The sequence below is a fragment of the Xyrauchen texanus genome, chromosome 24 (assembly GCF_025860055.1).
Source record: "Xyrauchen texanus isolate HMW12.3.18 chromosome 24, RBS_HiC_50CHRs, whole genome shotgun sequence".
In the NCBI taxonomy this organism is placed as follows: domain Eukaryota; kingdom Metazoa; phylum Chordata; class Actinopteri; order Cypriniformes; family Catostomidae; genus Xyrauchen; species Xyrauchen texanus.
In genome coordinates, this window is record NC_068299.1 from 11942321 (window position 1) to 12014409 (window position 72089).

Sequence of the window (72089 nt, forward strand, 5' to 3'; positions counted from 1 at the left end):
TACATGCCTTTTCAGCTACCAAACCATTGGCCTGTCAAAGCTAAAACAAACATATACTTTATTCACTGTAAGACCTTACCAGGCTTTTTTTTTTACAGTAACATACTGAGTTACTGTAAAAGTCTGGTTCAGTAAGCAATTGCAAAGGCTGCTCACAGTTATTTACTGATTACTTTCATTGGTGGCTGAAGTATATTACTGTAAAACTTATTAAATTGTACAGTAACTATCTGTAATTATCACATACAGTAATAATGGGTTACTGTAATATATAAACATATTTGAATTGCTCATTTTTAAAAAATATTTTATTGGTACATTGCAAATGTTTCATATAAATAGTAAAATAGTAATAGCTATAAAAATGAACCAATTGAAAATATATGAATTCATGTAATCACTCATTAAACACATTAAATACACATTTAACTTTACAGTTAACCATATGTAACACTAAATATAACAGTACATTAAAATAATTCATGCAGCATTACAAACTGTAACTCCAAAAATACAAATGAATTGTTTTATTAATAATAAACATTTATTAATTAAAAACACGGTGTATGAACTCATTTAATAATTAGACATTTATAAAACACATTTTAGGTAATTTAGCAAATATATTCAGCATAAAAACAAAATATAAATCTATTTAAGAAACATTTTAGGTAACATGACCATTCTACTAAATATAATACACAATATAAACGTTTCAGCAGCATGTAAATAGAATTAACATGGCTTGGGGAGTAACAGATTACTTGTAATGATGTTAGGTAATCAGGATACAAAAATAGGTAACTGTAATCTATCTAACTGTAATAAATCAGCGTAATCAGATTATAGTTACAATAAAAATGGGATTACTTTCAGGATTACAAGTTTCAGTTTCTAACAAAAGAAATAGTGAATTATCCTGACATAAAGTGATACAGACAGCTGTTTGTTTAGGGCAGGGGTGCCCACACTTTTTTGTGTGATGATCTACTTATAAATGACCAACTCAATAAGATCTACCAACTAAAAAAAACACAGTTTCATTTAAAATAAGAAAATGCTTGATGGGACTACTGCATCTTCTAATTAATATAAAAAATCTGTAACAATGTTCAATGTTGATATAGTTCAGTTTTAACACTAAACCCAAAAAACCTACAGCACAATCGATTACAATAGCCAGGGCATTTACCGTATTCTGATGACGAGTAAATATTGAGGTTTTGTTTATTCAGTTGCCATTACAACTAGGCTTAGCATAGTTGTAGGCGGTCCTTCAAGGACTTCTGAAACAGAGCCGAAATTGCGATGCTACTGCCAGATTAGGCAAAACTGAATGGAATCAGACAGATTTGCCTAATCCGGGCAGTAGCATCGCAATTCTCAGCTCTGTTCTCAGAAGTCCTTGGAAGGAGCCTATGCGCAAACCTAGTTGTCATGACAACTGAATAAACAAAACCTCGCCTGGTCAATATTTACTCGTCAGGTGCAAGTCAGACAGAAACTAAAAGAAGGAAAGACATTATATTTATTTTTATTCAAATTTAACGAAAGTACATTTAAATTTTGTGCGATCTACCAGCATTGTCTTTGCGATCGACTGGTAGATCGCGATCGACTTATTGGGCACCCCTGGTTTAGAGTGAGAGATGGTTTAAATGCAGGTACTTGGGAAAGGAACGGCTCCTATTTTCGCATGCGCAAATAACATCTGTCTCACATCAGCGCTCTGCTCTTGAGGCAAACATCTGCTTCATTATTTTCTTGTAAATTTCGACAGTATTCGCCCTTTAAACGAGAAAAGCGAAACAAAATTAAAGTTCAGTGGAATTTATGCTGTAAAGATGCTCTCAGCAAAACACATTAGCAAGGTTAGGTAAAATTAGTTAATATTAAAATGTGTTAAAATGAGTTAGCCTTAGTGCTCAAAGAAATTTGTGGCCCTCATCATTTGGCGGGAGCAGGAATAGCTGCCAATACTGACACGATTTGCTCATCATTGCTGGAATGGCACAGAAATCCCCTGGTTTACATGGTTGCAAATGTGAAATGTGCTATATCAGAACGTCCTGTATGTTGTTCTGTTCCGTATTGAAGCTGAAAAAATGACTTAATGAATGGTACTTAAACTTTCATCATTAAAGAAAATAAAGTTTTGAATACAACATTACAAAAATCAGACTTTCCTTTTTCACCTCTCATAATTTTGCATCCATTATTAACAAATATAAAGTGTACACATAAATACCAAATTAATTGAAAATGTGTTTTAAGTTCTTAAAGAAAGATCAATGAAAAATGTATCTGATTTTGATAAATGAATGTTGAGAATAGTTCAAATGTCTGGCTAAGGGAGACATTCTGGCAAATGTAGCATGTTCAACATTTATAGTAATAGTAATTAGGAATAAATAATTGAAAAGACACACTAAAAGTTTTTGTTTTGTATTTGTATGGTTAAATTCTTCAAAACTAGATTTTGTTTTCTTTTCGCATTTTGCAATCAAAAATCCTCCTTAAACTGAAACAGAAACATAGAAATCAGCCATAAACTGTTAGCTGTTGATGTTTGACTTTGGATCATGAACGATGATGATAATGATGAAAAGATATGATCTACAAGTTCATATCTATAAGTTAATGAATAGTGCAAATCACAATTCCCTATACACACTAACTGCAATACATGGCAGAATTACACTTTGCAGTGTTTTTGAATCTGAGGTATATCCTGTCAGATTTAGTTTAATGCTAACCAAGACATAAATCAGTGCATCTGTTCTGGTTATATCTGCTTTATGAGAAATGTTCTTTTTCTGTAGCAGACAGATTTTTGATTTCTATAAAAATACTAAGCTCATTTTCTGTTTTCTTGGTAAGGTGCAGTGTACATGTTTCTTTTCATTAAATACAATAACAGCTCATAATATTACTCAAAATATAAACAGTAATATTACTGTTTGCATTCAAGGCATAATTTTAAGTTTTAGAGATCATATTGATTTTATCTTGACTTTATTTACAAATGTGCCAATATGTGTAATCAAAAAATAACGAAAATTAAACTGATTACATTACTTTCATATTGCTGTAAATAGATTAATTTACTGATTACATTTCTTGTTAAGTAATCAGTAATCTGTAACACATTACATTAAAAAAGGAACCCTCCTAACATTGGAATTAACATAACATTATTCTAGTACTAACTACTACTACTTCAATAGTTGGAAACAATCAGAAACAAAGTATACTGTATAAACAACAATGAACCAGAAAGATAAAAAAGGTGAAGTGCCAAGGTAAAAAACATGGATAATTTGATCTCTGACCTTTTTTACCTTGCTATTTTGGTACTTCACCATGCCATTCACTTCAGAAGTGTATAGGGCTAGGAAAACACTGATAATAATAATAATTATAATAATAATAATATTACCCAAAGGACAATCTAAATACAACCTGAAGCACCAAAAGTAATCACATAACCCTCATATTGGCGATGATATTCTATATCTGGCTAAACACACTTTAGTCACATACTTATACAAGTATGAGTACAATAACTTAAGCTATTGTAAGTTTTGTTAATATTTCCATATACAGATTTTTGGGGGGCAGTATCTGATGGTAAGATTATCCGCTGTCAGAATGCGTTCCTTCATGCACAAACCTGACCCTAACCTAAATTTGATACCGCCCCTGCCTGCAGTTGTCTCTGTGTGTACTCCATAATAAACACTGACGCCGCATTTTTCACTAGAAATGCTCTGAGATCACACAGAGTCTGCATATGTCTGTATTAATGCAAATAATTACCGGGAAAAGAGTATGAACACTGAAAGATGTTCATCCCGAAAAGACGTTGTGGGATTCCCGCCAATTTACATCTACAGTAATTTGCTGTATTTAGCCTAGTTGCAGTTTGTTACTGTATTAATTAGTAAAAAAGTAATTTACTTTTATTAATGAGTGATGTCACAGAAATTACATATGATTCAATGCATATTACAGTTAAATACTGTATGGTTACATTATAGCAATTTACCGGTCATTTTACAGTTATTTACCCTATAAACTACAGTAAGGCTTAACAGTGTACATTGTATTGTGATGGATTTCTGGTAGAGTCTTGTCCAATGCTGTGGCATCTGTTCACGCTGGAGTAATTGCCTGATGATTATTGGTGCTTGCAATGGCAAATCATGTGGCTCGCTTGTTTTGGAAAGATGTGCTTTTTATTTTTCTAAGCTATCGGATGTAAAGTTTCAAACTAGGCAATATACGGCTGAAATAAACGGCATCGACTTACATTGAAGGAAGGACCCAGGCCATATAAGGACCAAAATCTTTTGACTTGGGCCATTTACTTTTTGAAGTATGCATAAGAGTTTGTCTATAAGAGAGAAACATGCTTTTTGTGCTTTTAAAGGGACTGGTTTCAACTTTTTCATCTAAGAATTGCAGCAAGATGGTTGTACATTTGCCAAAAAACAAGTGCTTTCCTTTAATCATCTGTTCTCTTAATGATATTTAGGTTGGCTTCCATTCACGCCACAGTTCAATTAGTGTAGCAGTGTTCAGTCGGGGGACTGAAACATTGTTCAACTTATGGCACTGTAGCCATTTGCCTCCTCTTTGAATCTTGCTATCAAAACTACAAGATAAAGAAAGAAGTGAAAATTTTAGTTGCCTTAAGTTAATTGATGTAAGTGAGTTGATGGTACACTGCTTGCTTATTCTGGCAGAACTTCATACGGCAAAGATGGAATAGCTGAACCCCTATTAGCCGGCCGGCCCGGCTCAATTAACAATGATTAAGGTTTAGTTATTTTTATTGTTTTCTTTGTTTGCTATTTTTTGGTTTCTTTCAAAAGCTCTGAGACAGTGGCTTATTAAGTATAACAGATTAAAGTGGTGTCTGAAGCACCACATGTAAAGTTTCAAAATGACAACATAACTATATTTAGTTTGACTTTAGAAATTCTCTTAATAAATCACTAAAAAATGCATGTCTAAAGTATGAGAATATTCTGTTGTTAGGTGTCAGGTTAATTAAATGTTTGGTTGGGACAATGAACAGACTGTGCCTTATACTTCCAGCCTAGTCTTTTCACAGGAATCCTGATTAGACATTGGCCTGCATGCTGTCTCAAGTCTCCAATTACTAACTCTACACATGACTGGATTTGTGCAGATTTCACGTCTGTCTCCAATCTCTTGCCATGTTCAAACAGGTTACACACCTATCTTTTTTTATGGTGCACCAGTGGCTGTCCTTGTTTATTTGATGACCTAAAGGACAGGAGGAATAAGACATGCTTAAGGATAAAGATTTTTTTTGAATAAAATAAATTCAACAGTTCTGTTTTTAAGTGAAAGATCTAATAATCTGGTATAATCTCTGTTAAGTGTGCAATGTGTGTCGGGCTAAAATCTTGCATATTTACTGTATATATAGGCAAAATTTCATCTGAACTTGACAGCCAGTTATAACCATGTATTTGCCTTGTACGGAAAAAAATAGCTTTAACATTTTGATAATAACTAAGTTTGTGGTCCACAGGAGTTTTGAGCAAAACCTCTATGGTGTGTTTTGATTGGACTGAATATAGACGTGTGAATGATTGATTGATTTCTGCAAGCGTTGAGACAAATGATTTCTCTTCACAATAATTCTGCAACTTTATTATCAAGTAAATAATTCATTTTATTTATTTATTTGCTTGTTTTTGGAAGTTGCATTCAAACTAGGCTCACGAATCTGTGGGGCATGTGCACGTTAAGACAGGTGACATAATAACCAGAACAGATCCAATCTGTGACAACTCTTTGGACCTCTAGATGAGTTTGTAAGTTTTCAGTAATTTAATCTTTTAAAAAGAAGAAGAAAAAAACATGTCAGGCTTGTAGCAGATGCTATGTTTTCATGGTCTGGAGCTTCTCTTAGCGGGTGTGAGGAAATGCTTGCAGCTGCTGAAATATGATGGAGTGTGATGTGGGAAACGCTTTGTCTGACACAAAGCAGAAGGAGCGTCTGTGTGTGCACCATATGATCGGTGACTGACAACTTCCTTCCCTTTCATTCAGTGGTGATTGGAGAAAAATGTCTAGAACAAAATAATCAGTAAAGAGATGAGGGTGATCAAAGCATCCATATTAAGACCTTGTCCTTCAAACCACAAGGCCTGTGTAGTTTATGTTAATATATCATATTATTATTCAGCTTTTTGGAACATCTGAGCTACTAGATCTGCTCCCTTGACTTATCTGCATTTTGAGCCCTGTCGAATTTTGGGAGATATTTAGCATGGTTCTTTAGATGCCTTATATTTTGTTGTGGTTGAAGAGCCTTTAGCATATCACATAATGTGTTTTGATGTGGTCTTTCCATGTGAATCAATATCAATCACCTAAGTTAATGGGCGTTTTCCAAACAGCCTTTTTGTGCCCTTGATGGGCACTGCTGGGAGGGGGAGCCACTTGTTCCAAACCAAAGTAAGAAAATTTTTTTTTATTTTTTTCACGAAGAGCCCTTGCATAAGACTGTTAGCGAAGGGTGCATTTAAATAGTAATGCCATGCTCCCTTCAGAGTCCCCACATCAAGCTCTGTCCTTCTGAGTGAGTAGGGCATTGGGACAATCAATTACCAGTGGGATTTTGCCAAATATGTGGCTGGTATGATACATTGGAAAATGTTTAATTTGATCCTCCCAACAGCTAAAATTATGATATTATAAGTTTTGTTGCTGTGTTGGAGATGATTAAAAAATTATCAAAATATCTAAATGATTAAAGCAATATTATGTCTGAAATTTTGATTGTGGTTTTTGTTTAGTTAAAAAATATATTTATTAGCAATGAATAACGTAAATAGTATTTTTTTTTTTTTTTTTTTTTTTTTTGCTATAGCAGCTAAGTTGTTATTTAGTTTTATATTTAAAAAGAAATGTAATATTAGTGTAACGTTGTAACCGTGTAATTTAAACTTTGCACTTTGCAGGTGTGGCACTTATAACTGTAGAAATACTGCCATCTACAGGACATGAACATAATTTATGCTTTTCTTCTACACTTTCTGCGAAAACTTTAATATTCATGAGGCAACCCTGAATTGGAGAGTTATCAAAACAACGTCAGTTCAACCTAATTAACATTTATGTACCAAGTCAAGAACATTTTAGGAAGTATGACGAAGTCTCCTACGACAACACACAGCAACTTCGCTTTTAAATTAATATTCATGAAACAAACCTGTGACATAGTACAATTTTATTTTTGGAAACGACTTATTTAAGTAAATTCGGAGAATGTTTTTTTTGTTTTGTTTTGTTACTGGTAGACATCTGTCGTGTTGAGGAGGAGATATGAGTTGTCAGATAAGTCGAACACGGTTAAGAGCAGCAAGACAGGTGCTTCACATGCGAACGCCTCCACCTGCAGGTACAGGCGTTTATATAAGCGTATTAATTATTGTCATATAATACATGGTTAATGTAACGTTTAGACTAACAGGTAGGTAGGTGAGTCATGGCGTCGTCTGTGCGCGTGGCGGTGCGGGTCCGTCCATTGAGCCAAAGGTTAGTTCCACTGCTCGAGGCTGTTTAAAACATAATAACATACATGTAAATGTTTGGGTTTTATGGGTCTTTGTTGTTGTAGAACGCCCAAATGTGTGTGACTATACGTCTATACATGTTACATTGCAGAAAGAAATGTCAATAGCTTAAACGACTCTCTAATATCTCTTGGTTATTTCTTTACATATAATTATATATATATTTTTAAGAATTTTAGCAAACCAGTTGTTTACAAGTATTATCATACAATGAACGGTATTCACTCTGTTTACAAATATCAGGGAGAAGGACCTATCAGCTAAAGTCATTATACAAATCCATGGACATGAAATATCTATTCTGAACACAAAGGTGAGTTATTTAGTCTGTAGTTAATAGATGTTTCATTGGTTTTTGGTTATTTGCATTAGTTGTGTTTTTATGCTTTGTAGGAGAACTTCCACAGCATGACTGGAGAACCGTTTTGGGAGAGAGGGAAGACTTTCTCATATGATCTCTCATATAACTCAATGAATAGCACCAGTCCGAACTTTGTGACCCAGGAGAAGGTACAAACTCCACAATCATCATGTGCTGAGTAATGATTCCAGTACTTCCCCTAGAACTAGCTATGCTTATGAGTTTTTTACTACTTTGTAACATGCCAAGGTACCTAATTTGTTTTACAGTGTCATCATTGTCCTTCTGTTTAAGTAGAAGCATAGATGATGTAAATGATTGTTTTTATATGTGGTGCAAAACCCCAAGAAGCTAATTGCCGTGAGATTTCATCAAAGATTAAAAAAACTAGATTTTTGCTCATAAATCAGGGATTTTAGGTATTAATATTAGCCCTTTTGATATTCATCTAGTACTTTCTTGTGTCATCTGTCATTTCAGATATTCACTGATCTGGGCACTGATGTCCTGCAAGCAGCTTTTGAGGGTTTCAATGCCTGCGTCTTTGCTTATGGGCAGACAGGCTCAGGAAAGTCCTACACCATGATGGGCAACCCGGTTAGCTTCATATCTCATTACCATCCCTCTCAAGCAGCCTTTATTTTGTCACACATTGTACATTTTGCACATATCAGTGAAATAATATTTTTAGCCAAGCTGGGGTCAGAGCGCAAGTTCAATCATGATAAAGCGCCCCTGAAGCACATTCCAAAAACTAAAAGTCATAGTCAGTAACACACCCCCAGTCTTCAGAAGGCGCACATCATAATTTAGCCTTTTTTCAACTCCAGTGACTGCAGATGGGTTCTCCACATGTAACCGCATCTACTATTTAACTGCATACTTCTCCTGAGTAATCAGACAATGTGGCAAGGGCAGCACACAAAGAACATGTAATTATAGCCAATATCCGCTTGTCAGTCAGGAGACTCATTGAAATTCATTTTGATAATGCAGTTCTCTCTTTTATTCCCCCTCTGGCCTGTGTAGTAATTAAAATCTACCATAGCAGATCAGAGGCGAAAATAATGGCAAGACTTAAATGGAGTTCTGATTTATTCAAAGTGCTGGTGAAAAGTACAGACAGAAGAAATAGTCGAGGGAAAGCTGAAAACAAGCTGAATCCGAAATCAAGAAGGAAGGAAATCCGAAGGAAATTGCCCTGCCTCTAATGCACGCCATTGGTTGAGCTAATGTTGCTGTGTTAGGCAGACTGGGATGCTCAGACGAACAGAGCAATATTTTGAAAGTGCTACAAAGCCACTTTGTGTGCTGGGAAAGTCAGCCAATGAATGGCCTACTTTAGCAGATCTTTAAGCACTTGGCTACCACTATGTGAGTTGAACTTTCTGTGTTCCCCCTCTCAGGTTGATAATGGATTGATTCCAAGGATCTGTGAGGGATTGTTCCATCACACCAGTGGAATGTTACAAAGAGACAAAGCATCATTTCACATGGAGGTCAGGTATGAACACAATACTTTATGTCCAGATAAAGCAGCAGGTAGAGTGCCAAAGGAGTGAATTACATAAATAAATCAGACATGCATTTGACTACAGTTGTTACTACCTGCCCCTATCGTTTGTTGTAAGGTGGTTTATTTTAGTTTGATGATCGATTTAAGAGCCCATGGAGAAAGCCAAACAGATTGCAGTGTGTAAATGAACCTTCCAGTCTGGCTGCATGTCCATTCTTATGGGCATTTTTAGATAGCAGGACACTAATTATGTACAATAAATGACAAACAACTAAACAAATCTGACTGCCAGATATGTTTTCTAGTGTAACTACCTGGATTCCCTCCTTTAAACAGTGCTCGTTCATTGGGGACAGATCTAAATGAGAGGACTTCTAGATTTCTTACTGTCACATTTTAATTAGTTCACTTTTGGATTGCACTGAGCTCAAACTGATACTGTGTCTTTCTCTAGCTTCATTAAAAGCAGTAGAAGAGGGACTAATCAGTCTTTCATTCTGAGAGCCTGTTTAAACATTCACCAGAGTTCTGTAGACTGCCCAAACTAGGTTTATCATCTCATGGGATTTTATATCTTTCTGACTAGTGAGATTCCCCTGCCCCCACTCTTTATAGCTGTAATAAGCTCTGTTGTGATGTATTGCTGCATTTTTAGATTCAAGGAAAATGCGATGTCTAATTCCTCGAGTCCTTGTGTTTCATCACGCCAGAATTTACACTAATTTTATTCACACACGAACGAGGCAGGTCATTTACTTGAGTTTTCCAGTCAATTACTTCACAATCTATTTAGTCAAAACAAATTTAATTAACTAACAACAAATTTTAAGCTTTTACAGCAAAGCATAGACTGAACAAGAGGTAATTAGCACAATTGCAGGAAATGTGTGTTATTTTAAACCAGCCTTATTAGTTTAATTGAGAGACTAAGTCACTTTTAAAGTTTGTGTGATATCCTATAATAGGAGATTGTTGCTGTCATTTCTTGGGTAAAGTTGTGCTTCAAGAGGACTGCAAAAGCAACCAATCTGCTTTGTTCTGAGTTTAACTTTGATGCTTTGTACTTGCTGACACTTTGTTCTTGCAGCTACTTTGAAATCTACAATGAGCGCGTTCGAGATCTTCTTCCAAACATAGAGAAAAAAGGCTGTGAGCTGAGAGTGAGAGAACATCCTAAAGATGGACCATATGTGGAGGGTAAAATTACTATAGAAACAAAACCCCACATGATGATGATTGACAGCCTGTTATATACATGACAAGTGATCTGTTTGTTTGGATCGAACATGCCACTGAACCAATCACTGAACTAATTGTTCTAGGGACCCATATATACACCTTTAAAATAAGTATCTACATATCCTTGGTCTTGATTATTTTTTTAATTTTTACTGTAAACGTACTGTATATTTTCCTGAGCTAAATTCAGTTCCCCAGCAACAATATAGCACCTAGAGTTTTCTTACAGAATTCAGTGTTTGCAGAGGGGGAGCCATATGTTTGCCCAAAACAATAAAACTGTATATATTTTAATAAACAAAATAATTATTACAAAAATAAATAAAATAATTTACTGTTGCAAATGTTTTACAGTACATGCTGTCTTATAAAACCTCTCAGAGATACTGAATTAAGTTCTTAATAATTTTAAGCATACAAAACAGCTAAAGGTATTGAAAACTTTGGCTCAGGAAGTGTCAAATGTTGATTCAGTATTGCTCTGACTGTTTCAGTGACAGACTAAATCAAACTGGTTCAGTGTCAGACTAAGTCTAACTGGTAATATGTGAGTTTTTAAAAATTATTTTAATTAAAATAAATTCAGTGAGTTATTCAGTCATACTGATTTAGACAGGTAACTTGAGGTAAATAATGTATTATTATAATCGGCAAAAGAGTAATATGCTAGTAAATCAGTCATCACTGATCACGCTGTGTTTTTGCATGCAGCCAGCGATGACAACTCAATAGAAATAAATGTATACTTTTATTTTGCTGTGGATTCTGTAGTGGTGCTATAGGCCTACTGTAGATTTAGTTGTGGTGGAGCGCTGGTGCTGGAAATCGGTGCTGGAAACACTTTGAATACTTGCCTCTCAAGCACTATAGTGGGTCAGTGACATGATGTTCGTTTTTTGTCCAGATCTATTAAATTATTCAAAAATATATTACAAATACAATTCACGTGCTTCATTTTTCAATTGAGTCAAAATTACATTTTGATATTTTTTCTGGGGCTGGCTTAAAGTAAAAAAGATCATGTGATGTAACCGTCCAGAGACAGTAAAAAAATAAATAATCCAAAGTATGATTAAAAGCTGAAAAACTTGAATAACATTTTTCTGTTATGATTATTTCTTAAATTTAGGCAGTGAATTGATACTAAATTATTAATATTTGAAAAAATTAATTCCACCAAATCAAAGTCATGTGGTGTAACCATCGTGTAGGTATTCATTTTGTTGTCAAGCCCCCATAAAAACTAGATATATCACTGACACTCTTTGTGAAGTTTAAATCTCATCATTTTGCCATATCATTAAATAACAATAATTAAAATTTTATTGAAAGGGCATATTTTGTTCAGGTCATGCAGTAACCCTGAGAAAACTTCTTGAAAATCTTGACTCAAAAATATATTTTGACATTGGTTGAAAACTTTTTGAAAGTTAATGATAAAGTTGTGCAAACTACATACTTGTGTATTCAATGTGCAAGAAGTAATTTAATACCTTTACTTGATGGGTATACCACTTGACATTGTTAATATAATGCTATTGTTTTTTTGTAGAAAAGTCTATAATTTTTTTCCCCCATTTTTTTAATATGCTACATGGACACAAAGATTACATTTCTGCGCACATTGATATCTACGAACTTGATATTTTAAACTGTCAAGTTTTTATGTTCCACATCGGACAGTCTTATTTGACCCTAATAAAAGTAATTTAGTAATAAAAGTAATATTAAAAGTAAGAATTTATAAAAGTGGCCTGCCGAAGACAACTTTTGTTTGTGTTCTGGTGGCGTTAGTATGATTAGTTAGTTAGTACGATTGATGGTTTGTTTTGCTTGTACTGTAGGTGATATTTCAGACATGTTGCTCTTGTATAGCTATTTAAACTAGCTGTGTTAAATACATTTAAAAAGATTTATTCTACTCAGAGGTTTGCCCATTTAAGGCCCCATGAAGTCCAATTTGGCGTTTCATCAAAAATTATAATGTCCTTCCCCTTAATACCTGCCCTGACTAGCAGTCGCAAGTAGTAAATCATGGTTTGCCAGGATATGACATAAACTAAAGGCTATTGGCTATTTACAGAAAGGACAAACCCTTCAAAATGTCTCATCTTAAATTTGTTTCAATACAAAATGCATCAACACAGGAAAGAAATTATGTTTGTCAAACTATTTCAACTTGAACAGCATTTGTTGTTTTTCTTTTTCTATTACAGCTATGCTTTTATGCTGCCCAAGATCAAATAATTAATTGAAATATAGATCAGTTTATGTCTCATACAAAAGACACCATCTACATTCCATTTGCTTCACAACCAGTGAACAGTATTACAGAACATTAAACCAATTGGAAATCTAGCTATCAACATTGAAAAGCAGAGAAATGGACTGTTGTTTGTTTCCAAATAACACCACATCTAATGCCACTTGTATATGTGTATGTTTGCACATGTACATTGCCCAGCCCTGTCCAGACACCAGGTGCAAAGTTACACCGATGTTGGCCAGCTGATGGAAGAGGGCAACAGAAGGCGTGCCACTGCCAGCACAGTCATGAACCATGTCAGCAGCCGATCCCACGCCATCTTCACCATTCGCTTCATCAAGGTCATGAGTCCATTTACCCTCTGCTGTATGCCATCTGCCTCTCTGTTTGTACATGTGCAGATAGCTATCACAGTTTGATGTTATCATCTTCCTATTTGTATTAGCCAGCAAGTTCTCTCTGTGTTTGTTGGGGCAGACTGGGTAATGTTCCAATAAAATAAATTTCTATTGCATGGGTTACATAGCACAATGTTGGGCTGACCTTTGAGTCTAGTTAGTGTCTTTTTTTTAAGTTACATCTTTAATCTTGCTGGAAAATCCTTCTATTTTTGAACATTGTAGCTGGCCTCTAGCTGTTTCAAGCTGGTTATTAGCTTATCTAGACTGGTAATTAGCTGGTCCAAGCTGGTAGTTAGCTTATCTAAGCTGGTAGACCATCTTGGACCAGGAAACAAACAAGCTATTTCCTGTTCATTCCAGCTTATGGTGGTTAAGTTGGTTTTTAGAACATGGTAGCTGGTTGTCCATCTTGGACCTAGCTAGATTCCAGGTGCTATTTTTAAAAACAAAACTTCAGCAAGATTTTCCAGCAGGGTATTCAGTCATTAATTTGTCTTTTAAGTTTATCACTTATTCATGCTGTTATTTGACTATTTTTTTGAACTCCTGCAGGGTTCTGCTGGTTATACACTTGTAAATCCAGATCTTTTTATCTTTTCATTATCATCTAAGACACTCCAGGGCAGCAGCTTTCATGCAGCATTAAGCATTTCCAATCTGACGTTTCTGTATTTCAATCAGAAGTATTTTTTTTCTGTATTTGTTTCCTATGACTTATTATTTGATGTATGGTAGTGAATTTTGTAATGTGACCACATTTCTGACTAAATTGTATACCTAAAATATCCTTATAGGCCAGATTTGATACAGAGTTACCAAGTGAGACAGTGAGTAAGATACACTTGGTTGACCTGGCAGGAAGTGAAAGAGCTGGTGCCACGCAGGCTACTGGCACCAGATTGAAGGAGGGTGCCAACATCAACAGATCTCTGGTCACTCTGGGCATCGTCATCTCCACTTTAGGTAAACCAACAGCCTACCAAAGATCTATTTCAGGTTAAGTTTTAGATGCACATTGACTCACATTGTTATAAGGTTTTACAAGGTTGTTCTGTCTTTCTGGGGTCACAGCTGATCTGTGTGTTGGTGGTGGAATGAAAAGAAAGCAGAGTTTCATTCCATATCGAGACTCCGTTCTTACCTGGCTCCTAAAGGACAGTCTTGGCGGGAACTCCAAAACCATAATGATAGCCAGTATGTCACAAGTCACATGTATGACATTGGTGAATCTCTGCTGAACCAAATGTACAAAAGCTATTTTGAAGATTACTTATAATTTTGCATACAATGTAAGATGATTAATAATTGCAGGCTCATACTACTTGCAAGATGGTTCTGGAATAACCAAGTGCACAGCTGTGTGATGCCAGGGATCAAAACTAGTCCATCTGCCTCCCTAATATTCTTAAAGGGATAGTTCACTCAAAAATAAAATTTCTCTCATCATTTAATCACCCTCATGCCATTCCAGATGTGTATGACTTTGTTTCTTCTGCTAACACAAACAAAGATTTTTAGAAGCATATCTCAGCTCTGTAGGTCCATACAATGCAAATTAATGGTGATCAGTCCTTTGTAGCTCCAAAAATCAATTAAGTAAAAATAAAAATAATCCAAATGACTCCAGTGTTTAAATCCATATCTTCAGAAGCGATATAATAGGTGTGGGTGAGAAACAGATACAAATTTAAGTCCTTTTTTTACCCTAAATCTCCAATTTTACTGAAAGTCACATGTGGTGCCTGTTTAGTTTCACTTTCACATCTAAAAGTTAAAGTGGAGATTTAGAATAAAAAAGGACTTTTGTTCTGTTTCTCACCCACACTTATATTATTTCCAAAGATATGGATTTAAACAAGAGTCATGTGGATTACTTCTACTGTATGTTTCCTTTAAGTAATTGTTTTTTTTGGGGGGACTACAAAGGTCTGATTCAGCAAAATTGATTTCACCATTCACTTGCATTGTTTGAACCTACAGAGCTGAGATATTTTTCAAAAAAATCTTTGTGTTTAACTATTCCTCTTGATTGTCTCTGTTATGTGATAGTTCACCCACAGATTAAAAATCTATCATCTTCTGCTTCTAGTTGCTCCAAATCTGTGTATTTTTATATATATATGTACACAGACTAAATATGCACCTTTGCAACATTGTTGACCTTTTTAATGTAACAATGTAGGTAGATTTTATTTGATCTCACCCTCATGTGGCCAAATGTGCTTTTTTTTTCTTTTGTCGCTGAAGCCATCTCACCTGCCGATGTGAACTACAGCGAAACTTTAAACACCCTTCGTTATGCAAGCCGGGCCAAGAACATTATAAACAAGCCCACCGTGAATGAGGACAGCAATGTAAAGATTATCAGAGAGCTGCGAGCTGAGATTGCCCATCTGAAAGCCTTGCTGTCTGCAGGAAGTCAGGTGAGTGAGTTGGACTGTATCCTCAGACATCATGGGCTGATTTCCAATTTCTATACTATGCTTACTACAATATGTTTGATTTCACATTAGGATACCCTTCTGTAAAAACGGCTTTGCCCAGCATGAATTTCCAAGCTGGTCCAGACAGTTTTTGCTTGTTAGTGCTAGTATGGTCCTTTTTTAGCTGGATAGAACAGTTTTGTCAAGATGTTCACCAGCAAATTGACAATGTGGTAGTATGTTCCCATACTGGCAAACTTCTTAAAAGATTGTATGTTATATAATATGAGAGAGAAGTTCATATGTTTCTGTCACCAAACACAGTACTTTTTATACTCCGTAGAGTTGGGATGCAGCCTTAGTTTGTTTTGTTGTTCAATGGTCACATAATTTTAACACTGAAGTCCTCACACTTTCAGATTACTTTATTTGAGCAGCCTGCAGGGACAAGTGTAAAGGAGAAGCTTCACCAGGATGAAGCCAGAGTAAGTGGCTCAATTTCTCAGCATATCCACAGACTACTTAAATCATTCAGTGATTAAAAACCGGGTAAACTTAAGCATATCACTTCTTGATTTGCTTGCAACTGACGACTTTTTAAGTATGATACATGCTGATTTAGATAGATAATTAAAGCATTTGTGTTTAGTGCCAGACCGATATATCGGTCGGCCGTATTTTTAGACTATATTAGCCTTTCACCAATATATATCGGTATTGGCATAAATGTTTACCTCTATCCACAGAATGAAAACCTTTTTCAGAACATATAATGCAGAAAACAATGCTTTAGAATTGGAATTTAGAATGTATCTGTATTTTCACATGGAGGAAAAATGCATGATGATTTCTCTCTTTTTTTTTTTTTTTTTTCTCCAGGTTCAGGAACTGACAAAACAATGGGCTAATCGCTGGAAAGAAATCCAAAACATTCTTGGGGTTAGTGGCTTATACACACACACACACACACACACACACACACACAAACTGACACGTCTTCTTTTCATTTTGTATTCAACTCTGTGCATTAATTTAAGAACAAGATGTGTAACTGAGCATGCCATGGGCTCTGTATTTCATCATGTACAATCGCAGGACCACTACTAGTGATCAATTCAAACAACAGTCTGCAAAGTATATGTGCAAAAGTACCAAGAAATATATTTGAACAGTAAAACTGTTAAAATGAAACAACATTTATTATCATTTAATATGTCTCCGCTCTCGCAGCCTGTGAGCTTCCTTAACAGAATCCCTGGTAGTTTTAAGGGCATAGCATTGATTCTGCGTCCATACCTAATTTGTTCATCCACAGGGATATGAGATGGTTTGAGAAAGATGCAGTGAATCTATTCTCCTATTCTCTGAGCAGCACCTGTCTGTATGAATTGTGGCAGTCTATGAAGAATCTCTACTTGTTCGGTGGAAAACAACAGCACTTTAGCTCTGTGCATCCTAGTTCCATGTGCTTCTAAATAGAGAAGAACATATTTCTGGCAATTCATCTAAATATCCTCCTACATTCATACACCACAGACATTGATTTCTGTTTCCTGATGCCAGAATTTTGATTCATTGCTGACTGCTCATTGTCGATATAAATATACAAGGCATTCTCTTTTTGTTTTGTTTACAGGTTGTTTATTTCTCAGTATAAATTTAATGGATTAGTTCACCCAAAAATGAAAATTCTCATCATTTACTCACCCACATGATATCCCACGTATGTATGATTTTCTTCAGCAAAATACATTTGCTGAAAAATATCTTTGCTCAGTAGGCCCTGCAAGTGGATGGTGATCAGACATTTGAAGCTCAAAAAGAACAGACAGTCAGCATAAACATCATCCTGACAACTCCAGTGGTTTAATTAATGTCTTCTAAAGCAACACAATCACTTTTGGTGCGAAAAATATCAATATTTAGCTACTTTTAACTAAACCATATCAAGCAGTATGCGCATGTGATGTAAGCGCATTGGCATATGAGACCTGTGACAACTGCAGACATGCGACACACCCTGAAGAGCAGCACTGATTACAACTAAGCAAGAGGAACACTGTTTAGCTTAGTTTGTTTTGATTTTTTAGTTGATCTTTATTTATCTGTTCGTTTACTCACATTGGTGCATTTGTGTGCTTATCCTGGATGTTTCAACTGAGAGAACGTGAGATTACTTTTGTAACATGCCACCTGAATTCGTCACACTAGACAACACGTGAACTCAGCGCTCTTGTGAATGCCTAAGCTGCTGCTTACAGAAGCAATTGTCTAGTTAAAAAGTACATCAACATTTATATTTTGCAACAAAAGCGATCGTATCACTTTAGAAGACATTAATTTAAGTCATATGTATGACATTTATGATGACTATGTGTTCTTTTTGGAGCTTCAAAAGTCTAATCACATCCACTTGCATTTTAAGGACCTACTGAGATGAGATGCATTTCTGTTTTTATTCAAATGTGTTCTGCTGAAAAAAGTCTACACACCTGGGATGACATGAGGGTGAGTAAATGATGAGTGATTTTTTTGGGTGAACCAAAATCTCTAATTTATATATCAGAGCCATGGTACAGCAAGCACATCATCCATTTGACACAAAGTTTTCAAGTTTCAAAAACTATTTATTTGCAATCTTTTCAAGGCAACTGATAACGAGAACTATCCTTTAACTATGTACAGCCGATTGAATGGACTGTATGTTCTGTTTCTCACAGACTGCTTTTCATTCACATCAAATTAAATATAAAGACTACCCTGTCAAGTTTCCATTAAATGTTTAACAGCAGTCATTGGAAGTTGCTATTTTTTCCACCATCTGGTGGCAGTGTTGCGCTTGAGAAGTGTGGTTTTGCACTGCTTTTACTTTTGGCTGGTTATGTGTTTGGTGGTGTGTAGAGCAGCAGCATGTGGTGTTTTAAATAGAAGTTTTCAGACTGGAGCTGGAGTCTGGGGGTGAATATCTGGCCAAAAGCTGGAACTGTCAGTATGCATGGCATACTGAGCTCATTGGTATAGGTAGAGACTTTTACCTCTCTCCATCTCTTGCTTGTGTTTGTTTGTGTGGCTAGGTAGACAGTCGTAGCTAGTAGAAAGTTTTTCTCTTTTTTTTTAAATTTCAGATCTCTTCCCTCATTGTCTCATTTACACATACCCAAATGAAATCTATGAACTGTAGAGCAAAACATGGATGGCAGATGGTCACATACTCTCTTCATCTGCTCCAGTCTGGGCTGTATGACACAGGAGCCAAAGAGGGCCAAATGCTTAGAACTCTATTTAACTTTTAACTCACCCCCTACCATGCCAGCCTGCCAACTGCTCTGCTCGAACTGCTTTTAGCCAATCAAAATAGTTGTGTGCATGAAGAAATATCCTGAGACCAATTTGTCATAAGTTTCTGTGAATTTCTAATACATCATTGCCAAGCCGCCTTACAGCATGTGGATGAGCCGTTGATGCATCAGCTGAATTTAATTGCATATAATCACTTGAAATAGCACTTCGCCAGGGCTGTTTTCTCAAGTCCCACCATAATGAGTGTTCACTTCGTGACTTTTTCAAGTGCTTTGGCATTTTTATTTTGAGAGAACGTGTTGAAGTGAGAAAGAGACAGCCTACAAAGAGAACAAAGGCACAGGCCTCAAAAGCTCAAGTTTTTTCGTCTGCCTGTGAGCTTGACCGAGAAACAGAAGATTTAACAATGCAACATGATTTTGCAAACCCCAAATCACAGATGACTGCTTTTTTATGACTGTATTTTTCCAACAATGGCAAGCGATTCCATTTTAAGCATTGTTTTGTTCGATTATCATTTGAAAATTATGGCAGACAATAATACACTAAAGTCAGGGAAATTAACAAGACTACATTTTAAAATCTAAAGTATGGAGTGGTGCTTGGTCATGCAAATCTTGCCACTTGTTGGTGCTTGTCAGGGCATTGCTATGCATTTTCTGAGGTTTTTTAGTAATTTCTAGTGTGTTTCTATGTAATTGCATATGAGCCCTCCTCCAAGTTACAGTGATAGTCTGGTCCCGAGATACTGCATTCAGAAATTATTCATACCCCTTAATTGTATTCACATTTTGTTATGTTGCAGCCTTATGTTCAAATGTTTTCAATTATTATTATTTTTACATCAATCTAAACTCCATACCCCATAATGACAAAGCAAAAACCATATTTATGATTACTTTGCAAATTTATTCAAAATAAATAACTGAAATATCACATTGACACAAGTATTCATATCTTTAACTCAGTACTTAGTTGGAGCACCTTAGGCAGTGATTACAGCCTCAAGTCTTTTGGGGGATGATGAGGTGAACCTTTGGCCCAGTCTGAGGTCCTGAGCAATCGGGACTAGGTTTTCATTAAGGATATTTCTGTATTTTGCTGCTTTCAGCTTTACTTCAACCCTGACCAGTCCCCCAGTCTCTGCCACTTAACACACCCCCACAGCATGATGCTACCACCATCATGCTTAACTGTTGGGATGGTATTGCGCAGGTGATGAGTGGTGTGGGTTTCCTCCAGACATGATGCTTGAAATTGAGGCCAAATAGGTTTGTTTCATCAGACCAGAGAATCTTGTTTCTCACAGTCCTGTCTCTAAGCTCTGCAGACAGTTCCTTTGACCTCATGGCTTGGTTTTTGCTCTGATATGCATTTTCATCTGTTAGAACTTTTATATAGACAGGTGTGTGCCTTTCCAAATCATGGCCAACCACCAGCTGGTTTCCAATCAAAGTGTAGAAACATCTCAAAGATGATCCAGAGAAATGGGATGCACCTGAGTTAAATTTCAAGTCTTAGTCATAGCAAAGGGTCTGAATACTTATGTCAATGTGATATTTCATTTTTTTCTTTTTAATACATGTGCAATGTTATCAAAAATCTGTTTTTTGCTTTGTCATTTTGTGGTATGGAGTGTAGATTGATGTGGGGTTTATGGACATTTTTATTTTATATCCAAGCATCCTGTTTAAAAGTTTAATGTTATTTGAAAGCTAGAGGTTAAAGAGTTGAACCAAAAGATGGCACTGTAGGACTTTTATGAAGTTTCATGATCTTCCACATGTATTTGAAGCAATGAGATTAACAAAGCAAAGTCTGCCTGTGGTTCATATTACATTTTTAAGCTATTTAGATTACCATGTCATCCAGCCAACATTAAAACTGCTTTAATGATGTTAAAGGCAACATATGGCATAGTGAAGGGAGGGGGTCGACCAGTGGATGATTAAAATGGCTTTCATCAGTGAAGAAAGTATTAGCTGAGATTATGTGCACCATGCTGTTTGTCGTATCTCTTCTTCAGATCATCCTAACATACGCAATGGCCACTCAGTGTGTGTGGACAATTGTAGTATTGGCCCCCCAATTTCGGAGAAATTATAATTACATTTTATGTCGTTTATTTTGCTAAATTGTAGTGCAAGGGAAATAATTGCAGCCTTTCTGTTGATGATATGAGCTCGCTGGATCCAGGATGTCCGATTTGAGAACAAATTACTTTTTTTTTTTTTTTTTTTTGAGACCTGGTCTTTGTAATGAATCACCCAACAAGAGCTTGTTTGAACTCAGGATCTCAGGTTAGCAGTTTGAATTCTAGTCACTTTCTCAGCGAATCAGCTTTCAGTGAGTCCATAACTGGGAGTGTAGACATTTCAAAATAGTAGTCCTATTTGTATTTCAGGCTTATTTATAATTATAAGTCCTGTGTTATGTACCAATTTTTTTTTCCTGGTTATTTTTGATTGGGATTAGAGTAGCACAATAAACTGCAATCTAGTCACAATAAAGAAAGACAAAATGTGTGTGTGTGTGTGTGTGTGTATATGTATGTGTATATATATATATATATATATATATTACTAATTAATATTGCTGTGTTGTAATTCTCTCCATAAGTGTTCGGTTGGAGTTCTAGCTTGCTAACAGCACATGGCATGGTCTCAGTGGGTGTGCTGGACAAAATGAACAGAATGCTAACAAAATTGTGGAAAGGAAAGATGATTAGGATACCAAATCTTTTTTTTTCCCTGGTTATTATTGATTGGGATTGAAGTAGCACAATAAATTGCAATCTAGTCACAATAAAGAAAGACTAAACGTGTGTATATATATATATATATATATATATATATATATATATATATATATATATATATATATATATATATATATATATATATATATATACACTACAGTTCAAAAGTTTGGGGTCACTTGCATGGAATGTTTCTCATGATCTTAAAAACCTTTTGATCTGAAGGTGTATGCTTAAATGTTTGAAATTAGTTTTGTAGACAAATGATGACTGGAATCTAAACAAATCTCTTTGGTGAACGAATTCAAAAGACTTGAGTCACTGGGACAGGGCTCCAGACTAAAATAAAATGACTAAGCCAAATGGCTGTTTTAGTTGCCACATCACAGAATTGCTCAATTTAGATATCAACTATAGAGTATATACAGTATATTAAAAACCCAATTAATGGGCTATCAGCTGTCTTTTCTTGTTTTTGAACAATCTAAATCGAGCAATTCTGTGATATGGCAACTAAAACATTTAGGAGCCAATGGCTTCTTAGTCCTTTTTTATCTTGGCCCCTGTCCCAGTGACTCAAGTCTTTTGAATTCGTTCACCAAAGAGATTTGTTTAGATTCCAGTCATCATTCGTGCAAATTGCATTTTTACACCAGTATTTGGCAACAAATGAGCATCTTTTTTTATGGTATGAGTGAGTCATTAAATCGTTTATTCAATTAGTTTGTTTCACAAAAGTTTATCTTATTTTAAATATTCATTCAAAACACTTATTCACGATTGAAAGAACGAAGATGATTGAGTCTTAAAAGTCATTATGGAACTAAATGTAACTGCAATAAGCAGACCTATGGTGAAACATCACATAACTAATTTATGTTTACAAAAGGACTTCTTTAATCTCCCAAATGCTCTGTCAATCAAAGCATTCTTCACGTTGATAGTGTCCCTGATCAGGGTACGCCAAGCAGAAAGCAAAACTGCCGGGCCAGTCTCCAGCGAGCATAAGACCTCTGAACATATGCCAGAGGTTGATTAAGTGTTTGAAGGCTTTTTGCCTTACAGTACTTATAGTCGAAAGTAAAGCTTGCCGAATCAAGAAATCCTTTGAGAAAGTCGAAAGGGCAAGTCAGGGGTATATAACTTCATTCAAATAGCCCAGAGCACTGAGGCTCATTATGAGACAATGCTGTGTTCCTTAATTAAAAGATTTTGATTAGTCACATATGGCAGATTAATCTCAGAGCATCCACTGCGCTAATTAATATTGCTGTGTTGTAATTCTCTCCATCAGTGTTCGGTCGGAGTTCCAGTTGCTAGCTTGCAACTGGACATGGCATGGTCTCAGTGGGTGTGCTGGACAAAATGAACAGAATGTTATCAAAATTGTGGACAAGGAAAGATGATTAGGATACTGCTGTTGAAAACACCAGCTTTGCTTGTTTTTTGGATGCTTGTTCCCATCATGGGATGCTGTTGTGTATAGAAAAATACTATTCGAATTTCGCTTTTTGTTGATTTGTTGAGCAAACGGTTCTGTCAGTACATGCAGATGGACACCAAAAAGCATGTTTACTGTGAGAAACCTGGGTTCCTGTTTAAATGTACTGGATAAGCGGTGTACACTTCACTTTCGTATATGTGCAGCTCGTCAGAAAGCAGCGTCCCCTTTGCTTCTGTAAACTACAAACATGGCATCCGAGGTAAGGGACAGTCCATCATTTAATGGTGTGTATACATGAGTATAGTTTACGGAGCACATGACATGAGATACAATATAAACATGATAACTATTATATGGCTGAGTGTTTATAGTCGTCCTGTATGTTTACTGCGTGTGTCTGATTCACTAGTGGTTTCTTTTTCTTCGCTTTGCTTGAGCTTAAATGCTTTCATTCTATTCATTTTTTTTGTTTTCATGCTTGATTAAAAAAAAAATAAACACAGAACATGATATAAGCTTGTTTTGAATATAATTAGAAGCTTGTTTTTTTTAATGGTGATGCCACCTTTATGACTAAAAAAATTATTTTACAACGTCTCTCTCATTAATTACTTTCATTTAAATAATATAATATTCAAATATTCATTTTTATGAGCTTAAATATTTGAATTCCAAATTATTGATGAATGCCCATCCCTAATAGTAATAGCGAAGCTTGCTTTAAGTAAACACCAAGAAAAATGTGGAATTTCAGATCTTCAGATGATGATGATATGAATGTGGACTCTTGAACTCCGAAGATCTCTTCTGGATTGTGTTTCAGTTTTCACTCCTTTTCTGCATGCTCATGGTTAATTTCGTTGATGCAACTTAATTTGCAGCTTCACAGGAGTAAATTGATGCTTTTAGAGAGTGATGGCAATTCTTGCACTGGAACTTAAACAGAATCTTAATTCACCATCCAAGGCAGATTTGGAATGCAAAGTTATGTAGCTGCGCCATTATATATTGGTTACAGAGTGGGTGGGGAGGAATCAGTGGTTAATAAGAAGACATGGTTCAATACTGGACTTTCAGAGAGGGAGAGAAAGTGTGAGAATGAGTGAGTGGAGCTGTGTGTGCCAGCAGGGGAGAGTTAGATGGCATGGGGAGAATCAGTTTCGACACCTGTGTGGCATGACCTCATCGCATTTGTTAATTTAAGAGTGCTTATACAGAACTAAAGGGAGTAGGGAGGATTGATGACAGACATTGCAGTCTAACCAGAGCAGTTTATCATCCAGTCGGTTGTGCTTTTTGTTTAAATTTTTTTTTTTAAATCTAATTCCGAGAGCTATACACAAACACACACAAAGATCTCTCATTCTGATTCTAGTATTTTAGGTTGCTCTGGAGGAGCGTTTATACAGCTTTAAGGGTTCACGACCCAATTCACGACCCAATCACGAATGCTGTGTGCATTTCCAGCCCCCTTTTTGATTTATAAATAGAAGCCCCTAACAAACATTCTAAAAAAAATTTTTTTGAAGCATGTAGTTTTACTAAAAATGTATGTCCTCTTATGGGGACAGCGGTACTAAATTGGGAAATTTTTAATTATACCAAACTATAGAAAGTCAGTCAGATTTTTTTTAATCCAATTGTTTATGTTTCCAGGAGTGTTGGTTATTCATATTTTTGAGACATTACATGCATTACAGCAGATTTGTTTTGTAAAGCTGCTTTGGAACGATGTGTATTGAGAAAGGCACAAAAACTAAGAATTCAAAGAAACTATACAAATTATTTGACTTTTATGTTACAATGTTTTTTTTTCCTGGTTTGTCAACAAAATCTCAATGTTCTGTCTATGCACTGTCTAACAAGTGAAAGCCAGTGCTGAAACATTTTACCAATCAGAAAATTAGCATAATTAATTCTGATTCAAAGTAATTGCAGCATCATCCAATAACATCAGACCATGTTAAAATAAAATTTAGCATCATAAATTCTGAATCTATGTACTAGTTTCCACTGTTCCATGTCTACCAACCATGTGGAGTGGTGCAGACATCATCTGCAGCCTGAAACTGAACTTTTGTCTGGAAGTTTGGAGTGTATGCACTTAGCTACATAGGAAAGCTATAGGATGCTCCCTGTTTAGTGAATGACTTAACCTCCAGTGTGCTGTTTGAAATGCACCTTATATCATCCTATCTCTGTATATAGCCTCTAATAGCAACCTTTTCCAGCTTTTGAATGCATTAATTGATTCTCAGTGTGATGATGCGCTGTGAATTTAGGATTTCTAAGGGAAAAAAGGCCTATTGTCGATGTCTGCGGTCATTGTGTTTAACAGTGTGCTGTTTTGCGTTAAGCTTAACCCTTTAATGGCAGCCCAATGTCCTGAACTGAGATCAGTCGGTTTAAATTATGCAAAGCATATAGTGAAGACAAAACATAATGTATGTGCATGCGGTTAAACACCTTTTTGTCTTCCCTTTTTCTATCCTCATTCTTGGATTTTCTTGCTGTTTTTCTATCACTATATTTTTTTTATTAATGTTTATTAAAACCTTTTCTTTAATTATGCATTGCAACTGTTTAATTGCAGTGTTGTGATTGCAATACAATGTTTCAAAATTTTTCCCTGAAAAGGTGTGAAATACCTTCAGATAATAAAATGGGTTGGAAATAAACTAAGAATGACAATAATTAAGCACTCCTTGAATTACTAGTGTGAAGTTCATTTTTTACCCAATGAACCTGAATGTAGAGCCTGTGCAATGGATGTCAAATCAATCTGAAAACCATTTCAAGCTGTTGACAAAAGAAAAAGGAATGTAAACTTTTATTTGTTTCTAATATGGTAATGGTGATTTGTGTGTTAATGGGTCAACTTATACTTCAGTAATTATTAGTATCTGAAACTTCATTGTGATGGGGTGGGCACTTTTGACTTTGGCCAGTAATCAACCACCTAGAAAGACCCTAGCAACAACATAACAATGCTCTGTCAACCTTCCACCACATCCTAGCAATGTGGCGGCCAGTTTTGTACTGGAATGTACCACTCACATTATCTTTAGAAATAGAAATAGGCCACCTTTAATTTGCCAAGAGAGTGAAATAAATTAGCAGTTTTATGATGAGCTTTCAAATACCGGCCAAATCTCATTTGCTGCAGGAGTTGAGAGTGCATGTAATTTTACAACCACCACAAATACTAAGTTAAAGAAATTCTTCAGGGCAGAAGGCACCCAGGCTGGACACACTCTCTCTCTCTCTCTCTCTCTCTCTCTCTCTCTCTCTCTCTTCCTCCTTCAGAGAGAGATACAGTACATTAATCTGCCAATTCTGTACCTATCTATTTCCCTTCTTCTCCCTCTTTTTCAATTCAAATTAGCTTTATTGGCATGACCGTATACAGTGTACAATGTTGCAAAACATTCATTACAAAAACATGTATGTGGTAGGGCGGAGGGCGGGGCCGGGTCGTGATTCTACACACCCGGTCCCTTATCAGGCTAATTAAGCATCCTAGAGGGATAAAGGCCGACTGCGGAGGATAGTGGGGGGGGAGCTCGTTTACGGACATGTCCGTCGTGTGTGTGTGTGTGTGTGTGTGTGTGTGTGTTTGTTTTTGTTTAAGTTAATCATTTAAATATTATTTATGTCGACAAGCCGGTTCTCGCCTCCTCCTTTCCATTGAACTACTTTACAATGTATTACATACATAAAATATTATTATTAATAATAACAAGCATACAGGTAAGTGCACAACATGTAAAGAAAAGTAACTACAGAGAACAGTGAGTAACAGTTAAACTGACACTTTCAGTCTTTAATGACTGAATGGTCATATTTACTAATGCCCCCATATTTACTGCACTCAGTGAGAATGTGAAGTTCATCCTCTATGACTCCTTGAGTGCAGTGTGAACACAGTCTGTCCTCTCTTGGTCTCCAGTTCTGCCTGTGCCAACCCATCTCTACAGCCAGACTGTGCTCACTCACACAATACTTCGTTAGAAGCTTCCTGTGATGGTAGTCTTAATTTTTGGAAATAGAATAATTTTCTTAGTCGTGTTTTGTATTTGTTTTAATTTTGCCTGCCTGAATTGAATTGATACATTTAGCTGATATTTGTCCACTAAATACTATAAAGGGTCACTCTGGGTGTGCTGCTCTGTGTATAAATGCACTGTGATGGTGATTTTCTGGGGAAGAGTCTGATAGGTGGAACCAGAATTTACTGGCTCCCTTTTAAATGTCTGTCAAGAGAGGGAAACTTGCCAGTTCTGCAATACAGCCCAGGTTAGAAGTACTTCTTTAAAATCCTAAGATATCTTTCGCCCTCAATCTCTCTGTCTCGTCTAATGAAGTCTTGGAAAAATTCATTTAATTAAGTGTGGAAAAAAGACCCTCCACACAATCAATGACTCTCCCTCTTCGTTAGGAGAAAAGGATTTCACTCTATTTGCTGCTGTCGATGAGGTGGAAATAGACATGTTTCTCTTTAGCCTGAAGAGAGAGAAAGAAGAGGGAGTAGGAGACGAGGGTTGAGAACTAGAAATTGGCATAATTCTTAAACAGAGAGCTGATTGGCGGTTCTTTGATCATTTTGAGGTGCATTAAAGGAATACTTTACCAAAAAATGTAAAATGTGTCATTGTTGTTCCAAACCTCATATGCTGTAATTGTTTTCAAACTAAAGAAGAACATACAAAAGACCACATCTGTCAAGCTCCAAAAATGACAAAAAACAAAGAAACAAAAATCTACAGAAGAAAATTTTCTATGGATTTGGAATAACAATTAAAATTTTTGGGATGAACTATTCTTGTAATCTGAAGCCTAGGAGAAAATCACTTAAAATTAGAAGTTTGAAGGCAGATACTTTTTTGTAACAGATTTCCACAGAGAACAACAGACTTTTGAGTGCTCCTGTCACTGTGTGCAAAGAAAAAAGCGTATTTGGTTTCATTCTGAAGGAAAAACCCTAGGTGCACCAGTCTCCAAATCTCTGAATTAATGCAAGCCCTCTGTTTAAGTCCACTGACTGCTTTTCAAGATGTTCTGTGGTTGTCTCTGATTTGAATTTGTCTTCACAGTCAAATTTGTATGCAGGTGTTTTTTTTTTTTTTTGTTGCTTTTTGTAGCACCACTGTTTCATTCTGCTCAGGGCGTACTAAGGTCTTTTTCTCATTCTTCAATCAGGTGGATTGTTGCCATTATTTCTTACCTTGTATTGGAAACAAACACCTGTTCCCTGGTGAAAGCACACTTTATTCAAAGCACTATTCAACGCACTTTATTCAACACTAATTTGTTGAGGCATGGCACTTTTTACCATTTGAGTTTTGTTTGTTTGCATAAGATAAGAGTGGCATAGAAATGGTTGAAAGTTCTGTTAGAACAAGAGAAAATATAGATGATCTGAGAATATTTTCTGTGACTATTCTGTGTTTTGGGAAGGATTCAAGGATTGAAGGCTTTTCTGTATATATCAGAACTCGAATTAAGGTAAAACAAAAAGACTGTCTATTAAACAGACAGATTTTGTTTATTTTATTTAGGTTATACAAGATCATGATGTACATACACGAGCAGCACCATAAAGATCTCTGCCGCTGTTTTAAGCAGCTTCGTAAAGTATATTCAGTTACTTGAGTCAATCTGCTGTTGGCACGGAAACATGATGCTGCTGAGACAGAAGGGACATGCTGCTGCTACTGTACAAACATCAACATAAAGCCTCCTTAATGCATATCTAGGCAGGTGGTGCTGGGGAGGTGGAGGAAGAACACTACATGCAACGGCACTGCTGTAACCATTTGCTGTTTTATTGCAAGTACTATTTTATATATTTTGACTATAGGGGAAAAGCTTCTGTTTGGGTGTGTAGAGAGAGGTGTGCTTGTTCGACTTATCAGCCTGAGCATGTAGATTTTCCTAACTGAACTTATTTGTCATTTTAAACTGCATGCAACATGTGTCAGCCAGTTCCCAACAAGTTTTGCTGGTAACAAGTACTAAGCTGGTCTTTTCTGCAGAGATTTTCTAAATGTACAATGTCAACTTCTACTTGCCTACTAAAAATGCACAAAGTACATGCCGTACTAAGAAGGATTGAACTGTGAGTGATATTGACACCTTTAAAGCTAAAGGTCTCAAAAGAGTACAAGCACTAATCTTTACGGTCTTATAATCTTTATCAAACGGCCTTTGAAGAATATGTATGCACATACAATACAAACATGGAAGTGCCCCCCTTCTCTGTAGCATTTGAAATAAGGAGCATAAAAGGCGTGCATGCTATAAACCAAAAAAGAAATAAAAAATACTTTTTCGGCCTATCATCACCTCATGTGATGGCTACTCAAATGCCATTGAATACTGTACATGTATAACAGTTTTGTTTTTCCCCCTCCAGTCCAAGTCCAATGGATTTTCTCTGTGAATATTGATGTAACCAGCACACTCTCATGGTGAAATTGTCAATAAAATTAATGAAATTGTTTGATAATTCGTATGATATCGTGCGACTGCACTCATTTGAATTCCTACAACTTTCACAACAGCCATTGAATTCGCTGGACATCATTTCCATCTAATACGTGACAATTACTTGCCTCATACAAGTTTTGCCCACATTGTGCGAGAAAATACAAAATAGCCAAATTGTAAATTAACTACGACTTTTCATAAGATCGGGTTGGATTTAACTCTTTAAAACTTAACACTTAAAGTTTATGTTGGGGGGTGTTGGTGTTTGAGTGCAACCCATGTCTGTCAAATATATATATATTTTTTATCATTATCATTTCTAATTTTTATGTCATTATTTTTATCAAATATTTTTTCTATATTCCTACTGAAATATGACTGCTAAGGAAGACCCTGCATGCTTAATCACTTCACTTCCCAGAATTCTTAAAGGGCTCATATATTTTTCACATATATATTCCATGAAGGCCACTTATAATATTAGTAAAGTTTTTAGTTGTTGTTGTTGTTGTTGTTGTTTCACTGTAAGGGAACCTTTTGAATGATATCAGACATGCATAGTTACATTCTTTGTAGACATCAGAGTATTTTTTACAAAAAGGTCTTGGGTGTGTTTGAGGTAGAGAGAGAGAGATGAATTTGCAATCTCCATTCAGTTGCAATCTCCATTCAGTGGGATGTGGTCTCAGATAGAGATGCTAATTGTGTAAAATAGTTCTTATGTTGATTTTCTCTGAAGTTCTTTGTATTCTCAGGAAGCGATGCTTATTGAATCCAGAACAATTGACACCCTGCCTTACAGCACCATAAATAGTCATAATTAATTTCTTTTTCTACACTCTCTCTGTCCCTTAGTGTTAAACATGTTGTTTTTGCTGATGTACTTTTATGGGTGCAGATTGGCTGTCTGTCTTTTCCAATATAGTTTTAAACTGCTCCATCCTTCAATACCATCCTGTTTGCAAAGCCTGTGTAACATAGCCTGTGTAATAATCGATTGACAGCCCTAATTGTGTGTATATATATATATATATATATATATATATATATATATATATATATATATATATATATATATATATATATATATATATATATTATATTGTATTGTATATTATAGGCCTAAGCAGAAAATTATTTGGCTGCTTTGTTTTCCTTTTAAAAATGAGTAAGTATAAGCAACGTATAAAAATACAAAATTATCCATTGATATTATTAAATGGCTACTATTACTAAAACCAAGTAACAATATGACTACTACAGTAATGCTGTAGCAAAACCATATTTAATTGTATCAAAACCTTGGTTACTGCCAAAAAAACATGGTTACTACAGTTGTGTTTACTAGTCATGGTTAGTGCAATATTACCATTTATTAACTAGGATTAAAGATCATTATCAATGTTTTAACACCCGAATTTAAATAAGCCTGTAAAAATGGTCACACTAGCCCATTATAGTCATGTCATGTATAGGTTTGTCATTACTTTGTGTGAATAACTCCAGATGCTGCAAAACACTTCTGCCTCTTTGAATGAGTGCTGTGACTGAAAGGTTGAGCACTGTCTGCTGGTGTATTTTAGCATTTCTGTGCATCAAGATGAGCGGAAGAAAAAATGGTTCCGGTGCCATGCAACAATTTGCTCAGAATTATTCTTTTCCACTTCAAAGCTTATGAGATGGATTCATATTCATATTATCTAAATAATAAGATCACTAGTTAAAAAAATTCATAAATTAGAATCAATATTTTAATGTGAGGATTGATATTCTTGATACCACATCAGTATTGGAAGTATCGATCAGCCCATCCCTATTTCAGAATCCAACTTTCAGTCTACCATAATAGGATCAAATCCTTATACATTGGTGGTATGATACCAATGTATTTTAAGTATTTTTTCTGATGCATGTCTTGGATTGATTGTTATTTTTCCTTTTTTAAATTAGGGTTCAACATCACTTCACCGAGATCAGTTTGGTTATGGAATGTGGTTTCTATTTACAAACTCCATGTAGAGTTTGAGATGGACCCAAAGTGATTTAAATGATTTATGGGGTTTCCTTCTTATTTTTGCCTCCTTCCCTCTCTCATTCCCTCTTTCTCTCACTCTCCCAGCATTTCCCACTTACCCAACCTTTCGACATGTTGCCAAAGCCAGATATTATTCTGCTTGGCCTTGGGGCATAACAGCAAAGTCATAAACAACACACACACATACATGTTGGGTTTCCATGTTTTATGGGGACTTTCCATAGACATAATGGTTTTTATACTGTACAAACTTTATATTCTATCCCCTAACCCAAAACGTCACAAATTTCGGGTTTTACTATCCTTATTGACTCACTCACTCACTCACTCACTCACTCATGTTTGTTTTTCTATACTTGTGAGGATATTTCATAGACTCATGTATTCTATAGCAGGCTAAAGATATATTCTAACCCTACACCTAAACCTAACCCTCACAGAAACGTATGCACTTCATTAGATTTATAGATAAAATTAATTTAGCTGATTTATGAGCATTTTATGATTGTGAGGACCAGTTAAAAGATCCTTCCAAGGCAGTTTTCTCAAGTTTTACTATATTTGTGAGGACATTTTCAAAAAACAAACACACACACACACACACACACACACACACACACACACACACACACACTTGTTTTTATATCATTGTGGGGACTTTCCATAGACTTCCATGCATTTCATTGATTTTATACAGATCTAATGATAATTTCTATCCCCTAAACCTAACCCTCACAGATAGCTTTTTGCATTTTTACTTTTTTTTTAAAAAAACAAAAAAACATCATTTAGGATGTTTACTAAGCCATTTCCCTCATCAGGTCTCCTAGCTGGGCCCCACAATGCAGGTGATCTCAGGTTTTACTATCCTTTTGGGGACACACACACACTGTTTCCTCTGCTCTGATGCTTTACAATTCCATGTCTGTCATTACACTTTTATATGGTAATCCCAACTCTTTAGATTGTTAGTTAAAGGGGTTTTCTCTCTAATGGTTTATCACATTACTTTTCTTGCCAGTCCCCATCCATGTCATAAAATCTCTCTGTGTCTGTCCGATTTTATGTTTCTTATCTAGGAAGAAACGGTAGCTCTCAGAAAAGAGGGTATTGGGGTAGTGATTGACTCCCAAATGCCCTATTTGATCAGCATAGGTGAAGATCTACTCAGCACAGGGGTCGTTCTCTATCACTTGAAGGTGGGTGGCACCCCAAAACACAGAACCAAACTATTATCATTATTTTATTAAAATAAAATTCAGTTACAATTGAATAGAAGAGTGGGGTGTTGAGAAGGAAAATGTTACAGTTGAGTTGTTTTCACTTGCTGAGCACCTTCAAATGTGGCTCATCTTTATCTTTTGTTTTGTACCCATCAAGTTCCAAATAAAAAGAGAAAATAATCATTTATCAGCAAATCATTCAGTTCACGGAATTATCGAAATGGCCATTACCACCATGGCTATTTAAAATTAATAATAATAATTTCAAGCAAAATAAATATATTGTGAAATACAGCCATACCCCTTATTGATAGAAACCTCAAACATCAACACTAAGCATTTCCTGTACTATTATAGGAAGGCAGAACGTCAGTTGGGGCTGGAGGAACCGAGCCAGAGCAGGATATAGGTTTGTATTCTGTCCACATCAAGTTGTTTCTGACCGAAGCTGTCTGCAGTGTCGGAGCTTCTTACACTCTGGTTTCTCTATTCCTCAGTTCTCCATGGTGAAGCTCTTCAAAGGGAACACTGTGTTTTTGAGAACCAGAGGGGGGCCGTCACACTCCTGCCGCTCTCTGGAGCCAGGTGTGCAATCGATTGGGTGGAGGTGACCAAGCCCTGCCTCCTAACCCAGGGTAATATACTACCATGTCTCACAGTCTTTTTTCAGTCTGGTTTTTAGGAGTGTTGTGCCAAACAGTTGCATTTTAATTCTGAAACACTGTTATTTTTCTATGGTTCAGTTATACTACAATACTTTTAACATGATTAAGAAATATTATTTGGCACAATATAAAAGTATATAACAAGGTTAAAATGGTACTGTACCATTTTAACCTGGTTATAATCAGTGTAATGACCAAATGCCAATCATTTATGTCACTTAGGGTCTGTTGACAGGAGTAGTTCTGACACGTTTCCATCGAGTTTCCTCTGATAATGTTCCATGACAGGGTTGCATAAAGTTAATGTCTTTATTTATAAAAAGTGTTCAAAGAATAAACCGTTGATTAAAAGTTCTACTCACATGTAAAGATAATCTATTTAACTCCATATGATACACTATGCACATTCCTTCAACACTGTCTCATCCACATGGTATCATTTAACACGGTAAATGTAATATCCTGAACACAATCCTTTAACGCAGTTAAAATTGTTGTGCTTTCCGACCAACAAAACCTCAATTCCTCTTCCCCTGTGCTCACCTGTTATGCCATCAAATGCCACCCAGTGTGCAACAATGAAATAAAAACAAAGAAAATAAGGAACACAAGATACAAATACAATCAAATAAAGAAATAGCTTCACAATCAGTGTAACATGTGGCCTCAAGTGGCTGGAGTTCATTAGCCTGACTGTAATGTAAGCCCAGACACATTCTAAATTAGTAAATAAATGCAAATGCGTTTAGCTACTCAAGCTCAATTTAGTGCGACGTACCATGATTCATAAAGCTATGGTAGAAAATAACGTAAATTGGCCTGCTTGCCTGTAGTACATGGCTTAAAATGCTTGAAGTGGATTGGATAAGCATTTGTGCCTACATTTGTGTCTTGTGTAAAGTTTTATAATAAATATTAAATATAAAGTCTGTGTAAGGTTTTTTTTTCTTCCCCTAATAGTAAAAGAGAGAACAGCTGTAGCAGTTATTTTACAATGCCTTATCCAATCTCATCCAAACCTATTTTAGAGCCAGAGCAATTTTATAATTTATGAAAACTTGTTTAGACCAGACAATCTTTATTTTTGCTATGTGATCAAATAAATAGAAAAATGCCCATGTGCCTGAACTGCCTCACCAGCAGATAAAAAATAAAGCTGAATAGATGAAACGCTTCTAAATCTCTGGTTTTAACTAGAATCTAAATGTTGAGTGTGTCAGCATCTTGCCACTTCAGATCTTTTCTCTACATCCCAGCCTCTCACAGTGAAACAGACCCGCCCTATTGCTTCTATTCTTGACCAGATCCATCTGAGCGACTCTCATCTTAAAGCAAGACTCCCTGCGCTTCCAGGACAGCCAAACATGACTGAGGTTAAGAGTCTGGCAGACAAAGCACCTGACCCCCAGTTAATTGGCAGATGAAACAGATAGAGTGCAGAGGGGGTTTGAAGTGCATGTGTGGGATTAACCTTTCAAAAAGGGTAAAACCTCTAGAATTCAGACAGAACAGCTTGTATTCCAAGAGCATAGACTATTCTGGGTGCAATATTAATAAAAGAGAGTGTAAAGGCAGCAAAAGGGACAGAGGCCCTTATAGAGAGAGAGAGAGAGAGAGAGAGAGAGAGAGAGGAGAGAGAGAATCATGCTAGTCTCCTTTTACAAATTTCGATTTGCCATTGTTCCCCTCTTTAAATGCGATGGCATCTGAAGCCATTTCCTTTGAACAAATTATAGTAATTTTCACAACAACCATGGCCCGAATACATCTGATGCTGGTTTTTCAAGAGCTTTGTCACCCCTTGGTAGTCATTAATAGAGGCAAGAGTTGTTTTGTTTGTACACCCCAAAATGAGAGAGGAAGGGAGAATTGCCCATGCTCTGGAAGAACCTGAGTCTCATGTTCTCTGAATTCCCCAGGAAATTCCCAATAGCTAAAAGGAGTTGAATTTGAACTTGAAATTTTGCACCAAAATAGATTAATTATTATTTAATAATTATTTTTATGTTTATGTCAAATAACCAATAAAATGGTCTGTTATAAAGCTGTAATCTAAAATTGTGCATGCTTTAAGTGATTTTTCAGGCAGAAAAACAAAAATATTGTGCTGGGGAATAGATGGATAATGGTTTAATGGTTATTAAAAATTAATGGTTTTGAAACATGGTTAAGAAAAAGAGTGAACTTTTTGTAATATATTAAATTAATATCATATTAGAAACATTATCTGCTTCTTATATTGCTCTAATGATGGGATGTCTTATATTGTTTTGCTTGTTATTGTTGTATTAAACACCATATTGGTTTTCTTTTCTATGTATGGATTGTGTCAGGAGTGAGCATACAACTGGGAAGGGCCACCATGTTCCATTTCAACCATCCACAAGAAGCAGCTCAACTTAGGGAGAAACGTAAGGTGGGAGAGACTCTTTATTCTATTTTGAAGCTATTTGTGAAAAATTATGCATTAAAACTGCTGCTGGAATAAAAGGTGCAGAATTAAGAATTTATGTTAAAAAAAAATGCAAGTCATCAGAAACTAGTCAGATGTAATTGCTATGCCACTTGGCTGTGTGCTCCTTCACATGAGGTATAAAAAGAGCTTTGTTCTTCAAAGTGGCACACATACACCCCCTCAAGCTAAAATTATAAATTCCTCTTGGTATGTTTTTCACGTTGCCAGTTTCTTTCTTTCTTATACACTTTTTTTATTTTTTTATATAGAGAGGTAAAGTAATTGTGCACCTCAGTGTCTTCTGATAAGAGATGAATGTGTCTCTGTTGTTGGTTTGCAAGTGGGCACCTTCACTTTCTCTCTTACATTAATTTTTCCCTACCCTCTAACACGCTTTCTAAATTCCCCTTCCTCTTTCTGTCTCTCACTGCTGTGGCAGGTAATTAAATATTTCCTGACTGTTAAGTCTCTCATTGTAAATTTAGACAGCAGCTGTTTCCTCCTATTTGCTCTGAGATTACAGAACCTTCTCTCTGTGTGAACTGTTTTTACGCTCACAAACAACTGTTAACTCGCTCGTGGAGCCATCAGCGACACCATTCGGTTGTTACTCTTGCATGAAACTTTGATTTTACTCAGACAAACACCTAATTTCCATATTATAAAATAAAACCTTGTAACTTATGCCTCATTTGAATGATTTTACCATTCTTCATTTGTGCCTAAATAGGATATATAAAGTAATAAAGTTCAGCTCAATTTTTATTTTATCATTTACTCACCTCATGTCAAACTCATTGTCCTTTTTGAAAGTTTGGTCACTATGAACTTTTGTATGGCAAGATTTGTTCAAAGATTCTTTAGAAATTTCTTTTATTTTCCCGGACAGAAATTACAGCACATACAGGTTTGAAAAGACATGAAGGTGAGTAAATAATGACATCATTTTCATTTTTGCTGAACTGTTCCTTTAAAAGAATGATGATAAAACATACATACAATGACATGAGAGCAAGATGAGCTGTTCTGTCTATATTTGTCTCGTTCTCAATTTAAGATGAAACACTCTGTTCAGTGTCAAATTCTCGTCAGACAGTCAATAAGGGACTCCTGTAAAAGATCAAATCTTTTGTGCTCTAGAATTGGATATTCTGACATATAGATAATGTGTTATTTTATACATTTTTGGTTTCACTCTGTCAGAAAATTAGTTAAACTTTTATTTGAAAAGTTTCTAATGCAAATAGATGGTTCACTATAAAATGTTTTTGATTTGCATGCTCACTGAGGCATTGCAATGATGTTTACCAGTCTACTTACATTCCACTTTCACATTTCGAGCTGAATGATGGTGATTTGTAGTGTTTTCTAATGGCATGTTTGCTTTAATTAGTGTGCTGTAATTGCCGTGTGTTGGAAACAGCTGTCTTTTAGTCGTGAGAGATGAGTTTGTTTTACTGCATTAGTATGTGTATATGCTCTTATGTATGTGTCTGTGTCTGTGTCTGTGTCTGTGTGTGTGTGTTTGCTCCACAGTCTGGGCTGTTTGCATCAAGTAACTCCACTGGGTTTGATTTCTCCATGCCGTCTGAGAACTCTTTCAGTCATTTCAGGTGAGTAGGTACACTTGCTGTGAGCCAGACTCTGCTGCAACCCCATCTATCCTCCTGATTCATTATGTTATATAATGTTGAAGTCAGCGTGCTAGCTTTATTTTCACTCCACAAGTCATTTTGCAGGACACTTATCTTGGGAAAATAAAATTTTTGATGCTCCACTTAAGCTTGATATACATGGATATAAAAACAGTCACAAGCACTTCTAGTTGCTTCTTGGACAAAAATTCTAAATTCTCTTGTTATTTACTCACCCTTCATCTCAGAATTATTTGACTTACTTTTTTCACGGAACACAAACAAAGATATTTTGATGGAGAAATGATGTGAATATATCCAAAATGCAAGAAAATTGAGACCAAACTTTCAAGCTCCAAAAAGCACACAAAGGCTCCAGTAGTTTATTCCAAGTCTTCTGAAGAACTCTGATCAGTTTTGGGTGAAAACATATCAAAATATAACTCCTTTTTCTTTCCACATCTTTCCATTGCAGTCTCTAGGCACAACCATTAATGATTTCAAGATCGATTACACTTCCTAGCTCTTGATGTATGCCCAGATAACTAGGAAGTGTAATGAATATTTAAGTCCTTTTCCCTTCACTTTATCGTTTAACTGATTTTGTTTGGTAAAATTGTATTGCAGTAATATAAGACCAAATATTGCTGATGTAAATTACATCAGATATTCAGAATCTTAAGTCATATGTGTTTGGTACATCAAATGTGAGATAAAACAATTTAAAAGAATTACTTGTGTGGGTGCAAAACAGTGTTACAAGGCTATGCCCCATGCTGGGTTGTATTTTTGTGTGTGAAAAGTGATTGTAACTGTGATGTGTTAGTCTTTGAAATAATTTACACACGTAAAAGAGAGTTTGATGAGAGAAAGAAAGTGGACAGCTATAGAGATTCAGGCTCTTCAGCAGGAGATTGTGTCGACAAAAACCGAGAAAGCTCCCACTCAGTTTTGATACGCTACTGTATGCAGCTGGATCTGTGAGACGATATGGATCATCAATGTACCTCATGGGATTTCTCTCTCTCTCTCTCACATACACACACAATTTATGTGTGGCACTCTAGATGCCTTCAGCAACGTTCTGTATGCCATTTCCTCTAACTGTTCCTTTTGTATGTGTTTACAAAATGTTTGTTTGGTCGTCTTTGGCTTTGTTGTTCAAAGCTTTCTGTAGATAATGGATTTGCGTGTTTGAAGTGAGCACCGCCAGCCAAGCAGATTGCTAATTTATTTGGTTCTGGCTTTCATTTGATAGACTGTGGATTTACTTTCTGAAAAAGCATCATAACAGTTCAATGGGATTTGACGCATGTGTTAAAAAAAGCATTATGCTCTCCAAATTTGCTTTAATTTTAATTTTTGCATATTTTTGGCCTAACAGAACAAAACATATTTTGGGTCTCAATTCACGTGTATGATGTTTTATGTGTAGTTGTATAGTTTTCCAATTTCTGAAGGAAATATGCAATTGTGAAGCATTAACAGATTTCCTAACACAACAACATAGGAAAATAAACCAAATAGAGAAATCCGACAGAATTAAGCTTTATATCTAAATCCACTTGCTGTTGAATTATCTACAAACACACTAAACACACTAGTTGTATCCGCAAATTCTATCAAAATACTTCTTGCAGTAACTTCCCTGAAGTTAGCCAGTGTTGTTTTAAATAAAAAAGCAACCAAACAGCAGACAAAGTTCATCAAGTAAACATGTGTGAGATGTAGTATATAGGTGCCGATTCATACACAGCTCAATAGAAAACCATTATGTGGGAAGCAAAATTGTAGGTTAAATTAAGTTAGGTTGTGCAGATTTTGTGGTTTTGCACTGTGCTTTCCAAATTGATCTTCCTTGTATGAGTCGACTTCATCGATGCAGCAGCAAGCTCAAAACAAACACTTTCATGCTGCAATGCCTTCATTTTACACAGAGACAAGCGGATATTTCAAGATTAGAATTGCTGCTCCAATTTAAGTAAAATTGGAAGCTGCATGCAGAATGCATGTATGCAGAAGTTTACATACACCTTAGCCAAATACATTTAAACTCAGTTTTCCACAATTCCTGACATTAGAAAACATTCCCTGTCTTGGGTCAGTTAGGATCACTATTTTATGTGAAATGTCAGAATAATAGTAGAAAGAATTATTTATTTCAGCTTTTACATTCCCAGTGGGTCAGAAGTTTACATGCACTTTGTTAGTATTTGGTAACATTTCCTTTAAATTGGTTAACTTGGTCAAACATTTTGGATAGCCTTCCACAAGCTCACAATAAGTTGCTGGAATTTTGGCCCATTCCTCCAGACAGAACTGGCGTAACTGAGTCAGGTTTGTAGGCCTCCTTGATCGCACATGCTTTTATTTAATTCTGCCCACACTTTTTCTATCGGACTGAGGTCAGGACTTTGTGATGACCACTCCAGTACCTTGACTTTGTCCTGCTTAAGCCATTATACCACAATTTTAGAGGTATGCTTGGGGTCTTTGTACATTTGGAAGACCCATTTGCGTCCAAGCTTTAACTCCCTGACTGATGTCTTGAGATGTTGCTTCAATATATCCACATAATTTACCTTCCTCATAATCCCATCTGTTTTGTTATGTTCACCAGTCCCTCCTGCAGGAAAGCACCCCCACAACTTGATGCTGCCACCCCCATGCTTCACAGTCAGGATGGTGATCTCTTGGCTTGCAAGCCTCATCCTTTTTCCTCCAAATATAACAATGGTCATTATGGCCAAACAGTAAAAATTTTTAAATTTCTCCAAAAAGTAAGATCTTTGTCCCCATGTGCACTTGCAAACAGTAGTCTGGCTTTTTTGTGGTGGTTTTGGAGCAGTGGCTTCTTGCTGAGCAGCCTTTCAGGTTGTGTCGATATAGGACTCATTTTACTGTGGCTATAGATACTTGTCTACCTGTTTCCTCCAGCATCTTCACAAGGTCCTTTGCTGTTGTTCTGGGATTGATTTGCACTTTTCGCACCAAACTATATTCATCTCTAGGAGACCGAATGTGTCTCCTCTCTGAGCGGAATGATGGCTACGTGGTCCCATGGTGTTTATACTTGCATACTATTGTTTGTACAGATGAACATAGTACATTCTGGCGTTTGGAAATTGCTCCCAAGGATGAACCAGACAAGTGGAGGTCTGCATTTTTTTTCTGAGAACTTGGCTTATTTCTTTTGATTTTCCCATGATGTCAAGCAAAGAGGCACTGAGTTTGAAGGTAGGCCATAAAATACATCCACAGGTACACCTCCAATTCAGTACACCTATCAGAAGCTAATTATCTAAAGCTTGACATAATGTTTGACATAAAGCTGCTTAACGGCAGAGTTAACTTCTAACCCACTGGAATTGTGATAGTCAATTAAAAGTGAAACAATCTGTCTTTAAACAAGTGTTTGAAAAAATTAGTCATGTCATGCACAAAGTAGATGTCCTAAACGACTTGCCAAAACTATAGTTTGCTAATATTACATCTGTGGAGTGTTTAAAAAATGAGTTTTAATTACTTCAACCTAAGTGTATGTAAACTTCTGACTTCTACTTTATATCTGTTCCTACTGTATTAATCCATGGAAACATCCACGTTAAGTCTTAATGTCTTTTGCTCTGCTCGCGTGCAGGCATGACTACTGGAGCGCATCTCTGCACGTGCACGCTGCACGCTGCACAGCAACTTTGCATTTGACAGCCTAACACACTTCCAAATACAGAGATATGGTGCAGTTAACTCTTACTGTACAAAACTAATTATCTAAATTCTTTTTACACTGAAAATATTATAATTGAACTAAGAATCCATTCAGGAATTTAAAACACTGTGAAATAGTGAATGGAATATTTGAGATTAAACGTCCATTTCCTTGCATATGAATGTGACTAGTTACTTGCTATTTGAGTTATTTTAATTTGATACTTTCTCAAGTAATTACTTAATTGGATACTTAAGTAATTAGGCAAGGCAAGGCAAGACTGTATTAATGCATTAAATCTGGTTAACCAATCAGTGACTTAAAAACACTGGATGAATTCACTTTTACCTGTAATTATCTACTTTTATATTTCCCTGTTGTCATTGCTGCAAGCCCAAAAGCGGAGGTGTGGCAGGCAGTAATGCCCAGCATGTTTAGACATTTACTTGTGCATCGGAGTAGAACATTTTTACAGAGCTGAAAGCGTTGTTTTTTCCAATTACTTAATCTTGGCTTCTGTTAAACTGAAGGTCCATGTGTTTGTGTATGAAACAGCCATGAATAGAATTGTATTTCTGTTGGGTTTCACGTGCGTGTTGCTTGATAAATCATCATTGGAAACAAGACACTAACAATTGATCTGTTATGTCAATAGATCACTTGGGAGTAGAGATCTCTTATGTATTGGGGTGATGTGACATCATGGTTAAACATCTGTGCTTTTAAATAAGAGGTTTCTTGTTTGAAATTGTTAATATGCAGAGTCGACTTTAAGTAAGCCATTTGTAGTTTGATGATGAGGTGACCAAGTGATAGTAGCAACATGAACAAACTCAGAAAGACATTGTCATTGGACTGGTGTAGGAACAGTATGTGAGTTAGGAATTAAATTAAACTGTCCTTATTCTCCATTATTATGTAAGGGAATTTATAATGGAATTAGTCACATACGACAACCTTATAAGAAAGATAAATGACAAATAACTAGATTATTTCTCTGAATAAGATTCTCCACCATTAAAATCATAATACAACGTCTTGTTGTATCCGTTCATAATTTCTATTGTAAGGAATTAGCTTTAATAAGGGAATTATGATTAATTAACTTATTGCAGTAATATAATTCTCGTGGCTTATTGAAAATAATATCACAGATATTTAGGTATGGCTTTGAAGCTAAATATTTTAAAAACAAGGATGAGAATATTTATCAAAATATATGTCAAATTATGTGACTTTGAATACAGACCAACTTTATTGCTATTCTAAACATACACTAAAGTAACACATACAACATTAAACAGGTTGGTGAGTAAAGTGACAGAATTATCAATACAGAGGAAATGAACTTTATGGAGTCTGTTGACAATGCCTTAAGGACCATTTATCCTTCAAGTCTAAATTGCTTTGCAATTGGATTACCCAAATTATTTAAATAATACTTTCAGCAAAAGTCTGGAGAGGTACTTGCTTGTCGTTGTGTTTCCTTGCATTGCTTGGTTCTTTAGCATTTGAAGAAAGTTTGTTCCGTCGATGTCTTGGACTCTGTTATGATTGTTGATAGTTGTTGCCTTGATGGATGATAAGGTGGGCTTTGAAGCGAGGCCTTCTGTAAGGAGGACATGCGACTCCCAACAACATGGATAATACATTACACGTTATGAGAAACCTGATTTTCAGGGTAGCCCTCTGGCTAACATCATGAATATAATGCCAATATTACTTATGTACACTCACCTAAAGGATTATTAGGAACACCATACTAATACTGTGTTTGACCCCTTTCGCCTTCAGAACTGCCTTAATTGTATGTGGCATTGATTCAACAAGGTGCTGAAAGCATTCTTTAGAAATGTTGGCCCATATTGATAGGATAGCATCTTGCAGTTGATGGAGATTTGTGGGATGTACATCCAGGGCACGACGCTCCCGTTCCACCACATCCCAAAGATGCTCTATTGGGTGGAAATCTGGTGACTGTGGGGGCCATTTTAGTACAGTGAACTCATTGTCATGTTCAAGAAACCAATTTGAAATGATTCGAGCTTTGTGACGTGGTGCATTATCCTGCTGGAAGTAGCCATCAGAGGATGGGTACATGGTGGCCATAAAGGGATGGACATGGTCTGAAACAATGCTCACATAGGCCGTGGCATTTAAACGATGCCCAATTGGCACTAAGGGGCCTAAAGTGTGCCAAGAAAACATCCCCCACACCATTACTCCACCACCACCAGCCTGCACAGTGGTAACAAGGCATGATGGATCCATGTTCTCATTCTGTTTACGCCAAATTCTGACTCTACCATCTGAATGTCTCAACAGAAATCGAGACTCATCAGACCAGGCAACATTTTTCCAGTCTTCAACTGTCCAAATTTGGTGAGTTCTTGCAAAGTGTAGCCTCTTTTTCCTATTTGTAGTGGAGATGAGTGGTACCCGGTGGGGTCTTCTGCTGTTGTAGCCCATCCGCCTCAAGGTTGTGCGTGTTGTGGCTTCACAAATGCTTTGCTGCATACCTCGGTTGTAACGAGTGGTTATTTCAGGCTCTTCTATCAGCTTGAATCAGTCGGCCCATTCTCCTCTGACCTCTAGCATCAACAAGGCATTTTCGCCCACAGGACTGCCGCATACTGGATGTTTTTCCCTTTTCACACCATTCTTTGTAAACCCTAGAAATGGTTGTGCGTGAAAATCCCAGTAACTGAGCAGATTGTGAAATACTCAAGACTGGCCCGTCTGGCCCCAACAACCATGCCACGCTCAAAATGGCTTAAATAACCTTTCTTTCCCATTCTGACATTCAGTTTGGAGTTCAGGAGATTGTCTTGACCAAGACCACACCCCTAAATGCATTGAAGCAACTGCCATGTGATTGGTTGATTAGATAATTGCATTAATGAGAAATTGAACAGGTGTTCCTAATAATCCTTTAGGTGAGTGTATAGTGCAAGTCATGGTTAAAATTATTAAATTAAGTAAGTGATATGGATCAGTGTTTAAACAAAGATTTTGTAAAACTGTAAGATTAATGACTAATGTATTTGAAGTTCATCCTGGATTAACTGCAGAAGTTCACATAGATGCAATTGTCCTATGTTAGTTGGCTGATGAAAGCTTTTGTTGGCAATGAATGGATAGTCTCTGTATTCCATTATAAGAGTGTAGTCACTCTTTAGACCGAGGTGATGTAGGCAGAGATCAGTGAGGTGCATCGTAGTTCAACCGGCCAGTAATTTCGGTGAGGTCTATCCTAAATCCAAGGTTTAGGCAATGGGATATGATGTATCATGTCTTATGGTTGGAGTGATATAGGTGGTGATATTGATTTATGTACGGCATTTGTTGCTTGATGTGCCATTTATTTTCAGCAAATATGACATGATTTTAATATGATCCTGTGATGGGGTGAATTGTATGTTTGCATCTTATATGATTGTATTAATATGTACTCTGTCCTAAATGGTGAACTCTGTATGTCACAGGTGTCAAACTTAAGGTCCGATGGCCAAAACCAGCCCTCCCCCTTATTTCATGTGGCCCGTAAGCTGATTTCTGTAATGTATGATGGAAGGTAAATGGAACGTCTCACTGACCAATCAGTTAGCTATATCACCATGAATATTAATGAGCCTTCCCCTGGAGCGCATTTTACTCTCTCCAAAAGCAAAACAAAACAGGTCTACCCAGAACAACTATCAGCTCTGGTCAAGTGGCGTGAGCGCAGACAAGGTGCATTCATTCGCCAACCAAAAACCGTATAGCGCACATCATTATCAACAGCACTAACTGCTGCTTGGATCAATGGAGAAAAATGCAAAGAGGTGAGTGAGCACAGGGCAGATGCATTTTTCCCAGACTGCAACATGCTGTGCAGACCATTATAAACAGCGCTTGTGTCAAGCATGGTAAGGATAACGAACCACATTTGAATTGTAATTCAAATGTATCATTGATTAACCTACTTTTAAACCATGTTAAACAGCCCAGCCATTGTAATCCGCAACGGCAGAGGAATCATGAAAATAATAATAATAAAAAAAACAGCACACATGAATCAGAAGAATTTTCACTCCACATACACATCATATACCTTAAAAACATTTACCACGGATTTACTGTAAAAACACTAACTGTATTAATTATGGTATTTTGCCAGTAATGGTTACTAAATTTATTTTGATTACTGTTCTTCTTTACTGTTCTCCTCATCAGTTTTCCTTCTGTGTACAATCTGTTCTCTAAAATAATGCTGTATGATTGTAGGAAAATGTAACTCGGTTTGTTTGCTTTCTTAAATTATAAGAGATGACTGCACTTTAATAAGTAGAGCCTGATGAAAGATATCTATAGAGGAGACCCATTTTAGTTGCTCTGTCAAAATATTTTAATTTAGCCTATACAGATTAGGCATTCATTTTCTCACAGATGTTACTGTAAATATAATAATTTACATATACATCCCAACCTCAAATTCAATGCTTTAGTGACAAATGTGCATTTTAAATCGACAAAATATGCAATATTATTGGATATTATTTTTTGTGTCTCTAATCCTTGTCATGTAATTACAAACGTTGGATTTCTATTTCGGTGGATCATTAAAATCATGTAATGTTTTTCCTTACAGCTCAGCAAATAATTCTATCCAACCTGAAGACACCACAGAAGCTTTAAAAAGAAGTTGTATGCCCCATCTTTTAGGAGAGACTAAGAGGGTAAGCATGTGTTAAGATTAGGTTGACCATATTCTGGTTTTCCAAAAAGAGGACACCTTTTTTTTTTTCTCTTGCCTGCAAGAGACAGTCACAAAGACCAATTTAAGTTATTGACGCAAGTGCACACAGCCAGATGACACAAGCTCAATGCACCCACGTCAATAACTGGCTATGTATGTTCGGGTCCCGACACAGACCGGAACCGATCTAGAGAGGAAGTCATACTTTTTGGGCCACTGAATCTGCCTCTGAATGGATAGTAGCTTTTTTTGTCTATGTTCTATATGAGTGCAGATGCTTAGAATACACTTTTTTGAAAAACAGGTAAGAATGGTCATTGCCTGTATGGTCCAGATCTGTTTATATGTTTGCACTTGAAAATTAAAATATTATGGTCTAAATTTGATTGAAAATACAGAGGCTTTATTCTTGTCATGTTATTGATTTCAGCACATTTTGCTCGGTTGCCTCAGACCGTAGAGTATTAGCAATGCATTGGTTTAGTCTCTAATACTGCTACTATCTGAGATATTAAATCAAGCATTTACATCAAAAGTATTATGTTATCCCACTGTGATATCAATGATGAGGAGTGTATTATGTTCTCCTGGCTTAGGTTGAAATTTTTATTAAAGTTAAAAGGTATTATGAATTTAGACAGTGCTGTTGATGTTTGTTTCTTATTAGCACAGAAACATGCTGTTCTTTGATCTCATTCTCTATTTGACATACATGTACTCACTGCCTTAATAGGCAATATACCTTCCACCGAAAGACTATATTTTGAGTGTAAAAGGACTCTTTTTCTTTCTAAGCAAGCACTGTTCTGATTATGATGTACATATTTTATACCTAGGCTATTATGTGTGTTTTGCATTGCTTTTTGTTATACCCCCTGGAAAGAGAGCCCATCAAAGCAACGGCTTACGCATATTTCCATCTGTGGAAAAGCAGCTAATGCAAATACCATGCAGGGGTACCCCTTACACGTATAAAGATTTATAGAGTTGGTGTTTCCAACCAATTACTTGCTGCTTTCAGTCCTGGCTCTTCTATTTTTATTGGGTGAAGTGTTTAGTCCACTTAATCAAGAGACCTGCAAGATAAACAGAAGTGGGAGAAAAAAGAATTAGATTTTTTTTTTCACAGCTTGCACAGACCTCTTTTGATAAATAAACTTTAGTCTAGAGCAGTTTTCTGTAACGAGTGGAAAATAAAATTGCTTAAAAAGATTTTTTAGAATCTCAAAGTTTTCATGAAAACTATTGTAGAAATTTCTGAACATTACTTTAATAGACTGTTTTCACATTTTCATCATTTAAATATATTAGACAATGTAGTGACCTAATAACAGCATAACTCTTTTTACACGTTTCCCTTTATCTCCCTACAGATATTTTCCACAACTGTTGCTCCTACTGACTTGCTTTATCCCCAACACAAGACAGACAGTTTCCATGGACCTTTAAACTCTCAGTATATTGCTAACACACTCAGTGCACTTAATGAACACTGTGGCACTAACAACCCTTCAGGGGTTGGCAAAAGTCTAGGAAAAGAGCTTCCTACAAACCTCATCATCCAGGGGGAGCAGCAGTACTCAGCCTCTCATAAATCAGAAACTGAAGCTCAGTCATTGGACATGACGGAAAAGGAGCCGGAGAGGGAGGAAACCGGGGTGAATGGAGGGCTCTGGGATACTAGTGTATTCAAGGAGTGTCATAACGGGCCCACTGGGTTCCTAGATGTCAAGCAGCAGTATCCCTGGCATCCAGTCATAGGCACAGAAGGGAGCTTGTTAGTCGAGGAATCCCATATACAGAGAAGGGACTCCTCCATGGAAGAAGGAGCTGCACTTTTCCCTCGCTTGGGGCACTTTTCACACAAACACAGTCCATCCAGCACACTTGCCAAAGGAGGCCAATATAGCGAGCACTTTTTATCCAGAACATCTGTTGAGAGCCAAGAAGGCAAAACCCTTCCAAAAGGTAGTGGGTTCAGCTCTAGTCTGGGGAGCCTCATAGGTAGAATGTCCTGGATGCTGGCTGATGCAGGACGTGTGCTTACAAACATTTTGAAGGAACAAAGTGGTCATAGAGGATTGGGTTGGTACAATCAAATGTGCTCACTGGCAAAGGATCTACCCTTTGTGCAACACATCCATTTTGAGTTGACTCATGGACCACAGGTGAACTCTCTGGAGGCAACCCAGATTTTCCACAATCCATCCCTCAAGGACATTCTGTCAACAAGGGAACATAATGTATTGTTGCTTTCCAAACCAGATCCATCTAGATCCAGTGATGTATCTTTGATGGCCTTGGATGCAACTCTCAATTCAGTGACCACCCAGAGAAGTGATGGAATGAAGGTGTGCTGCCAAAGACTCCATTCAGTATCTGAATCCTTGCTCCACCTCCAGAACCTTCCACCTCAACAGCTTCTCTCCTGCCTACACAGTGTTATCCCTGCCCCCTTGCTAATGGAAGAGAGTGTGTTAGGTTTATACTGGCTTGGTGTTGCAACCTGCTCTCAGCCTGAACCACAGCCTGCTGTTATTGTCCTATTTCATACTCAGCTTTTGGTAGTAACCTTTGACCCTGTACCTGATTCTTCCAGTCCCACACATTCTTTAAATGTTTTCTACCAGTTGACCTTTCAGCAATTGCAGGAAATCCACATAGGTTTTGCTGGGCAGACGGTCAGACTGGCAGGCAACGTAGAGAACAGCATCCTTACTTTTCACACCTACAATGCAAGCTTGACCCAAGAACTGTCCCAAACCCTACTCCATGCCCTCTGCCCCTCAGAGAAAGTACTGGACCACCCATTGCTGTCAGGTGACCTGGTACGCTTGTCCCTTGACTGGGACTCTCATATTAAGGATTTGCTACTACCCTGTGGTGCACGCCTTACATGCTGCTTCCAGAAAACCCTGGCCAAGTTGGTCTTCCTGTTACATGGCAACATGCAGGGTGAGCGTCCAGCACTTGCACATGTGCAGTTGCTCCTCTACACTACCGTCAGATTTCTGCGATCCAATTGGGAGCCACAGTCTGACTGTCTCAAACCTGATTCACAGGTGGCACCTACAGACTCTGAAGTTTCTAAACTTGTCCAGTTTGTCCTGACTGACACACACCTCTGTCTTTTGTGGGAGGATGGTGTTTACCACCCACCTTCATGTTCAGTAGCTATGGTGGCGCGTCAAGCCCAGTTCAGACTGATAGACCTGCGGCAACGTTCAGATGTCCGTTGTGTGCTAGTCAGAGATGGATATGGTAGTATGCGTCTGGATGTGGTTCTGGCTCGTGAGTGGCAGAAATCACGTGGTACAAGGGGTCACCCTCAACCCCCTGAGGTCTGCCGAGCTCTTGAGGCAGCTGCCCAATCTCCCAGCAACTCCGATTCATCTCCCCGGAATGAAGTGTGGAAATTAACTTTCAGCAGCTCCGCTGAGGCCAGCTTTCTGATTAATAACTTGTCAAACGTTTGATCAAGGTCCTTCCAGCAAAATCATTTACAGCCTGGTGAGAAGAATCTGACAGCAGACTGCAAAAGGGCTGAGTGCACCAAAAACATGACATTGGTCAGTACCACTAGGATTTGAGAAATAAAGACATTTTTCTAATTAGGGGGCCAAGCAGCAAACTCCTGGAACCCTATTGTAACTGTACTAATATTTAGGGGGCCAAGCAGCTGGAACACTATTGTAATTGTACTGACTTTCTTCTATTTCTTTTTTTTCTGCCCTAAAAGTGTCTGGGCATCAGAAACCGTATGTCGTGGAGACATCAACTTGGCAGGATGATCCCAACCCCCCTCAAATACTATATCTATAAATATGCATAATGAGAAAAGGGACTCAACCTGACTTTTCTTGTTCAGTTAGAGCAATAATCTAATGAATGAGATTGCTTCTAATTTGGGTTTTAAATGTTTATGTTTGAAATGTTAAGTCACCAGTAAGCTGTTGTGGCATTTTGCTTCTTCATTCTGATATTTATCTTCTCTATTCTGTCTCTTTGGCTCATTTAAACCATTTTAGGCAGTATCTTATGGCCCTTCATCACAGAATATGCATGTTGGATGCCTGTAGTTGACAGCTGAGAGAAGCCAGGGTCAAGGAGAGATTTTGCTGCTGGGTCACTAAACTTCTTACATCATCCTGTTGCTAACATGCCCTTCTGTTCTAGACCCGTGTGTGTGTGTGTGTGTGTGTGTGTGTGTGTGTGTGTGTGTGTGTGTGTGTGTGTGTGTGTGTGTGTGTGTGTGTGTGTGTGTGTGTGTGTATGTGTAGCGTGTATTTATCACTTTGTGGGGACCAAATGTCCCCATAAGGATAGTAAAACCCGACATTTTTGACCTTGTGGGGACATTTTGTCGGTCCCCATGAGGAAAACAGCTTATAAATCATACTAAATTATGTTTTTTGAAAATGTAAAAATGCAGAATGTTTTCTGTGAGGGTTAGGTTTAAGGGTAGGGTTAGGTTTAGGGGATAGAATATAAAGTTTGTACAGTATAAAAACCATTATGTCTATGGAAAGTCCCCATAAAACATGGAAACACAACGTACGTGTGTGTGTGTGTGTGTGTGTGTGTGTGTGTGTGTGTGTGTGTGTGTGTGTGTGTGTGTGTGTGTGTGTGTGTGTGTGTGTGTGTGTGTGTGTGTGTGTGTGTGTGTGTGTTCTTTAGCTAGTCATGCTTCCTGCTTCAGACCACTGAGGAAAAGCAATAGGAGAAAGATACCCGCCATACCTTATCTAAAAAGAATGTGTCAATCATGTGTGGAAAATGATGGGTGCAATCAGCTAGTGCTTTTATATGACAGAATGCCAGATAGAGTGGGAGAGAGCTCCTTTTAATAGAAGTACATTATGTACTTTCTCAAAATCAGTGCTTTTCACCTTTCTAGGTTTGAAATACTATGTGAAAAGCACCTGAACTAAGCCCCATACTTCCCATAAAAATGATTTCAAGTAGTATCTCTTATGGCTAGCTGTAAGTAATATTATTTATTTCATGTTTTTTTTACATAGTAATACAATTAGAATAATGACACATCATATCTCATAAGTATATGTTTATATTAGTGCTGCCATTTGATCAAAATATCTAATCATGGTTAATTGTATAATTCTTCATAGATAATCATGATTAAACACTTATTTTGAAAGTGCTGAAATGTAACAATTTACTCTCTGTCAAAATTCATGAAAATATTAAGACAAAAAGGAGTGATTTGTAAATTCTATTCACGTCCTATATTGAAAGTGCTACAACAACACATCATTTTAAGTTTTACCTTGTGAATAATAATATATATATATATATATATATATATATAATGTGTATCTATTTTATTTTTTATGTACTCTCATTTTAAATCAGATGATTGCAACATGATCCAAAATCTTTGGGAGAGTTGAGCATTATATCTGTGTAATATCACCATTTCTTCTAATAACTTGGGAAGTGAATACACAAGTTTAAGTTTAGCAAGCAGAATTTTCCCTCATTTATCCATTATGCAGGTCTTCAGCTGCACAATTGTACAGGTTGCAATATTTTGCACTTAATAATTTGCCACACATTCTCAATTGGAGACTGGTCACCCCAATCTAGCACCTGCACTCAATACAATTTTACTTCAAGCGACAGCATTTGTGGCATAATATTAATTACCACGAAAATTATTTATGACTTGACCCTCTTTTTTTTTTTTGTTTCTGAAAAAAAAAAAGCAAAAAGAGGTCATGGTGAGGCACTTTCTGAACTAGAATTTTCAAATGTATGTCCACATGACAAACAGTAAGTGTGTTAACATGATTTATGTGCAATAAAATCACCTACTAACCTTTTTTGTGTAAAGTTATTGCCAATTTTGCAACTTTGTTGCCATGACAATATAATGTCAACAAAATCTAAAACCCTAAAATGACTGAAAATTGCAAAACTTTACAGCTCAAATAATACAGTTAAAATAGAGTTTTAACAGGAGAATGAATGTAAGTGCTCTTCTAAAATTATAAGCTTCACATTTCTGCCATTAAGCGCTCCACAAATTGGTCCCATTCACGTCCATTTTAAGTGCTTCACTGTAACCTAAATTGTTTTTTTTAAAGAAAAGGAGGGGCGAAATGCTGTTGATTGTGCTTAAATTTTAAAGGAACCAGGTATGTTCCTTTAAGGCTTTAGTATTTTTACTCATCGAAGAGTCACAAAGATTTTAAACTTATTTAATTCTAAGATATTTTTCCCTCTATATATCTATCTATATATTTATATTTATGTAGAATGTATTGATTAACATGTGTTAATGGTAGTGCAATGAATATTTGAGCTGCTTTCTTTCTAAAACACTAAAGCCCCATACACATGCTGCTATGAAGCGACAAGTTCTCATTCATTTTCAATGGGAGCTGGCTACTACCAGCGACACGAGCGATAGCGACCTCTGGCGACTAGATCGGGGTGTGGCGAGCAACACGGCAAAGTTGAGAAAAGTTTAACTTCATGCAAATGAGGAGCGACAACCAATAGGAGTGAATATGGTGTTCACTGGAGCTTATGACACCATCTCCTTTGAGTTGAGTGCAGGCAATACACCAGAGAAGTTTCTGTGTGTGATTTCACTGTTCTGTTCTGTTTGATTCGTCTGTAACCACATGTATGGATATAATAAAAAAGATGCATGGGAAAGAAGCTGTTGGCAGTCTGAGTGAGTTTGATTTGTACATTGATAGATCATTCATCTTACTAATGAAATGATGCATAGAGCACTGCTGCAGGTTATATAAAAACTCTCCCCTGCAGAAAATGTATTTTTGGGGATAAGAAAATTGAATTGTAGTCAAAGTAGATGTACAAATGTATGCATGTAGAGATACTGTTCATTTTTAAATTATACCATGGTCTGTTCAAATACTCAATTCTGATTGGTTTTGATGCGTGCCTTAAAACAGTTTAAGGCACAAGTAGTTCCAGTAAATCACCACTCTATATTAATGCGCCTACTCTGCTGTCCTCCGTAATGACACACAGCGAAACTTCTATGCTTCAGCTAAAATAACCTCCGGACCAGGGGCGTCACTATACCCCTTTTACTGGGGCTCGTGCCCCAGTATATATCTGCTGTGCCCCAGTCAAATCTCAAGTTTGAGTTTTAACAATTTACTTTATTTATCAGTGCATTAATTTAGATTGATTGATTATTCTGGAAAAAAGAAACAGATCTATCTATATGCAACGCAGTAATCCACCCAATCAACGCTCGTAAAAGCAACGCAATTTAACCAAAAATACATCTGATGCATGTGTGCAGAAATCCATGTCTGTTTGGCGTGCGCTTGCTCTAACCAAAGCTACTGCAGCATGCACAGCCAAACACTGTAGCCAGGTGTGTAGAATCACGACCCGGCCCCACCCTCCGCCCTGTCAAATTCCTCCCTCAATCTCTCAGGCCGGGGAGCCCCCGGCATGATGTACACACCCCCTTTCCCTGGGTGAGGGCGTGCTTTACACCCTGTCGGCTGGCAGGTCATCCCCACCTTCCTGAATCTGGGAGGGGCAGGGGGAGGGAAACAGTAATGATTAGAATAGGGGGTACTCCCTGTAACGGTGCAGTATCCCCAACAAAAAACACTGTACAATTTAAAAAAGGGGGAAAAAGGCCAACGCAGAGTGGGAGAGAGAGAGGGGAAAAAAACACTTACTCACTGGTTCTCCAATATACCGTAGCTTGGTCCTCGGCCACTGCTCCACCCTCTAATGGACGACAGCCGTGCCTCCCCGGGTGGATCAGAGGCAGTCCTCCAGAACTCTGGTGGATGGAATGCCCCATCGTGTTCTTGGGGAATAGAAGGGGCCTCCCCTGCCCCTGGCAGCGGTTCTCCTGCTCCAGGCGGTTGGCCGGGAGACGCTCCCCACTCGCTGTTGGCGGCCCTCTCTTAACCCCGCCACGTTTAGCGGCTGGTAGGTGTCTCCGCTCGACCCCGGCAGTGGCCCTGACCACTCCAGGCAGTTTGCTAGGAGCCCCTTCTCCCCTCGCAATCGGCTGCCAATCCTCCACTTCCAGGTGGCCGGGCTCCTCCGTCCCCCTGCAGATGGCCACAGCTGCTCCATTGGGGTGGATGGTAGCGGCAAGAACTCCACTATGGCATATCCCTCCTCCTTCCCGGGTTTCGGCAACAGTGTAAAGGGATTAATGGAAAGGAGTAGGCGAGAACAGGCGTGACGATATAAATAATAGTTTTAATATAAAACTGAACCAAAGACACAAACACACACATATGACTGACAACTGCCCGTAAACGCACCACTGTCCGCAGTCTGCAGAGGTGGTTCTAGGGGGGGCCAATGCCCCCCTGTCAACAAGCTTGGCCCCCCCCTCTGGCCCCCCTAAATTTGGAATGGTATCGCACCAAACACTTTTGTGTGCAATGCGTAGTTTGTCCTGTGGGTGGCAGTAATGAAAATCCCCCTAAATTTGGAATGGGATCACGCCAACAATTTTGGGTGCTAAGCACATTTTGTCCAGTGGGTGCAGTAATGGGAATAAAGTAATTTATTGTGCCATAACTTTTATGTCAAGAGGAAACTACTCAAAGCCAGACCGCAGACCGCGCACTTCAGAGAGGAGGTTCACATCCTCTCCCAAAAAAGATACAGGTAACAAAAATATTTTATTTCAGTCATGTTCACGTAGTGAGAAATAATATTAAACTATCCAATTGTCCGCTGTTGCTTATATTAGTCTTTTTAAAACTACATACGAAGCAATCATGACTATGCAAATTTAGCAAAGAGTCAGCAGCTACCAGAGAACAGATGTAACACCTTAAAGAAATTTTATTATAGCAAGGTAATATTTCACTTATATTTTCCACTTTTGAAAATATAAGCCTACATAAATTGTTTGCCTTTTTAGAAGGTGATGTGAAGCAGACAAAAGGGTGAAGATAAAATCTGGTAAGTCTTTTATTTATTATGAAGGATTTGTCAATCACTCAATGAATGAGATGTTAGATGTCCAGAATTTAGCACTGGATTTTTTTCCTCATTACAGCAGAAACAACTTAAAATTCTCCGTCATTTTGGGCTTACAGATAATTGTAAGAAATCATTAGAAACTATAAATGGTCTACTTTTATTTGTGCTTTTGTAAAATAAAGAAAATAAATAGGGTGAGCTTTCAGCCGTCTCCGTGAGCATATTTCTGAAACACGTCTCCAAAATGAACTGAAACTCCACGAATACTGATCACACAAACATGAAACATATGTCTAAAGAAAGCTTAAAATGTCTACTTTTAATTAAAATAATTATTTGTCTCCTCAGGTGTGCAGATTATTTCACTGACTTAAAAAAAAAACATGCATAAATGATTTTTTTATCAAAAATACAAATATGTACATACATGTTGCTCATATATTATTGTAGCCCAGTTTGTGCTGAATACAGTGTCATCAGACTTTAGCCATTAATATATTTTTAAGCAACTGAAAAAAACACAAATGTCAAGGCATGTCAAAACTTATCCAGGGCACAAAAACACCATCAGACCCTTGGAATAACCTGACCAAAATTGAAAATGTACTTGCTATTTTCTAACTCTGATGTCGTGTCAGCTAATTATTTTCTGTCATGCACAAAAAAGGACAAAATATAATAAAATCACAGTAAAAGGAATCTGTTACGTTCCTGTGTTGTCTGCCCTGTGTTTTCTGTTTCACTCGTCACTGATCACATTCCATGTCACGTTTTCCTTGTTGTCTGCCCCGTGTTTCACTTGTCTGTCTAAAAACTACCCTTCCCACAATTCCCTGATCTCATCATTGCATCATTGTTCTCACCTGTGTCTCGTTTAGTCTTCATTGTGTCTGTGTATTTAAACCTTGTTGTTTTCCTCTTTCCTTGTCGTTCGTTTATCGTTGCATGTTCGCTTCTCTTGTTCCTCTGGTTCTCTGTGTTCGTTTGAGGTTTCCCTGCCCTTCATGGATGTTTTCCCCAACCTGTGTAGCCCCTTTATGTTTTCCCGTATTTAGTTCTTTAGGACTTTTCATTGGTTACTGAGTTTGTTTATTTCTTTCTCATGCTTGCCAAATAAAGCTGCTTTTGGATCCGCACTTCCCGTCTTCCTCTTCCTCACATCATTACAGAATCAATATGACTTATACTTACTGTATATTGATTATTTGTGAGTTTTTCTATTGCCCTCTTTTTGATCCTGACAGTCCATTACAGTCGTATTTCCTTTTATTTTGTATATGTTTCCTTATATCTACAGAGTCAAATGGGTTTTAAACGGCTTGTAAATAATGATAGGATTTTTGAGCGAGCTTCTCTTTTCATTTAGACTTTCGTTTACATTTTCATCCTTTTCCCCTTTGTAGTTAAAATGAAGAGAAAAAACACAAAGGTACAAAATGTCCTTCTTTAATAAGAAAAATAAAGATAATGGTCAGTCAAGAATGAAGAGAGAAGATGCTTGTGAAAAAGAGTCAGAATTACATGAAAGCTTAGAGAAAGAAGAAAGTCCAGAAGAACAGAGATCCCATCAGGAAGGTATTTTAGTTGCGGAGAGAGTCAGCATGTCTGGAGGCAGAGAGCAGACAGACAGCAACCTGGAGAGTGAGAGCACTGAACATCTAGAGCAAGAAGAGAAAAGAGATGAGACTGCCGAGTGTGACTTTGAGGCAGAGTGTGAGCAAGATGAGAGCAACAAACTTTCAGCTTCAGAGACTCCCACACACGCGCTACAGTAGCCGGAGCTTGTTTTCTCTGTGTATGGATATGACGTCAACACATACGTGCGAATGACGTATGTATGCGATTTCCCGCAAAATCCGTCCCCGACAGCTCTAAAATATAAATCATTTTTATAGGTATATCAAAGTGTATTTGGGTAAAGACATGTTGTGGAAGATGGATTTTTGTTGCACTCTCTCATTAATAACATTTTAGGGAAAAAAAACACAAAAAACAAGTTACATAGTGTTGCTTTAATCATTAAACTGTATTAATGTTGCCATTTACTGCAAAGTCCCAACAAATTTGCAAAATGATTGACATGAAAATTGAATGCAATTTGTCCTCCATTTAATTAAGTCAATTTATTTTGTTATACTAACTATGCATGACTGGTTAGTTGCCTTTTATTATTTGCATTTAGGATGTTTGGTTTTTCCACGCTATCCACGATCCTATAAGAACAGACCTGTAACCCATGTTTTGGGTTGTGACACCAATTGAGAACCAATGATGTACAATCCTAAAGATTTTACCTCTAGTCTACACTTCTAATGTTTATCAGGTTACTCATCACTGATACTGGTTGTATAGAAACATTACTTCTTAAAGAATTAGCATTGAGCAAAATAATTCAATGTAGATTTGTTCATTGTGAGCTAGCTTTTATCTTCATATGATTCACGACAACATTTGAGCCGACAATGATGACGTCTGGCACTGGCCCTTAACACTTACTTAGTTTAATAATTTTAAACAATGACTTGCACTATACATAAGTAATATTGGTATTATATTCATGATGTTAGCCAGAGGGGAACGGGCCCCCACAGTGAGTCTGGTTTCTCCCAAGGTTATTTTTCTCCATTAATCAACATCTTATGGAGTTTTGTGTTCCTTGCCACAGTTGCCTTCAGCTTGCTCACTGGGGTTATTAATACAATTATTGTTTAATTACTTATTTTTAAACACGATAAACAATCTTATTTTATTTAATTACAGAATGATGATTCATCAAACTTATAGACATTACAGTTTTATCTTCTGTTAATGCTGATCTTCTGTAAAGCTGCTTTGAAACAATGTGTGTTGTGAAATGCGCTATACAAATAAAAATGACTTGACTTGATCTGTCTGACTGCAGATATTCTAATTGCAACAAAAATACTCAAAATATGCTTTACACTCACACATACTGTATACAAATATGTTTTGTACCTCACAAATCAATACCCTAATAGAATATGTAACAGTATGATTATTTTTCTATATAGTGTGTTGTGCTGATAAAAATAGTGTATCTATCTCTATTATGAGAAAACGAATTAATTTATTTTCATAACATATAAAGCCTCTCTAACAAATAATGCTATTACAGGGCATCTGACACTGGGCACCATTATTCAACCCACTAGCTGCTCCAAAATTTGCAAGTAACACTGATAACAATACTGTATTGCTGTCATGCTGGTCATCAATTGTACAGGCCAGAGAGCTCTGTGCCACTCTACATTAGATGCAAGCCTGTTTGAAGGATAACGACTAAAGGAAAGATGACAGCGCAAATAGAAATGCACCCTCTTCCCGCTTGGCACCGCTGATCAGGTCAGGCAGACAAAAGGCCGGGAATGATGTGTGGGGCTTATTCTGCGAAAACGTGTGTCTGTGTGAGCGGAGGTTATTGCCTGGTCTAGTGAGGCCTCTTATCTTGCCTTTGCAGGCCCTGTGAGGTGGGATACATCCTCTTTCATTAATATACTTCACACCTCCTCTGGTTTAATGGCTTCAGGTAGTGCCCAGTGCCTGATTAGCGAATCCTGGTGGGGTCTCTGACAACCCCAGTGAATATGTTTCATTTTAGCTAGACTCCTTGCTTCCCTCTTCTTCTAAAAGAGCCATCAATCATAAATGTATGCCTTTGTTTATAACCTTACCTGACTGATCACAGAAGATACATCAAGTTAGAATACAGTACTTTAAGTTGAACAGTAATGACTTTGCTTTAAGAGGTATCATTAGACAAAAGCACTATATTTCAAAGTCATATGTTGTAGTCAAAAACACTGGGGTTATTATATGAGAGAGAGTTAATAAGTGTCAAAATAGCACAATACACCAGATGGCAGTTTATGGGTTTGTTTGTTTGTAACATCTTACTGCAACAATTGGCACAATATAGCATGGCTGTTTGGCTCATAGTAAAGCTGTTTTTGTCTTTTAGTCCAACCCAATATTACTAATATGCCATACATGTATAGTGGGGTCCAAAATTCTTTGACCTCTAGTGAAAATCCTTTTTAAATTGTACACATTTTGTCATTACATATTACAGTATATTATCAGCATAACAATTTGAGTGAAATGTTGAATTGAAAATGTACATACATTTCATAATTTCTTACTATGTCTCTACTGACAGCATGCTGTCAATTATGTGCAAAACCTGATAGTCCATGTTATCTCAGCATGATCTGAGAATGTTCTAAAGAGCATCTTATGTGCTTCAATGGAAGGACATCTGACCTTTTGTATAAAGAAGTTAACATGGTAACAAACTTTTATTTAATTAGTGACCTAGAAATAGTTTTTTTCATATCATGTCATATATTTTGCTTTGCTTTGTGGTTTTCATATAAAGTTTTTAGATAAAGGGATTGTTTACCCAATAATGCAAATTCTCTCATCATTTACTCACCATTATGCCACCCCAGATGTTTATAACTCTTTCTTCTGCAGAACACAAATAAATAATTTTACAAGAATATTTCAGGTCTTTAGGTCCATACAATGCAAGTGAATGGGTGCCAGAATTTTGAGTCTTTAAAAATCATATAAAACCAGCATAAAATAAATTCTGAGACCAGGGACTAAAAACTGTTCAAGGAACAAAAATGACATTTTTTGGTTAACACAACTGAAAAAAGAGAACAAAGTTATTTTTAATTGTTCCGGATTGAAAAGGTTATTTTTAAATGTTAATAACCGATTAAGTTCATTCTGATAATTTTTTCATGAAATCAAAGGCCAAAGGGTTTATTACAGTGCATTTTTTGGAACTATACCACTTCATGGTTTCCGAAAAAATGAAACGTGTGCTTTGATCCTGAAGGAAACTGCTGCATCACACATTTCTTTGCCTAATTGCCCATTGTGGATGTTGCATTCTCTGAATGAAGACCTTTTTAACAACTATGTGTAGTTATCACATATACATGCATGGCTAATCCAGATACAAGGAAAACTTCATTAGAGGTAAAAAGTATATTTCTGAGTTGTTTCCATGTCTTCACTGAATTATTGTTGATTTGATGCATTTATACAGATTTGATGTTAGGTTTTGACTGAGAAACAGATCTGTAATTAAAATGATAATTAACTGTTAATTAACTGTGTGCTTGTTATGATTTTAAGCTGATAAATTCACCACACAGGAAATCATAATTTTTTTTTTTTATTTTGGCTTATTTTGGGTTTGTTTTTCCAGACCAGGTCACTTGTTTCTCTTGCGAGATCTGGCAACACTGCAATTAGTGTTTCACCCAATCCTTAGCGCAGAGTACTGTCATAAAAAAGGTTATTAACCATTATATTGTTATGTTCTAACCGGTAAACATTTGGAAAAAATACAGTTTTTGCTCCGAACGGACTGAAATGAATAACATTTCATTTTAGTCCTTGCCTAAGACTCCAGTGGTAAAATCCAAATCTTCTGAAGTGATATAATAGGTGTGGGTGAGTAACAGATCAATATTTAAGTCCTTTTATACTATAAATCTCTTCCTTTCACCAGCCCCTACCAGTAAGTGGCGATATGTACAAAGAATGTGAATTGCCAAAAAACAAAAAAGAATGTGAAAGTGGAGATTTATAGTAAAAAAGGACTTAAATATTTATCTGTTTCTCCTTTTTAAATCGCTTACAGAAACAGCAGTGTACTGAAGCAAACATGTCTTTGAGTAGTTTTGCATGTTTTTGCTTGATAAATTTATAATTTCTTTCCAGTACACATTTGCAGTGAAGCCTCAGTCATTCCCTGTACGTTAATTCATGTTAGAAAATACTGGTCTGTTCCTTTAACCCACAGAGTCCTTGACTCATTAATGAGGCTCAGTCTATTGTAGTCAAGGCAGTCTCTGTATCAGGGACTCTGATGGAATTTGGCAAGTAAGGGTGAGCCTCCTAGGAGAGACACACATACACGTACTCTTATTTTGCCAACCCTGAATGTCATCCGGCTCTTTGAGCCGCGACTCATTTGTGAATGTCTGTCCTCTGGCCAAACGTATTTCTCTGCCCTTTAGAAAGATGATGTTGTCATCTTATGCCGTTTTTTAAATTGGAACACTCTATCCCATCACCCCCCTCCGCACTAGCTTTTTTTCCCCTTTTTTGGACTCTGCACGAGTCACATTAGCATTTTGCAGAGACCGCCAGACATTTTGCCACTGCGGTTTTTGTGACAGATTTCACAAGCTCAATTTTAACTGTTGCCCTGAGGGGGAGAGGCATAGTTCTCCATCTGTTGATGGTGCAGCTGAAGCCAGCAGGTCCTTTAAGAAAACTCCCTGTCCTGGCTGCCTGCTGCACTCCAAACTCCAGATTTTAGTGTTTGTTTGAGACTCATCATTGTTGGGCTGTGATTTCAATCATAGCATCGTGAAAATGTGAGAATCAGAGCCTGGTATATGCTAATGAGACATTACTGGAGATATCAGTTGAAATATGTAGCCACGGACACACATTCTTTGATCAGCCAATCAGAAGACTTTGATGTGCTTTCTGTCTGTCAATCATTTTGCACGTTCTCATAGTGTAATAATCAGTGGTGTAGCCAAAGGTGGGCTGGGGTGGGCCTGGGCACACACAGAATATTATGGATTATTCTTTGACTTCAAATATATATTTATAAAATGTTAAAAAACAAAATGCTAAAAAATGTCTGAAAGCGTGGAAGAACTGTTTGAATGCAACAAATACGAACAAGAAGCTATTAAGGAAAATGTAGTAAAAATACATTTGGCCCATCTATTTTTATTGAGGCCCATACAAAAGTAATTTTATGGCTACGCACTTGGTAGTTGTTGAAGTGGATAATTCGGGTTCAATGGTCACTATTTTGCTTCTGTTGTATTTGACAACTTTGAGAAGACTGCTCTACAGTTTGGTAACAATCTCAAGACTAGCTTTGGAGGGCCGTAGTTTGGAAAGAGGGATCATGTCTAATCACAAACTGCTCAGCCTCAAGGAAGTTCCACAATGGCTGAAAATAGGCTTAGACCCTGTTTACACCTGGTATTATTTGTGTCTCAGGTGATCCGATCACATAGTCAGACGAGACACTTCACTGTTTACACCTGGTCGCTTAAAGCATCTCCAGTGACTACTTGTGATTGGATTTGGATTTGGAGGGGTGGGTCTCTGTTTCATGACAGCATACATCAATCACTATGTCAGCATGTTACTGCATGACATTAAAGTGCAACAAAGTCACAAAAGTAAAAAAAAGCGCAAAAGAAATGGCATGCTGTTTCTCCCAGATGCAGCTGAATTTGAATGTAAGCACAAACGCAACATTAGTACCTGATTCCAGGGTTGTGCCCCGGCAACATTAATCCTTTTTAATATTCTCTTGATTTTGATCATTTATAGTTATCTTTGATGATTGTTGATTTGAAGGATTAATTAGTTAATGTTGTTTCTAATAAATGTGCTAATAATTTTAATACTTAATAATTATCTTTGATAATTATAGATTTGAAGGAGTAATAAGCTAATGCTGATTCTAATCAATGTTTTATTGATTTTAATAATTATCTTTGCTAATTAGTAATTATTGCTAATAACGAAACCCACTCCTGAACAAAGCCCCAACACTATTCGTGCTGAAATTAAGTCCAAACACTAACTGTGAAAATAACCACAATGAATAACAATATAGCTCATTAAGTTAGCTTTTTTGGTCAAATTGGAAATATACTTGCAGATCAACACCGGTGATACAGCTGAATAATAATATGTGGGCTTGCATTAATTCTTCATATGTGATATGTACTTTTTGCAGAGCAGGCCTGAACAGGGCCCAACTTGCTGACATAATTTCTAAAGTGGTCAATTGGAATTCACGAGGAGCACATGGATATTGTAGAAGTTAAACCAGGTAAGTTTGCAGTTTGGATTCTAGTAATCATCCCATTGAATTTTATAGATAAAACCAGAATTGGTAGCTTCACTGTTGTGATGTCATGAGCAATCCAGTTCTATATTATAGATCAGTGAGCGAAACAGCATTGTGTGCTACCTGGATTAAAGGACAGAGTTGCATGAAGGCAGAACAGATGTGTTTTCTCGAGGACTGGTCTTGAGCTCTCAACTGCGACGCGCAGCATAACTCTTTAATGGTACTTGTCCGCTGGCATCTTTCCAACTGTAAACAAGCATATTTAACTGAAAGCAATGATAGACAATACACACTCACTTTACATATTACAAACACAAGCTCCAAAGCGGCTGCTCTCAGGCATTGTGATTTGGGCATTAAGTGGATTATCTCTTCCATGCCAGAGGACACCTACTGTAGAGTGGAGGGATAGGGCGGGTAGAGTAGTTTGGTTACAATAATTGACATACAAAAAATTACAAGCCGTGCGTCACTCTCTCTCCCACCCTTTTGACACCCTCGCTGAGCCGATCTGCCTAGTTCGGCTATACCTATTCGGCAAACTCCTATTGCCAACATCCGTGCATTTGCATTAAATATGATACTGGATTATTCAGGGATGCGGGAAGATGTTTAGGGGTGGGGGTGCTGAAATGTGACACATAAAACACATCAAAACTCCAGAACAGCAGAACAAACAAACATATCGCCCAGACCAATTTAAACTGGAGAATGCACACTCGCTAGTACATTTTAATATATAGCCTATTTCGTATTTTTCACAGAAAATAGTGAGACAGCTAGCACTTGTAATGTAACCTAATGGTTCACCTTAACACAGTAAGTCAGGACAACATAAATTGAGCTATTTAAAAATGACTGGTGGACTATTTAGGAAATAAACAAAATAGGAATAGAAAATAAACAAAAATAAATAAATAAACGAGGGTGTGGACTTGCGCTCTGGAGTAGAGCAGATTAATTCAATAATTAGGGTCTGAATGTCTATTCCGTTTCGGAGATTTTGATTCGGATGACCATGAACACTAAAAAAAAATCTGAAATTGGGTTTTGCGCCATTTAAACGTCTAGCTACAGATCATCTCCTGTGTCAGGGCCACACATGTGGGTAATCAAGAGGAAAGATATGATGTGCTAATCCCGTTTCTAAGAAAGAAATCATAAAATGTAAAACAAAAACTATTTGATAAAATCTTAGGTTTATAGCCTGCTTAAGTTATATTTAAATGCCTTACTGAACGCGTTCCTTTGAAAAGACATATTGAGTAAATGCACACCTACCAAATGAAATTTGCATAAATGTATGAAGGAATCATATAGAAAATAAAATGCAAGCTTATTAATTTGGAACGTTGGTCAATAAATGAGCTTCTATTTGAGTTGTGCAGTTAGTTTTCCCCACTTTACTGAAAGTTTTTTAAAAATTTTTTTTATAAAACTGCTGTGCGATGTGCAAAAAAATATGCTAACTATATTTTTATAAAAAAAGAAATATTGCGATAAACGATTACATTGTCAAGCCCCCTGACCCCACTGCTGAGGGTGTTTGTAATATTTTGGCTTTGTTGACTTCAAAATGTAATTAATTTATTGAAACATGAAAAACTAAATCCAAAGATATTTCTAAATTCAAATTGCACTTGAAATTAGCAATTAAAATAACAAAATATTTGTATATTTAACCATCTCTCATTTGCCTTCTAGCAATGAAGTTTCCGTCCACATCAACAGGTGGAAAAAAAAACATATTCAAATTAAGATCTAAAGAAAATTATAAATGTAAACATAATAATAATGATAACTGAAATATAAATACATTTTAGGTTCAAGGTGTATTTGTATTATTTTATTATTTGTGAACCTGCAGCGTTGCGTTCACAATGCATGTTAAATTTGATCTTTTCCATGGAAATAAAGCAAACTTAACTCCGAGCTGTGATCTCTTTACATTCGCTTGTTCCACAGGACACATTCCTGATTCACGCCACTGAACAGACAGTGAATCACACACGCATGCATAGATGGCTTTTCAGTCATCTGTTCTTATAAATGAAATAAAATGTTTCTTCTAGCATGTGTCTTTGTTTAACGACATTTCTTGTCATGTGTCACTCCGAGACGTCTTGCAGGTCCCCGCCACAGTGATGGGAAAAAGCAAAATTACACACCACTGTATGAAATAGACAACCCGCATTTGGGGGGTCGTGACTCGCGGATGCTAATTTCAAACCCTGGGCTTTAATATATTTGTCATTTCCCAATAGTTTTCTCATTTCATATAGTCGAATAAGAAGCAGGATTCAGCCTCGTGATTAACATGGTCCTATTGCCTATGTTTGCGTTGAAGTTACAGTCCCATGTCAAATAAATGAATAATATAAAATATAAAAATAAATAAATAAATAAAATGGAAATAAAAAAATGGAAATATATACATGAAGGAATACATAAATGTAGAACTTTTATATATTTTTTTATATATATATAAATAAATGAATGTAGAAATAAATAATTAAGAGAATAAATAAATATGGAAATAAATTAATACAATCATACATAAATAAGGAAATGAAAGTATAAATGCTTATGCATATCCGAATTTAACATTTATTTATTTTACATTTGTTTACAAATATATTTATTTTCAATAACGGCAGTCATTGGCTTCCATACATGTTGTGTATATATCCGTTTTTTTAATTTTCTGATTGGACAGTTACACTATTTCCTTTTAAAGCTGCTCATAAATGTCAAAGTTTACACTCAGTTTAATTACAGCGTTGATTGACAGTTGAGGGGTGGTGCTTCACTGCTGTCCAGGATGCATTCAGAACAGATTAGCTTTTACACCTCAAATTGAATGTAGTGATATGCATTTTGATCCGCTCACAAAATGTCTTGTTTAGACCTGTTATAGCACTGACCACATGTGATCAGATCACCCGAAACGCATCTTAATACCAGGTGTAAACGGGGTCTTAATCTATCTCTGAATTCAGTTTGGCCTCAGTAGAATGGAAGCTTATAGGGAGAGGCAAATCAGCAAAAAAGTGTGGTTTTTGGGTGTCCACATACTTTTGGCCATGTAGTGTATTAAGACAAAAGGCCAAATGTAAACTAACGATAGAGTCTTATCTTGTTTATAGTCCCTCAATGTCTTGGCCATTCACCTTGCAAATTAACTTCAAGCAAAATGGCACCGTGTCTTGCCTTGAACAACTTCTTTCTTTTTCTCTGCCCCCTCCATAGTGTGCTTTAGACATTCCCACATGTTTTTCACTCTACATTATGACCCCTGTATTGTTTCCTGCATTTCTAGAGCAGCTGAGGCATCTGCCATTGTGTATGTGTGATGAATCTTCACCACTCATAAATATTTCTGTATATTCAATGAAAATGAAACTACCTAACTTTTGTTCACTCCCAGAACCTTGGCACACACTTACTATTTACCCCCCCCAAGCACCCAAGCACTCTCACAAACAAGACAAGGTTGTATTCTAAAACCTGCTATGCTTTCCTTTCTTTGTGGCCTCTAGGGTTGGAAGGACTCTCCATCAGAATGCTGATGTCAGGGAAGTTTCTCCACATCCCTCCTTCTCTTTGTCTCTCTCACCATCATTTCAGTCATCTGTATCTCAAAAGTCATTAATCACATCGCAGAATTTAAGTGTGACTGCAGGCTGTGCGCCATTATAAATTGCATGGGCAAGAGAAGGCATAATTAGTTTGCAGCAGACCTGTTTCATAGGCCATGCTGTGAGTTTATTGAGCCCTTTATTCAGATTAGTTTTTCTGCACAAATAATTAATGATATTTTACACAAATGACAGTGCTGTGTTAAGCTAATGCTGAAATCTTGTGAAAAACTTGAACTACAAGTTTCATAATTTTTTTACATGTATTTCCAATTTTTTGCTAAGCAGATACTTTTATCCAAAGAATACAACAACAAAAGTAATAAAAAGTTCCATAATTGCTCAGAAAAGTACAAAAGTGAGATGGCTAAGAGATTAGGTGAGACACTGTGAGACAACACAAGGCAAATGGAGACTGGGTTTTATTTTATCATTATTTTATTTTTTAGAGTTTGTTTGAAGATGTAGGTACCATGAGATGCTACTTACCTACTTACTGCAGATTTCTGGAGGAAAAAAACCCATTGTTGTGGTTGGGACTTCTTGAACCAAGACTTGGAATAGATGAGTACAATTTTAGATTGGAAAATTATTGTGAGATGTGCCTGTTCATATAAATGTTATTTCTCTAAACTCACCACCAGATACACTGTTGTCATTTTAGCCAATGAAGCTATAAAGGACAGCTGCAAATTCATAATATGATCATATTTGATCTAACTGTTTCTGAGGTAAGTAGACACAATTTACTTGGTCCAAATGTATCCCTTTAACTACCTTTTTATCAAACTCTTTTGGTTGCAGAATGAATTATTTGAGTTATAAAGTAGCCGGCGTGTGGTGTTTTTGTACAATGGTACTGGTATTTGAAAGCGTTTGCATTTGTATGATGCTGCATCTACAGCATTAGTGTCAGTTTAGAGTCCAAGACAACTGTTGTATTGATGGTTTAGGTGGCTGAACATTAACCAGTGTAACATCAACAACAACATAAAAAAATATGAATATTTAATAAGAGTCAACAGCGAAAATTCTCACTATGTTCATTTTCCTGTCTATAGAACTCAGATTTTCATTGCAAAAAATCCAGCACAGGACATAACACTTTTTTGTAATCTTCTTTTTAAAAATATCCTATTTTTCTTAGTTAGCACACAAAATCATTTTCAAGGCATCTTCTCCCCTCATGATATCTCAGCACTACACCGTTCTCTTCTGATTTTGAATACCGATCATGAACTTCAGTCTACAAACCTAAGAACAGCTTTTGCGTCAAGACACACTACAACTGTTTATTCCTGCCAGCTTCAGTCTGAGATATTCAACACCACATGATGTAGATTAATATCTCCTGTGAGACATGCTGTGTTTGCCTTGGCTAGTGGTTACCGTACTTAATATAAAGGAGAAATAGATATAAGTTTGGGATTCTGTTTGAATGATTGATGCATTGTCAATTGTGTTTATTGCAGTGACATATCGCTCCGGATTACATTGAATCTGGCATGCATCAGCAGATAATGTAGTCCTATCCATGCCAGTTAAAAGCATTATTTTCTCTATGTTAACTCCATGCTAAGGTCAATAGAAGATAATTGAAAAATAAACACGTGTTGAGTTTGCATTCAGAGAGGTTTTATATACTGTAGCTGGTCATACACTTTATGCTTTTGGCAAACAAAATGGAGTTCTGCATAGATAATCAGATGAGAATTGCCCACTACCACACTTGACAGCTCTTTAGAGGCCATAATTGCAGTGCCAAGTTTACACAATTGATTCCCAGGCTGTGCCAGTCTATGTCCTCCAGAGCTTTGAAATTCTTGTTGTTCAGAAGAACCATTTAGCAATTCCTTTCCCTCAGGGCCAGGGCCCACCTCTCAGACCCTATCAGAGTCGTCTAATCTGATTCAGTAAAGATCCACAATCTTTGCATAACTGTATAATTGGCACTCCAGATTTTTTCCACCTCTCCTTTTCTTTCTTTCAAGGTGCCAGGCTTCGTCTCTGAACTGTGTAAATTGAGCAAATGAGTTCCCCAGACACCATCCCTCTGGTGGAGACCTGCCACAGCGGTGGTGCAATTTGTCCAACCTGAATTCTCTCAGTGCCTCTGGGTACTCTCTATAAATGCTAAATGACCTGGCTGAACCCAATAGTAATCCAACAGTAGAACTTATTCCAGTTGGGATTGCCTGCATTTACGCTCTGTGTGTATCTGAAGATAGTTTATGCTAATTCAAGGTGATCTGATTTTCCCCCCAATGCTTAGTGGAGCCATCTCACTTTTAATGTCCCAAGAGAGAGCTGCAGTCACTTCTGTTATCTCACTCTTCTTGCCCCTCCTTTCACTTACCATTCTCACATGGAAAGTCGGTAAACAAAAAAGCCCAATACAATTATATTTTGCTGCTTGCTTAATTTACTTATTGATAGTTCACCCAAAAATGACAATCCTGACATCATTTATTCACCCTCACGCAGTTCCAAATCTGTGTGCCTTTCTTCCTGGAAAAACAACTGGAGGTTATTTTGTTTAAAGGAATGTTTATTTGAGTCACCATTCACTTTCATTGTATTTATTCCCCATACAGTGAAAGTGAATGATGACTGAGGCTGTGATTCTGCATGACATCCCCTTTTGTGTTCTACTGAAGAAAGTCATGCATGTTTGGAACAACATAAGGGTGAGTAAATGATTTTGGTTGAACTGTCACTTTAATTCTTGAAAAAGAGATTTAATCTCAAGGGACATCTTGGTTAAATAAAGGTTAATAATTAAAACGAACAAATGAAAAACTCAGTTTTGGAACAATTATTCACTCAATTTCACTGTGTGCAAGCCATTTCAATTTGTTACATAAAGTTTACTTAAACCATTTGCACTGGGACAACTTGAATTTTCTTAGAATTGAAAACTGGGTAGTGGATTCCCAGCATGGGACTGGATGTGCAGGGTAAATTGAAATTAAGCGCTATTTTACGTGTTTTTGAGCAAAATGTAAAAGAGGGGGACTTGATATTGTTTCATGTTCTGTTATGGTTTGTTTTGGTGGTTATCATTGTGGTGCTATCCCAGACAGCAAGCTGACATAGAATCAACGTAGAATCGATGTCTCTCACAATTTTCTTTCATTACATCTTTTTTTTGGTTGACTGAAATTCAATATTGCAATATCTTCTTTTTTGTTTCACAAAATAATAAAATTCAAGTTTGAAACATACAGAGCAACTTAAGTGGACAGAGAGGGAGTATTTTGCTCACCCTTGCAAAAAAACAACAAAAAAAAACTTGATTTTTGTACAGAAAGCATAGTTGAACAATGGTATCTGTAAACCATAACCACAAAACTTACCATGGTTTTAGTAGTAACCATATTTTAACCAGGATATGTAGTAAAAGCATTGTAATAACACAGGACAATAAAAAGTATGGTAATCAAATTAGAATTTTAGGGTTACTTGTTTTACTACAGAAACCATTGTTTAACCATGATATTTAAAAACCATTACTACAAGATTTACCATGGTACTAAAGTCACGTTTGCTACAATTTTACTAAAATGTATTGTGAGGGAGCGAAAATAAAGGGTTAGTTCACCCAAAAATGAAAATCCTCTCATCATGTCACGATTCTCTGTTGTCTGCCCTGTGTTTTGCCTCTGTCATCTGTTCCCAGACTACACTTCCCATAATTCCCTGCTCTCATCTCTGCCAGCTGTCCTTCATTGTCCTCACCTGTGTTTCATTTAGTCATTATTCTTTGTGTATTTAAGCCCTTCACTGGTGTGCAATGAGACTGATCGAGTACATGGACTTCAGAAAAGTCTGTGTACTTGGCAGACAGCAGAGAATCGTGACATGATGAGAGGATTTTCAGTTTTGGGTGAACTAACCCTTTATTTTCGCTCCCTCGCAATAAATTAACCATGGTTTTACTTTAGTAAAATTGTAGCAAACGTGACTTTAGTAACCATGGTAAATCTTGTAGTAATGGTTTTTAAATACCATGGTGTAGTCCGGGAACAGATGACAGAGGCAAAACACAGGGCAGACAACCGAGAATCGTGACATAATTTCTCACGGTCACGCCATCCCAGGTGTGTATGTCTTTCTTTCTTCTGCTGAACGCATTTGAAGAAAAATAGTAGAATATTTTATCTTGGTAGATCCTTATAATGCAAGTGGATTGGGATCAGACTTTTGAAGCTCCAAAACTCACAGACAGTCAGCATTAACATCATCCATACGACTCCAGCGGTTAAATACATTTTAATGTATGTCATGTCGCACATGCGTCAGTTCTTTTGTGAAAATGCCAATGCGATTACATCACATGTGCATACTGCTGCTGACCGGAAGCGATGATTTAGAGTTAAAAAGTTCAAATACATCGCAGTTTACTCATGTTGATCTTTTTCACACCAAAAGCGATGGTGCTGTTTACAGCTGAGTAGGAGGAATGCTGTACAGATGCATAGTTGATTGTAGTTTAGATCTGTATTTATCTGTTTGTTTACTCATAATGATGAGCTTTTTCTGGATGTCTCAACTGAGAGAAAAACATGAGATTACACCCGTAGCATGCCAACGTAAATTTGTCACACGAGAGATGTATACGCAGCACTCTTGTGAATGCGTATATGGCTGCTGAGTTAAAAGTTTATAAAATATTTATATTTTTTGCAACAAAAGTGATCATATCGCTTTACTAGACATTAATTTAACCGCTGGAGTCATATGGATGAAGTTTATGCTGACTGTCTGTGATTTTGTTGGAGCTTCAAAGGTCTGGCCACCATTCACTTGCATTGTATGGACATACAGAGCTGAGATATTGTTCTGGAAAAAATTAATGTGTTCTGCAAAAGAAAGAAAGACATACACATCTGGGATTGCATGAGGGTGAGAAAATTTCCATTTTGGGGTAAACTATCCCTTTAAATTAATGGATTCTCTGCAGCTGGATCAGGTTCTTTGCTCTTGCAAGTTATATTTGCATACATTTAATTTTGAAGAGAACTTTGAAGAGAATTCAAGTAGACAGCCATCTATCCATATAAAAGCAGAAAAAAAGTCTTGTGTTGTAGGTAGGACTGGAGTAGACATATGTCCAGGTTAACACAGGTTAAGGCCAACATCTGTAAATTCCCAGTCTTCAACAGGGGCTAACTGAAAAACAGAAGACCTGCAATATAAAAAAAACCCAAGCAATTCAAATATTGCCATATTTCCCACTTCAGTATCAAATCTTATCTGGCCACAGG

At 36.8% G+C, this 72089-nt stretch overlaps 1 protein-coding gene across 3 annotated transcripts; it reads left to right on the forward strand.

Moving 5' to 3' along the window:
• Nucleotides 1-7180: 7180 nt before the first annotated feature.
• Nucleotides 7181-52950, forward strand: kif16bb (kinesin family member 16Bb). 3 transcript variants are annotated; one of them, XM_052090639.1, is made up of 20 exons: nucleotides 7181-7444; nucleotides 7517-7581; nucleotides 7863-7932; nucleotides 8013-8129; nucleotides 8461-8577; nucleotides 9387-9484; nucleotides 10584-10693; nucleotides 13200-13342; nucleotides 14197-14365; nucleotides 14474-14596; nucleotides 15650-15825; nucleotides 16245-16310; nucleotides 16705-16764; nucleotides 32931-33050; nucleotides 33432-33483; nucleotides 33572-33709; nucleotides 36073-36155; nucleotides 37731-37807; nucleotides 46168-46255; nucleotides 47649-52950. In XM_052090639.1, exons 2-20 carry the CDS (start codon nucleotides 7532-7534, stop codon nucleotides 49749-49751), a joined length of 3960 nt encoding a protein of 1319 aa, XP_051946599.1. In that variant the 5' UTR covers nucleotides 7181-7444; nucleotides 7517-7531; the 3' UTR covers nucleotides 49752-52950. The 3 variants fall into 3 exon arrangements, with proteins under 3 accessions (XP_051946599.1, XP_051946600.1, XP_051946602.1); XM_052090640.1 differs by having other exon boundaries at nucleotides 7181-7581; XM_052090642.1 differs by lacking the exon at nucleotides 47649-52950 and having other exon boundaries at nucleotides 45023-46226.
• The last annotated feature ends 19139 nt before the right edge of the window (nucleotides 52951-72089 follow it).

Excerpts from the sequence above, each read along its gene's own strand:
- kif16bb (XM_052090640.1), top strand. The coding sequence starts at position 7,532 with ATGGCGTCGTCTGTGCGCGTGGCGGTGCGGGTCCGTCCATTGAGCCAA. Across the intron at positions 9,485-10,583 it reads TCATTTCACATGGAGGTCAG|CTACTTTGAAATCTACAATG; the intron begins GTATGAACACAA and ends TTGTTCTTGCAG. Across the intron at positions 36,156-37,730 it reads AACTTAGGGAGAAACGTAAG|TCTGGGCTGTTTGCATCAAG; the intron begins GTGGGAGAGACT and ends TTTGCTCCACAG.